Source organism: Vulpes lagopus, chromosome 9 (assembly GCF_018345385.1).
Source record: "Vulpes lagopus strain Blue_001 chromosome 9, ASM1834538v1, whole genome shotgun sequence".
Taxonomy (NCBI): domain Eukaryota; kingdom Metazoa; phylum Chordata; class Mammalia; order Carnivora; family Canidae; genus Vulpes; species Vulpes lagopus.
The window spans coordinates 24,634,549-24,694,174 of NC_054832.1; the positions used below are offsets into that span (position 1 = coordinate 24,634,549).

Below are 59,626 nucleotides of genomic sequence, written 5' to 3' on the forward strand. Positions count from 1 at the left end.
TTTTTAGAGTACAAGTCTTTCACCTCTTTCATTAGATTTATTCCTACTTGTTTTACTGGTTTGGTGCAATTTTAAATGGGACTGATTTCTTAATTTCTCTTTTTGCTGCTTCATTACTGGTGCATAGAAATGCAACTGATTTCTGCACACTGATTTTGCATCCTGTGACTTTGAATCTGCGTATTAGTTCTAGCAATTTTTTGGTGGAGTCTTTCAGGTTTTCTATATAGAGTATCATGTCATCTACAAAGAGGGAGAGTTTGACTTCTCGCTTGCCAATTTGGATACTTTTTATTTACCTTTGTTGTCTGATTGCTAATGTTGGGACTTCCCATTCTCTGTTAAATAAGTGGTGAGGGTGGACATCCCTGTCTTGTTCTTGACCTCAGGGGAAAAGCTCTCAGTTATCATGAATGGATGTTGTACATTGTAAAATGTTTTTTTTTTTAATTTATTGAAATGAGTATATGATTCTCATCCTTTCTTTTACTAATGTGGTGTTACCACATTGATTGATTTGCAAATATTAAGTCACCTTGCATCTGGGAAATAAATCCCACTTGATTGAGGTGAAAAATTATTTTAATATACTGTTGGATTTGGTGTGCTAGTATTTTATTGAGAATTTTGCATCTATGTTCACCAGGGATCTTGGCCTATAGTTCTCTTTATCTGGCTTTAGCCTCACAGAATGACCATGGAAGTTTTCCTTCCTTTTCTACCTTTTGGAATGGCTCTGGACCTTCATTTGCTGGGAGTCTTTTGATTACCTATTTAATTCTATTGCTGGTTATCAGTCTGCTCAAGTTTTCCATTTCTTCCTGTTACACTTTTGGTAGTTTATATGTCGCTAGGAATTGTCCATTTCTTCCAGGTTGCCCAATTTGTTGGCAAACAATCTTTTACAATATTATCTTATAATTGTTTGTGATTCTGTGGTGTTAGTTGTTATTTCTTCTCTTTAATTTGTGATTTTATTTATTTGTGTCCTTTCTCTTTTCATTTTAAGTCTCAGTAGAGGTTTATCCATTTTATTTTATTTTTTAAAGAGCCAGCTCTTGGTTTCATTGATCTGTTATTTCTTTTTATTCTGTCATTTATTTCTGCTTTAATCTTTATCATTTCCTTCCTTCTGCCAGCTTTAGGCTTCATTTGTTGTTTTTTTCTTGCTCCCTTAGGTGTAAGGTTAGGTTGTTAGAGCTTTTTCTTGCTTATTGATGTAGGCCTGTATTGTTACATACCACCCTCTTGGGACCACTTTTACTCCATCCCAAAAGTTTTGTACTGTTGTATTTTCATTTTCACTTGTTTCCATGTACTTTTTTATTTCTTCTTTGATTTCCTAGTTGACCTATTCATTGTTTAGTAGCATGTTATTTAGTTTCCATGTATTTGTGATCTTTCCAGATTTTTTTTTTTTTTTTTTGTGGTTGACTTCTAATTTCATAACAACGTGCTCAGAAAAGGTACATGGTATGACTCTGATCTTCTTGTATTTGTTAAGGGCTATTCCATGCCCTGATGTGTGATCTATTCAGGAGAATGTTCCCTGTGCAATTGAAAAGAATGTGTATTCTGTTGTTTTAGTATGGAATGTTCTGAATATATCTGTTAAGTACATCTGGCCCAGTGTGCCATTTCAAGCCATTGTTTCCTTATTGATTTTCTGTTTAGATGATCTATTGATGTAAATGGGGTATTAATGTTTCCTATTATTGTATTATTATTGATTAGTTCTTTTATGTTTGTTATTGTTTTATGTGCTTGGGTTCTCTCAAGTTGTGTGCCTAAATATTTGCAATAGTTATAACTTCTTGTTGGATTGTTCCCTTTATTATTGTGTACTTCCTTGTCTCTTGTTAGATAGTCATTGTTTTAAAGTCTAGGTTGTCTGATATAATTACTGCTACTCTGGCTTTCTTTTGACATCCATTTACATGATAGATGTTTCTCCATTTCCTCACTTTCAATCTGCTGGTATCTTTCAATCTGAAATGAGTTTCTTGTGGGCAGCATATGCATGGGTCTTTTTTTTTTTTTTTTTATGATAGTCAGAGAGAGAGAGAGAGAGAGAGAGGCAGAGACACAGGCAGAGGGAGAAGCAGGCTCCATGCACCGGGAGCCCGACATGGGATTCGATCCCGGGTCTCCAGGATCGTGCCCGGGCCAAAGGCAGGCACCAAACCACTGCACCACCCAGGGATCCCCCCTTTTTTTTTAATCCATTCTGACACCCTATGTCTTTTGATTGGAGCATTCAGTGCATTTACATTCCAAGAAATTATTGGCAGATATGTATTTACTGCCATTTTATCAGTTGTTTTGTGGTTGTTTCTGGAAATTTTCTCTGATCCTTCTTATCTTTCTTTCATGTTTTGCTGATGCTATTTAGTGATATAATTGGATTTTTCTCTTTACTCTTTGCAAGTTTATTAGTAATTTTTGATATATGGTTTGTATATAATTTCCTCTGCATATTAAGTTGTATATTAAGTTGATGGTCTTTTAAATTTGAACCCATTTTTTTCCCTCTCTACATTTTAGGTATATATTATTATATTTTATATCCTTTTTTGGAGAATTCCTTGACTGATTTTTCTCCCCTTCTATTTGGAATGATAGCCTTGATGGATACAGTGTTCTGGGCTGCAGATTTTTTCCATTCAGTACTTTGAATATATCATTGCCACTCCCTCTGGCTTCCCAAGTTTCCACTGAAAAAATCTCCTGCTAAACTTATGGGTTTTCCCTTGTGAGTTAATGACTTCTTTTGTCTTCCTGCTTTTAAGATTTTTCTTTATCACTATATTTTGCAAATTTAATTGTAAGTCTTGATATGGGTCTGCTTTTGTTGGTTTTGATAGTTCTCTGTGCCTCTTGGATCTGGGTACCTATTTCTTTCCCCTAAAATAAGAAAGTTTTCAGCTATTCTTCAAATAAATTTTCTGCCCCATTTCTCTTCTTTTTCTGTAAGGCCTATAGTAAGAATGTTACTATGTTTAATGGAGTTCCCTAAGACTATTTGCATTTTGCCTAATTCTTTCTCTCTCTTGTTCAGCTTCATTGCATTCCATTACTTTGTCTTCCAGATCATTAATTCATTCTTCTGCTTGTTCTGGCCTGCTATTCATTTCATCAAGCCTGTCTCCAATCCTGTTTACTGCACTCTTCATCTCTGATTTTTTAAAAATTCTTATCTCTGTGGTAAGAATCTCATTGGTGTCTTCCATTCTTTTCTCAAGCCCAGGTGGTATTCCTATGATTGCTGCTTTAAATTCTCCATCAGACATTTAACTTATACCTATTCTGCTTAGAGCTCTAGTCATAGACTTATTTTGTTCCTTCACTTGGGATAAATTCCCCTGTCTTCTCACTTTGTCTAAGTCTCTGCCTTCTCAATGTTAGAAAAGCCAGTCATATCTCCTGCTCCTCCCCTCCTGAAAGTAGGGGCCATATGAAAAAGAGGTCTTGTAGTGCCCAGGGCCTGGCACTTCAGGGATTGTCTCCAGCGAGTGTTGCATGTGCTCTGCTATTGTGTTCTAGCTGCTCTATCCTTCAGGCCAATCATCTACAGAGCTCTTGCCTGTTGTGGGCGGTATTTGGTTGCTGGCCTGAATGTAGTGAGTTTTAACTAAGTGTGCTGTGGTCTGCTTGTGAAATGAGACCTGTCACCACCTCCACCAGAACTCAAGCCCTTGAAAACTCTCTGTCTGACTTGGTGCAGGCAGGGGCTTGTATTGGTCTTCTGAGGGAGGGGCCCACTGTGCTGGGACTGAGGCAAGAGTGATTGAGAAGGATAGATAGCATAGGAGGAGTGGTGCTTGTAGTAAACAAGTTAGGCACCCATGTCCCTGCTGCTTCATTTCCCTCAAGTGGCTCTGTGTTTATACTGGGTGGTAGGGGAGAAAAATAGCAATAGCCAGCTCCTTTTTTCCCAAAGTGCTGTCTCTGTGAATGCTGCCTCTCTGGGACACACCCTAAGAAGAGCAAATAACCTCCCTACTGTGTGCCTCAGGTGCTCTTCAGCTCACTGTCCCCATAGTGTATGTCTGCAGGTAGTCTGCCTGCCTTCTCTCCAAGATTACTGCAGTGTCCTCCAAGCTGTATCCCAGCCAAGCCCACTAACATTTAAAACTCTAGGCTTTAAGCCCTGCTGGTTGCAAGAACTCATGAAATTTAGCCCTCTTGTTTTCCAAGCAGGTGGTTATAGGGAAACATTCTCCTTACGTGTTCCCCCTCTGTGCTCCTCTCTCTCTCTCTCTCTCTCATCCTTCTCTCCAACTATGTTTCCCTACCTTCCATAGCAGCCAGATCTATTTCTCTCCTAAACCATGTCTCTGTAATTCCTACCTTCTTTGATGTGCCCTCTTCTCTCCCTTCAGTTGTGGCGTCTTCAGGTCATTTTTTGGGGTATTTAGGGTGATTTGATGGTTATGTAGTTGTATTTGTGAGATAAGGTGAGCCTGGGGTCCTTCTACTCTGCCACCATCTTCCTGTATCTCTTTTGCCTGTTGGATTTTAGCCTAGATTCCTTGCCTACGTTCAGTTATATAAATTTCCTATATCTTCCTTTAAAAAAAAAAATTCCCTTCTTACTAAGGGAATGAAGATTTTTTTTTTGGTCGCTTTTACCCTCCAAATATGTCTAATGTTTTTGCCAATATATTATTTTGTTGTTGTTAAACAATATAGGGCTTCTTACAGGAATTATAAAATTATGTTCCTCCTATGAATTTTTAAATTTAATTTTGGTAGTATATTGTCAAATCCTCATGCTTTCTTAATGCAAATCTTTAATATATAAGAAAAGCAGTAGTCATGTTTGGAAATCAACTTTTAAAAAAGGTAAAAATAGAAATAAATCTTCAGAAAATGCCATTAGAACACTTATTTTTCAGAAGCAAAGCTTTACCATGAAAGGACATAGATTCACAATACCTTTAAATCTCCATTTATTGAATTCCTTCCATCGATAGTTGCATTAATATTAGTCTTGTGAATATTAATGTCTTACTGTGTGCATTATATATGGTAACACATACTGGATTTCTATAAATTTATTTTTAAACGTTTCTGAATATTTTACATTTTTTGAAAACATCTGTTAATAAGTAAAAATAAATAAAATGATTCAGGAGAGCCCATCCCAGAGCTTCTTGCAGTTTAACCTATACATATTTGAGTATAAGTGAAAGATTCTGACTTGTGTTGCACTTACTAGCTAGTACTTTTCCCCTTTAGCATGAAATTAAGCAATTTTCTCAGCATGGAGAGTATAATAGTTGCCTCCATCAGTCCAATTTTGTCAAAACTTCATTTGTAATTCAAATGATAAAAATAATTTGCTTTCAAAAAATTGCATTTTGAGGCCACTCAACTTTTTGAGGAAAATTCTTTTTCACAATCATCTCTCAGATTTTTTTTCTCATAGAACTTCAAAATTATTAATGATTTCTACTTTTCATTTCTTGGTTTTGGCTATTTCTGTTGCTTAGAGTATCACAATAATGATTATGATTGACCTAAAAAATATGTGCCTTGGTTAATGTTATCTGTGCTATTAGTGTAAATTTGGAGCTCTAGTGACTATGGATCTGAGTTTGGGGTATTTCCACTAGAGAGCAACTTTACATTTTTGCTATCATAGCCTAACAACTTGGAGAGTTTGGAGAATTGGAAATTTTAACAAGTTTTATAAAATGACGACTCTGCTCAAATTTCTCCCAGATAATAATCACACAGCTTCCAGTACAACTAATAAAATAGAGATTTTCTTGGAAGTAGATATATAAAAGATATAAAGTCTACAAATTGCAGATTCCTAGCCCAACTTATGTTTTTATATTTCTTAAATTGATGTCTTTCAAATACTGGAGTTGTAGCGTGAAAATCCATTTCTTCAATACATAGTAAGGTAACAAAACTTTCAGTATTTTTTTGGCTATTTTTAGAACCACTAGGATAGTTACCAGTTGACTTGCCACTAGATCACTAGTTCTCAAGCTTGATAACAATTAGAATCACTTCAGTTGCATTTAAAAAAATTTCAAGCACAGGTTCCACTTTCAGAGATTCTGATTTGTTTTTAAAAGTTCCCCTAATGTACAGACAGGGCTGAGGACCATAGCCATAAAGACTTGATAATTATTGATAAAAAATGCAGCCTATGAAAAGAAACATGAGTCTCAGGTATTCTAACCTTTAACTTCTATATTGATAGAACTTATTACTGATCTCTCTAATTAGTGGCTATTTATACCATTGTACAGCAAAACCTTCTATTGACTTTTTTCTCAAAGTTTGTTCAATCTAATCCTCAACAGGGGCAAAAATACCATTCCAATCATATTTTCTACCTGACTAAAATATTTCTCAGCTTCTATTATACAGATAAAAGGCCACTGTTACTAAAACTTGAATAACCTAGTATAATTCCTGCATTTATAATTTGTTAAATAGAGTCACAATATTTTATATTTCCCTCCTCTGATCTACAAATTCTTCTTTTTTTTTTTTTTTGATCTACAAATTCTAATGTTATACTGATCTGTTTTTGTGTTGACTCAGATTTTTTTAAATAATAACTTTGGATAGGTAACTTTTAGGGAATAACTTTTTAAAGTTAGCTGAGTGTACCATTACATAATTTCAAACAAGATCTCAAATGTATTCCACACAGATAATGTAGAATGTGATACGGATAATTATTATAATATTCATTCCTGACATATGTCAACCTTGTTCTATTTTTGTTACATTATTTCTAATCCCTCAGATAATCCTGCATGGAAGGTATTATAATGTCCATTTCATAAGTATAATAACAAAAAGACATCTAGGTTGGTTGATTTCATACAGTCAGAAAGTACCAAATTCGTGTAGTTTTCAGAACACAATAGAGACAGACTTTCCTGTTTTAAGATTTTACTTATTTATTCACGAGAGACAGAGAGAGACAGAGAGAGAGAGAGGCAGAGACACAGACAGAGGGAGAAGCAGGCTCCCCCCATGAAGCCAGATGTGGGGCTGGATCCCGGACCCGGGATCAGACCCTGAGCCAAGGCAGGCACTCAACCGCTGAGCCACCCAGCTGTCCCTAGGGATAGACTTTTGTTATTCCAAAACCTGTAATTCATTCATTATTCCAGGATTAATCAATATTCCTTGAAAAACAAAAGGGATCTACTGGGTCATTAAAAAGTGGTTAGTAACATCAACTTGTACTATGTGGAAAAATATAACATCTTCTCTAGGAAAAGAATATATACAATGAAAATATGAGTAATTAAAGCAACTTTCTTTTTTTTTTTTTAAGCAACTTTGTAACAACAGGTAATTCTCATACTTACTGGAAACTTAAAAGTTCCTCAGAAACTCTTGGTACCTTCCTCCACCCCAAACCCCAATCTCCAAAGTACCTATGAACAAACCTGGGTAAAGGAAAAGTGTTAGCAGCTGGTTTCTAATCCAAACCCCCTCTCCTAAGGAGAAGAAGTTAAAGAAATAAGTCAAATCCCCTCCTAATGATAAATACGAACAGAAAGATAAAAGAAGTCCTTACTACAGAATGTGTTTAGCATGATTCACCTGGTATCTGGGTTGTTTATAGCAAACAAACTTGGAATCTATGTATATGTGGGGTCATAGAACTCCGGAAAATGTCACAAAATATATAATCATTAGAATACAAAATTGATCTTTCATGATTTAAATAGCTTTCACTGTCTAAGTTATGCCCTTTGTGTACCACCTAGATATTAACATGTTAACTCTAGAGTGCTATTTAAATGAAGGAAGATAGCTCCAGTAGAGATGTGCTGATATTACTTCTCCAACTTTGAACTGTGTCTTTCAATTATCTGTACCCATTTTTGGCATCTTTGAATTAGTTATATTGCTGTGTAAAATCAGATAATGAAATTGACTTGGTAAGCACCCAAAAAATAAAATAATTAAGAATAAATCTAACAATATATGTACAGTGGTCTATATAAAGAAAACTGTACAAATGTTTTAAGCAAATCAGAGAAAATATAAATAAATAGGTATTCCACGTAATATTAAGAAAACTCGATATTGGTAAGATGTCAATTATTTATCATGTGATCTACAGATTCAGTATAATTCCAATAAATTCTCAGCAAGTTATTTTGATGACATCAACAAACGTGATTCTAATATTTATATGCAAGGGTAAACAAAAAACTAAAAATAGACATGTCACTGAAGCAGAAGAAAAAAACTGGAGGACTAACACTATAAACTTCAGTACCTATTATAAAAGCTACAGTATTCAAGACAGCATAATATTGGTGAAGTAAGGACAAAAAAATTAATGGAACAGAATAGGGAACCTAAAAATAGTTAGCTGATCACTGACCAAGGAACAAAAGCAATTTGATGAAGAAATGATTGTTTCTTTGTGACAAATAGTACTGGAGCAACTGGACATCCAAATGCAAAAACAGCAACAACAAAATTAAGATAATTATTCAATATAATAATTAAATTCAATAATTAATTCAAAGTGGATTACAGACAGAAAAACAGAAAATTATACACAAAACTTTTTAGAATATAATGTAGGAGCAAATATAAGTGGCCACAGGTTTGGCAATTAATTTTTAAATAGCACCAAAAGCATGATCCATGAAAAAAAAATGGTAATTTGATTTTTATTAAAAGTAAAAGCTTTTGCTATACAAAAGAGACTTTATTAAAAGTGAAAACTTTTGCTATACAAAAGTATATGAAAACAAAGGCATAAACTTAAAGGAAACATCTTTAATCACATATTTTATAAAGAACTTGTATCCAAAATATACAAAGAACTCTTAACACTCAACTACACAATTGTAAGATGGGCAAAAGATCTAAATACAACTTTTTCAAAGAAGATACATAGATGGAAAATAAACATATAAGATATTAAGCAACAGGCATCAATAAGGAATTGTAAATTAAGACAATGAGATCCCACTGTATACCTATTAGAATAGTAAAAATTTATAAATATGACAATGCTAAGAAATAGTAAGAATGTGATGCAATAGGAACTTTCATTCATTGCTTGTGGGAATGAAAAATTGTACAGCCCTTTTGAAAGCCAAATCTGGCACTTCTTACGAGACTATATATACATAGTCTTAGGATGAAATCCACCAATCATACTCCTAGATATTTACCCAATTGAATTCAAAATGTATGTCTTCAAAAATGCCTGCACATGAATGATTATGGAACTTTATTCATAAATGCTAAGATTGGAAGCAGGCAGTATGTCCTTCAATAGGTAAATGAGTAAACAAACTGTGGTACATCTATACAATGGAATATTACTCATTAATAAAATGAAATGAACTATGAAGACATGAAAAGACGAAGCAGAAGCTTAAAAGCATACTGCTAGATAAAATAATCCTTTTTGGAGAGACTATCTACTATACAGACTTCATCTATATAACTTTCTGGAAAAGGTAAAACTATAGAGACAATAAAGGGATAAGTGGTTGGCAGGATTTGGCAGGTGTGGGTGGAATTTAATAGGTAAAGCAAAGGGGATTTTTAGTGCATCTAAACTACCTTGTATGATACTAAATTGTTGGATAAATGTCATTAGGCATTTGTCAAAACCCATAGAACTGTACAATAAAAAGACTAAACTTCAATGTAAACTACAGACTAGTTCATAATAGTCAATATTGGTTCACTAATTATAACAAATATGCACACTAATGCAAGATGTTGATATTAGAGGAAATTTTGGGGTTAGGGGTTATACTGGACCTCTGTCCTGTCCACTCAATTTTTATGTAAATATTAAATTATTCTATAAAAAATCTATTAAAACAAATTATAACATTGGGTACAATATAACCCTGGCATAATACCATCATTCACTCCATATAAAAGAATCAAAGTAGGCCACCCAAACTAAAAAGGAACCTGAGTTTTTAGAAAATTCACAGGGTTTCAATTTATAAAATACAACTAATCTACCTATCTCCCTAAATGTGTGAATAATAAGAGTTTGTATAGAACACATATGAAATAGTTTTCCGCGGAAAACCACTATATGCATGTATATTTTTATTGTGATATAATGAACTGAAGGAACAAATCTTAAGGACACAGTACAATATTATGATAAATGTATACACCATTGCAACCAAAACACCAATAAAAATATAGAGCAAAGGCATTACTCTAAAAGGTCTCCTCATGCCTTTCCTATGAATCCTCCTCCAGTGGCCTCCGTATACAAGTCCTTGCACTTCATTAAAATAACGTGATACTATTTGTACTTCTAAGTCTGGCTTCTTTGCTGAGTGCAATGTTTTTTAGATCATTTATGTTTTTTTCATATATTACTAGTTATTGCTTGTACTTTTCTAATTTCTAAGTAGTATTTCATTATATAAATATACCAACTGTTTATCTGTTGTCCCACTGATGAATGTTCATGTTGCTTTCAATATTTTGCTATATTGCATAAAGCTAAAATGAACAATCATTAAATTGCATATTGCGGACATATGCTTTAATATCTTTTCTACAAATCCGTAAGATTAGAAATGTTGAATCATAAGGAAGGTGTATGTTTAACTTTATAAGAAATTGACAAATAGTTTTGCCCAGTGATTCAACAATTTGACACCCTCATCCCAACAATGTCAGAGTTCCAATTGCCCCTTCATCCTCTTCAACATATGGAATTGTTAGTCATTTTACTTTAACTGTTCCAGAGGGTATACTGTGATATCTCATGGTGGTTTTAATTTGTATTTTTCTGGTGGAAACAATGTGACAATCTTTCCATATGTTTATGACTGACTGCTAGTATAAACTCTTTGGAAATATTACAATCCTAATCAAGAGTTTGTAGCACTGGTGTAAAGATAAAAAAAAAAAGCAGTAACAGAGTCCTGAAATAGACCCAAATATACACTGACACAATTTTTAACTGACCTACAAACAAAATATGTATTTGACTGATTTATATTTATTTTTATATATTTATTTATTCCTAAAAATATTTTTATAATGTAATCTATTTTTCTACTTTATTTTATAACTATGACATTTTATAAATAAATGATTCATTTTTAAATAACTACTACTTGGTTATATGAATGCAACTGGATTAGTGATCTATTCTCTTATTTGTATATATTTAAATTTCATTTTAACTTTGTATTATAAACATTATCTAATGAGTATCTTTTTAAAAATAGATTTATCAAAGTATACTATGTTTAAGCTTGTGGTAGGAACATTTACATAAGATTTACGCCCTTAATAAATTTTTAAGTGTATTATACAGTATTGTTAACTATAGGCACAATGTTGAGTATCAGATTTCTAGAACTTCTTTTGTGCTATTGAAACTTTATATCTGTTGAATGGCAATTCCTCATCCCCCTTAATATCCTGGAAACCACCATTCTACTCCCTGCTTCTGTGAGTCTATTTTAGAAACTTCGTGTAATTGGAATCACGCAGTATTTTTGTGACTGACTTATTTCACTTAGTATAATATCCTCAGTGTTCATCCATGTTGTCACATATGGCAGTATTTCCTTTTGTTTAAAGATGAATAATGTTCCTTTTATATATATACATTTTCTATATATATATATATATATATATACATTTTCTATATCCATTCACATCAATAGATATTTAGTTTTTTTCCCACATCTTGGCTATTGTGACTAGTGCTGCAATAAATATAGAAGCAAATATCTCTTCAAGGTCCTTACTTAGATTATTTGGGGAAAATACCCAGAACTAGGATTCCTGGATCATACTGTAGTTCTACTTTCAATTTTTTGAGGAATCTCCATACCGTTTTCCATAGCAGCTGCACCACTTTACATTCCCACGAAGTATACAAGGGTTCCAGCTTCTCCACATCTTCATACTTTTTTCTTTTCCATTAACAATCATCTTAATGATTGTGACATGACATCTACTGTGGTTCAATTTGCATTTCACTGACCATAAAATAAAAATGTATTGTTTTATCAAGTTTAAAAACTACTGCTTATTAGAGAACATCAATAAGAAAATGAATAGGCAAGACATAGACTGGGAAAAATATTTGCAACATATATCCGACAAAGGACTAATGCCCAGATTACATTAAAAACTACTACAAGTTGTTTTAGACATGCAATTCTTAAGAACTCCTAAACAATATACACAAGCGTGAAGTATTAAGAATTCACATGAAACACTGAATCCCAGAGGTTCTTGAGGCATCTCTGTATTACCTCTATTGTTAAAAACTAATGTTTGAGTATTAAATTTAGCACAGCACTCAAAATAAGAGAATAACATTTTGGAGGGGCTGGTAATTTCTATTTTCTCCCTTAGGAAGTCTTTCTGAGGAACCTCTATCAAACATGAAGGCGGTATCTATTTCCAAAGCTGCTTGCCAGCTGCCACAATGATTTAAGTTGTCCAAAGTTTCACCAAAAACAACAGTTTACCTTTGTCTCTGGCTGCTATGTGTGCTAACAAGAAGAGGTTTAATGATTTGTTCAAGTCTCCACTTGAACTATACTAGATGTAGGAATATTCCAGTTTTTTGATATAGTCCAACAAATCTTTACTTAGTTCCTCTGAAGAGCAAGATGATAAAAATATAAATATATCAGAGTCTCAGATCTCAGTGAATATATTTTCCCTTGACTCTCAATAGGTTGTTCTACCTGCCTGATAGAAGGGCAATGTAGTGAAAAGGAATCTCTCTCTCTCTCTCTCTCTCTCTCTCTCACACACACACACACACACACAAAGGTAAGGTAACTCTAAATACAGTGAGAGAGTAACAGATGATTGACTTCTGTGAAAACAAAATGGCCATAGGCTCCCACGATATACATTCTACCTTATCTTACACACAATGGTTTGCTCCAGTATATATTGCACAAAACCCTTCCTCTGAACACCCAGATTTCTGGCTTGGAGAGGACTGGTTGTCCACCACCTCTTTTCTAGGCCCTGGTTCTTAATTACTTTTAAATTATTCTTACAATGCTTTGTTCATTAAGTACTACAAATGAATTAATGAATTCCAAATGAATTAATGTCATTATCTTATCATTCTTCTCACAAATGGAACATTTCAATTAAAAATCTCTGGAGATTTTGTCTTTTGTTTCAGTAACACAGTTATACCCAGAACTGAAGTAAATACGTTTTTGTGGGTTGATCTAGTAGCTTAGCACCGTGTATAGCATTGCTTCTCTAAAAAAGCATATTCCTAAAATACAAAAACCCACTTATAAACAACTTTAAAACATAAATAATTCATAAGTTGGAAACTTATGAAAAAATAAGACGAACTTATATGTATTCCAAGAACTCAGTTGGCACTACCAGCACTTCATACTGCTCTGTTTAGCAATGGCACATACATGTGTGTGCATTTGTGTGTGGTGTGTGTATTTCTTCATCCTCCCAACCCATGGCATACCTAAATAATAATGATAGTATAACCATATAATCTTAGTCTATGGATGTGTTCCTTAACATTTAAAAAAAATGCTACACTTCTATATGGAAAAAAAAAAATGTAGTTAGTATGCAGTCTCAAGGTTCTCTATTATTAAATGATATAGAATTTAATTTATTATTTAATTTAGGTCATTTTAGCTATTCACTAAGTATTATACTTTGGGAAAAATTCTAGTTATCTGAACATTCTAAAGGAAAACAAAATATCACACTAAATTATTAGCGATTTGATTAAATAATGTGATTTGAATAGTGATTTGATTAAATAATGTTAAGCCTTATATTCTCCAACTTATGGTCCATAAACAATAATCTTAAGTATATAGCATTCTGTAGTGAATAGAATAAGAAATTAACAATTTATATTTTTAAATTAGCCTTTTATTTATATCTTTAAGATTCAAACATGAAGCAATGTATTCACTGAGGGAACAATGGGGGAAGATTAGAAATTTCCAATTCTCTCCACATAGTTCCTGACTCTGCCAGTACTTTCAAATAATCAGAGCATCACAGAGCTTAAATGGGCTTTAGAGATCATCTTGTCTAGCACCCTTTTTATTGTAAGTTTTTAAATCTCCAAAGGGTAGCAGTTCTCTAAACAAATATATTCCAGTAGAGGAGATATCTTGATTATATGTTTCTACTGTGGTTATTTAAAATTCTAATTGGGGTATTAAAGTAATTATTAAATAGAAGCCCATAAAATATTTATAAACCGTATACTTCAGAATAATCACAGTAGAGCATTTCTTCCTTACATGAATCACATTTAAGAAAAAAATACAAACGTTATGGATTTCCCATGATAATTTATAAAACCTGTTAGGCATGCTGACATTTAAGTGGTTCTTTTGAAGAATAAAAATCAGTTATCCAAATAGAGTATATCAAAAATAATATTAAAATATTTCCAGCTTAAATTCTGTTCATTTGCAAACTCAGTAATTTCCATTAAGCCATACATGAGAAGAGTCAATTATAGGAACTAAGAGGGTAAATTCATTTATCTTATATGCAAAACAAACTTGTAAAAATTTTGAAATCCTACAGCTCTTGGAAGTATTTTCAAGAGCATCTTCATTCAGTAAAGAAAAACCTAGATCCATCACTAAAAGATGTCAATTATATATTTTTAAGACTTCAATTGAAGAGAAATTGTATAAGTTCCCTCTATAATTCACTCCAAAGTTTTAAAATCCTATTGTCAGTAATTTCTTCTTCCTATCTAACTTATATCACTCATGCTTCAGTTAAGGCCATTACTTCTTGGTTTTGTTTTTTTTTTTTTTCCTTTTTTTCTCCTCAGTATAAATTGAGAACTGCTGAGGTAGAGCTGATTTAGAGATTGAAACAAGTTGAATTGTTTCACGGATTACTATCTCTTAGAAGAGAACATTCTAAAAACAGAGCAATTTGGGTAACTTAAATAGAGTTAAATATAGTGAATCACCAACAACAAATAAACTTCTCTGAAATAATTTGTAAAATTCTTGAGAGGTCCTGGAATTGGTGGTAGATTTATTTTTTCTTGGTTTTATATTGCTAATTTCTTAGGAAAACATGGGTCAATGCTTTAGTACATTAAAAACAATAGAAAGAGAGTAATATGTAGGCATATATTCAGAAATTTCAGAATATTTAGAATCATCTCTAAATACAGAATTCTACATGTTCTGAAATTTTTATTTTTAAAGAAAGCATTTTAAATATACTTGATTTATCTCAGTTTATTACAAATGAATATTATAGATCCTATCTAAGTCAGTGAAACTTAGTCACCAAGTGATTATAACTCCTTAGCTGGGGAAGATGATAGAAACATAGTTTGAAATAGAAAATTGTATGTTTTCTTGAGTATTTTTCAAACCAAGTTCATATACCTTACATTAGTGCTCCATGATTTGATCAGTTAGCTCTATGCCTATGATTTTCAACCCTTTCAAGGTTAGGGAAGCTACAAATAGTCCTTGTCTTTGGAGGAAATACCACAAATGGACATAGAGCTCTGTCTTTAAGAGGAATGATACTTTGTATAAATCTAGAGATTTCTGTAATAGCTATAATTGACCTGAATCTGTGTGTAAATAGAGAGGAAAAATTAGCCAGGACACACCAAATCTGGAACATTTTATCCATAGAGAAAAAAGCAGAACTTCAATAGAAAGGGAAAAATCACTTTTAAGAGACTGCAATTCAGACAACCTGGGTTAATCAGGGTGCTGACATTCCAAATCCGTTGTACTTGACGTGACTTTGCAGGTTCAGTGTTGGAAAAAAAAAAAGAAAAGAAAAGAAACTTTTTTGGCTTATACCACTGTCCTACTTGAAATGGTAAGACTTAAGGATTCTTCTCTACAATTTTTTTCTCATTTTCATTCTTTTCTAGCTATCATATCAGTGTATTTTATGTAATCAAAACAGTGCATGTTCTGCTTCTCTTTTAGATAATTTTGCTGAGCTTTAAAAGAAATCATGTAAAGAGAGAGGAAAGAAAACAAACTTGTACAGAAATATCTCATACCCAGACAAGAAACTGCCATAAGATAAAATCTTGTAAATCCCATAAAGGGGGAAAACAAACAGCAAATAATGCCAAAACTCTGAAATATCACCTGAAACCTACACAGGCTCCATAATCTGAAATTAAGATTTGTTTTTGTTTTTTTTCAAAATGTGGATTGCACCTGAGGTAGTAGTTAAAGGTATAGGTTTCTGAACATCAGCCTTGAATTACTAAATCAAAATTTCTAAGGGTGAGTCTTGGAACCTTACATCTTTAACAATGTTCCTAGGTGATTGATTACCTGAGCCACTAAAGTTTGACAACCACCATGATAGAGTTTCATCGACATGAAAGCAATAAACAAAAACAACACATCTCCACTAAAAAAAAATAAAATTAAATTAAAAAAGCAAAAACAAAAAACAACTTTGGTGATTTCAAGCTTTAAGTCTCTTAATGAAAGCCAATTCATTAATATTGGTGTTGGCAATGGGAGCTAGATAAAGCACATAACCAAGTAAAAATGATCACCCCAATGCAGAAATCTCCTTGAGGACAGAAACTATGTGTAGTTCAGGATTTTGTCCCAGTCTAGAGTAGGCATATAAGTATTTGCCAAATGAATGGGTAACAAGATCAGAAAATTTACCCTACCAGCCAAAGGGCAATTAATTGTCATATTCAAAGCAAAGCAAAGTCTTTTTCACAATGTATGACTGACAACAATACCTTGAGTAATCCAGCTCCTAAGTACATTGAAGGCAATGGTGTGTGGGGAAGACTAATGGAAAATTACCAGCTGAAAATAAAAGCAAGCTATGTTCTTGATCTTCTCTGCCTTTCCCTTTCACTCTGCAGTTGACTTTCACTGTTTTCATCACATGTATATATTATATAGTATTCTGTGTGAGCAATTTACTGACATAATATATATATTTTTTATGTATCTTTCTACTGTATTTCTTCCCTTTAAATTTTCAGTAAGTTTTTTCAGGTAAGTCTTATTTTATTGCAAAAATTTTAGGTGGATACTTCCAATAAGAAGAAAGTTTAAATGGCATCTGGATATCTTACTGCACTGATTTTAAAGCATTAAATTTTGGGAATAAACTGAGTGTCACAAAGGGGAAAAATCAATACCTACAGAAGAAGTGAAACATTCTAGCAAGGCTGGTAATATAATAGTGGACCAAAGCAAAGATTTTTATGAATAAGAATTTCATGTTCTGAAGAATGCATACACATAGCATGATAAAATTTGCATAAAATGTTCCTATAAAATAAAAGTTCAAAATCCAAGTCAGATAAAATTAAGGTAAATCATTTGATCCATTTATTACAATTTTTATTTCCTGAAAACCTGGTAAAATAAAGTTCATGATATCTTTCATGAGATATTTTTATTTAACAAATGAGAAGTCAAAACTTAATGTGTGGTTTTAAAGTGGGATAATTTTGTAATACCAGAAATAGTACAAAGATTATACTATCATTTCCGTGTAAATTTATATGTAGCACACATTTCTAGTCGTACATATTCTTTATAAATAAGACACCTATGAAAATCTAGTGTCATCTTCACAAATAGCATTAATTAATAAGCAATTTATTCACTCCAGAGAACTTTAATGTATCATCTTCTTGATGTTAAATTGCATGGTATAGTCTTTGGAAGAATAAGAATGAAAATATATGGAGTCATACTGACAAAGTCCATAAGAAATACTTTACAAACACAATACCTATTACAAAAATAAAATATTGAAATGAAAAAAACTGACCAGATGAAAAGATAAAGGGAAGGGGAGTATTACAGAAATTTTAAAAACACTGTGATTTCCAGAGAATTTTTAACAGCTCAAGATTATGAGAAAAGGGAAGAATTGTGGAAAACCTGTACACTAACCACTTTGTGGATCACATGTGAGAGCTTGACCCAGTTTTACTAACCATTTCCTTTCAGAACTGAATCTCTCATTATCTCTACTACATGAAAATCTCTAGATCCAGGCACACCTGCCAGCAAACTGTCCTACTCATCCTTTTTGCATGTGAAAGAAAATAATATAACTCTTTTGCATTTATAACTCTTTTCTCCTGAATCTCTAAGCCGAGAAAATATAAGATAAAATTATTTTTAAGGCCTAGGGGCAAAACATTATCAATGATACCCAACTTCAATTTAACAACACACCTAAGAAGAAACTTCTATTTCCCATGCTTAATGGTCCCCTTTAACTTATGGTTATGGTAGCAGTAAAACACCATGATCCATGCTTCCTTCTGCTTGGGTGTGAAAGTCTAGCAATGTATTACTATTTGTATTGAATGAGGCAAATACTTGCAACATTTATAAAAAATAAACAGACTTTAGGAGTTTAAAAATGGGTGCACTAATATCCATAACTGAAAACTCCATTTTCACAGAATTTTATATATTTGAATTCAAAGCATATTTGAAATATCCATTTCTGGGGATCCCTGAGTGGCTCAGCAGCTTAGCACCTGCATCGGGCCCAGGACATGATCCTGGAGTCCCCAGGATGGAGTCCCACATCCAGCTCCCTGCATGGAGCCTGCTTCTCCCTCTGCCTGTGTCTCTGCCTCTCTCTCTTTCCGTGTGTCTCATGAATAAATAAAATCTGAAAAAAAAAAAAATCTCCATTTCTAAGTCTTCTTCTAAAGCCTATATTCATAATGGTGAGTGAAATATTTTTGCCCAAAGTTTGAATAAAAAACACAATGGAGCACAAGTTCAGTGCATATAATAAAACATATGCTAATGATAAGTGTCAATAGCTCTTTACAGTTTACAGAGTTCTTGATCATATCTCTTATATAATGTTTATCATTTGTGTGAGATTTTATTGTCAGTACATGCATTTATTTAGAAATAAACTGAGATCTTCATATTATTCTTTAAGTTATATAGCTAATAAATGTCAAAACTCAGTCTTGATTTAAATCTTATTACTAATACATGTATCTTTTCCAAAGTTTGTGCCCTTGGTGACCAGGGCATATGGATAATGAAGCCAAAATCAAGGGTGACATCACACATTTAAGTTAAATTTGTTCTAATTCAACAGTGTATCATTTTACTTAATATTAATTAAAAGTCTAGCACTCTTGTAAAATACTTATCACAGATAATTAAGAATCATTTGAAAAGAGAATGTAGATAGTTCAGGGGAAATCATAACCACTAGTGGGTAAAACAAATCAACACTCATATAATTCTTATGGTTCATCAATATAATTCCAAACACATACCTGCCTGAGTATGCATCTATATAAAAGTCTGTTTATTTATACATAGGTAAGTATAAAAATACAAAATATCAGCATATAAACAGAATCATAACTATTTATACTTTTCACCATCTGTACTATATAATATGCCTTCATTAATAGAAATAAATTTTAAAAATTATTTTTAAATACTTAAATAAAAATGTTTCACTATTTTTATTTTTACTTTTTTCTTCCTCATTCCCTTTAGTTTTACTCAGAATTTTGATTCAGAATTTTAAGCTCACTCTATGATAAAAACTGTCTCCTTATATTTTAACTGATTACTTCTCTATAGTTGTCAAAATCCGTCAATCAGTAAAATAGTTATTAGCAACAAAAATTTTCTCTAAATCAATATGGATTTGAGATATAAAGAGAGAGATTTGGGTTTCCTACAACCTCTGCCTAAAACATTTCCAATGATCCATGATCTAGTACAGAGATTTTTCACGTAGTAGACATTCGATAAATGTTTGTAGAATTAAGGTAAGAATGTGGGGGAAGGATTTAGTTCACAGAGGATAAGTGATATTGAGTAAAGTGATAGTAAAGTGCCTATAAGAGAGTAAAGTTTATAGGCAGTCTGAATTCTCTCAGCATATGATTCACATCCCCAGGTGAATTATCCATTCCTCAAAGTCAAAGGATAAAAAAAAAAAAGATCCATGGTATCACTTTTTTTCTCCACTATACTCAGAAATGAAACAAGGAGGGGAAAAAATCAGAAGCAATAATGAGAAAAGATTAATTAAACTTCTAAACTTCATGAAAGTTAAAAGTTTGGAGAAATGGAAGTTTGTACTTTAGATGACCCAGAGCATCCGTTTCTAATAACTCTATAATGACAATTTTCTTTGTAAATGAATCCCTTCTCATGCATGCTATTTTAGATTGATCACAGAATCCTTTGAAAGGTTGAAAATTATTCCTGCCTGGCTCTTAATGAACTTGTATATTAGGATAGGATTTTCAGGACAATTTGGTTCCTTTTTCCCATCAGGTTGGGAACTACTAGTGTTAGTCTCAGCCAGATATAAAAGGCTCAGATAAAACTTTTTCCAATTCTTGTGGCTTTTTTCATTGAAATCATGTTGAGGACAGGACTGCAGAATAGCCCCAGAATCTGACCACTAAATGCATGTTTTCATGTTGGTAATAAGCCTTTAGATTGTTTCACTACCATGCAGTTTTCTCTCTCCTCTAAAGTGCAGCCATTTCAGTTTAACACACAGTTAAAGAGCAACAAACTGCTGCCTTTTGTGGTTGATTGTTTCTCATCCTCAATTCTTTAAGATAAACTAATTCTTTTTTTAGCAGCTTCTTCTTTCTTGCAACCATTCAAAACATTTTTTTTTTTTTTTTGAATATCGGCTAAGTATACTGACTGTGAGAGATGCAATCATCTTAGCTCTTCCTTCAATTTAGTAGGGGATTCAGACAGGTAAACAAACTATTACTCAATATACTGGGATGAGAGCTTTAAGGGAAGCAAATGCAAGGCACACCAGCAACATAAAGACAATGATATTTTCAGAGCAAAGCATACTTGCATGGGACTTTTTAGAGAAAATATGGCTTGAGGAGGTGCAGAAGTGAGAAGAAAAATGAATTCAGCCAGAGGGAATGCAGGTGGAAAGGAAAAACAGTGTGAGCAAGATGAAATACTTTGAGAACAAATGTGATTAGAAATATACTTCTTTAAAAGAATAAGCATAATGTACCTTGTGCCTCTAGAATTCTAGAGTAATAGAAAGACAACAGACTCAATATGTATCAGTCAGTAAATATGGAAATGGAAAAAAGACAATACTAGCTGGATGAAAACTGAGATACTGAAAGTGATGATGACTAGAAATTTTCAACCCATAAAAGCACCATGTGTGGGATCCCTGGGTGGCGCAGCGGTTTGGCGCCTGCCTTTGGCCCAGGGCGCGATCCTGGAGACCCAGGATCGAATCCCACGTCGGGCTCCCGGTGCATGGAGCCTGCTTCTCCCTCTGCCTGTCTCTGCCCCTCTCTCTCTCTCTCTCTCTGTGACTATCATGAATAAATAAATAAAATCTTAAAAAAAAAATTAAAAATCACAGGGAGAATATGGATGATTTGAAAATACTTCAAAGCACTCTAGGTAGAATTTTCTAATTAAAAAAAAATCAATAGACACCTTAAACTAGAGATCATTTATATTCATTAATCATCAATAGCCATACCAAACTAAAGTGAGAGACCCATGAAAGCCAAGTCTGATTCTATGTGTTCAATTAATTCATCCGAGTACCTTCAAAGTAGAAGCAAGTTCTCAGAAAGAACCAGAAGGAAAAAGTAAATATATTTGTTGGTTTAAAGCACAGAGTGGAATACAATGCCAAATGTTATGCAAGGGCTCACTATTTCGTATCCTTCCTTTTTCTCCTTGCCAACAAATTATAGCTGTTGGAAAAAGATATAGCAAACAATATAGAGAAATGCAAAAGATGGAACAAAGGGAAAAAATATAAGCATTCTTGAAGCCTTCCTTTATATAACTGCTCACATATATTTTATTCATTAACATTTCCTGGTACTGAACCACCAAAACACATACTGTATCAGTTCACTTCTCTCTCTTTCTTGGATTTCCACCAATACCAGCCTTCAACATCTCTGCTTTCACTGATCTCCTAGTCATCAGTTCTGTCACCATTCCAGCCACTCCTTCATTCTCCACTCAGCTTCAAAACAGTCTTTCCAAAGTAAAAAAAAAAAAAAGAAAAGAAAAGAAAAGAAAGAAAAATATGAAAAAGATGAAAGAAAGAAAGAAAGAAAGAAAGAAAGAAAGAAAGAAAGAGAAAGAAAGAAAGAAGAAAAGAAAATAGGTTAGCCCCTTCATGAAATTACTCTAAGAACTTTCCAGAGGAAAGTTTTTTAATTAATTAATTCATAATTTAGGTACCTCAAATATTAAAATGCACTGTTTGATATGCACAGTTATATCGGTTTTGTCAAAGGTATGTAGTCATATATCCACTACCATCAATAAGAAAAAAGGAAGAGATTTTACAAAAACAAAATAAGTAAAACTAATTGCTCAGCCCATGTCAGCTCTGAAGATTACTTTAACTATGGCGCAGATGCAAGTCCTCTAAGCAGTAGATATCTCAGTGGATACTTGAATGAAACAAAGAGGCAGCTATGTGAAGATCTGGAAGCACAACATTCAAGGCATAAGAAGTCAAACCTAAGTGAGAATAAGTTTTGATATGTCTGAGCTATGAAAAGGCCAGAGGGACTGTGAACAAAGAGAAGACTAGTATATAAAGATGAACTTTGGAGAGGTGGTGGGTCCAGCTCTTGTAGAGCCTTATTGCACAGGGAAGAGTTTAAGTGTTCTTCTAATTGTGATAAAAGGAATCATATGCTTTGATTTATATTTTAAAGATACCTCTGCTGGCTACTGAATAGAGAACAAATTAAAAAGAAGAGAAACAAAATCATATTTTTCAGCAAGAATACTGTAGTAGTAGCTCAGGTCAGAATCATGGCATTTTGAGCAGATATCTTAAAAGTTAAGATAAGAGAAACAGGTGAATTGCAGATATATTTCAGAGACTAAAGAAATAAGATTTTCTCTAGGATTAGATGTGATGGTAGAATGTGGCAGGGAAGCAAAAGCAAGGATATAGATTCTGTCCAGCTTTTGGCCAAAGCAACTGTAAAGGGAATGAAGGCATTCTTAGAAAGAAATTATGACCTATTTTAGACTTATTAAAGATTCATTTATGATATTTAAGTATTATCATATAAATCATGATAGACTTTAGTTATATTACTTTAAAAATATAATATCTTCTCCATTCTCAGCCCAAGTAACACCTCTTGTGGAACATCTCTTTGACTCCAGGCTTAGGTGTATACTTCTCTGTCCTTGTATTACTTTGTTTTCACCTCTAATATCCCAAATAATAGTATAGAGAGTTTTTTTTACCTGACCTAATCGTTTCTACCTTATGATCTATTAAAGTAATATATCTTAAAAATCTGGTTTTCTTTCTCATAATTTGATTTTTTGAATCATATTTTCCTCTAAGGAAGACTTTATACAAAAAATAGTTTGAAAATATCAAAGTATCAGACAATCACAGTAAGTTAAAAGGAGCACATGCAGCAGGGACTAAAAGAGAAAGAGATGTATCAAGGGACAGACAAGGGTATGAGACAATTTGCCTAAATGGAATGCTCTAGTGCAGATAATACAAATGTTCCTCTAATGTCAAGAGGGCTGCTTTGCTTTCAACAACTTTATGATATTTTATTAAATATGCCTGTGACTCTTCTCCTTTATATAACAATTCATCCTCATTTTTTGCCTTCAGTTTTGTATCTCTGACAATTTTGGAAAGATGACCCTTTATTCTTTTCTTATATCTATGTCAGAAAGATTCTTTGCTTTTATGGCCTTCTTCCTTTGTTCTTAGAATTTTTATTTTTTATTTTTTTATTTATTTTTTGCCTCCCTGATAGACGATCTGGCAATATTCCATTTGAATTAAATTGCTTTGGACAAGTAGGATTTAATAACTATTTGTTGTTGAGCTGACATACATGTAGGTAAAACTATCATTTTCTACTGAATTTATATTTCTTCTCTTTTGTATGATCCTAACCAAAGTTAGAACTGTTTTTCTACTCTCAAGATATATTAATGCAAGCAAATCCCAAGATTTTCTAGCACTGATTTTTTTCAGCTAATAACTTTTACTAATATAGTTAAATGCAATTAACTTTCACAAGCTGTGGTTATGTAGGGATCCTATCTTGTCCATTATATATACAAAACAGTTTTGCTAAGGTTACATGTTTTATTAATATATACAAAGTTAAGACCATGAAATACAAATTTTAAAATATTACCTAGCATAATGAGGTAGTACCATGTTGAAACAATATTTATGAGTGATTCTACTGTTAAATGTCTACTATCTGTACAAAACTGTCAAGAAATTTAACTACCCAAACACTTTTACCCACCTCTACATATTTAGTAACAATATAACCCCAGAAGAAGCCATGGAGCTCTAGACAAAGTTTATAGAAGAAAGATAATCTTCTAAAAAGGATTCGTGGATTGGTGAATTCAGGAAGCAAATAACTGACCCTTGAACAACACAGGTTTGAACTGCACAAGTACTCTTATACACAGACTTTTTCAGTAACTTTAGTACAGTACTTTAAATGCATTTTAACTTTTGATTTTTCTAGTAAAATTTTTTTCTCTGGCTTACACTATTATGAGAATACAGAATGTAATACATATCACATACAAAATATTTGTCAGTTGACTATCTCTGTTATTGGTAAGGCTTCCTGTTGACGGTAAGCTTTTCTTTTAAGATTTTGGGCTGTTTAAAAGTTGTATGCAGATTTTTCAACTGTACAGGGCTTGGCTCTCCTAACCACTACATTGTTCAAAGTTCAACTGTACCTATTAATTTTGTTTTCTCACATTTTTTTAATCTATGGACATTCAGGATCCCTCTTTATTTCAAAATATAGCATTTAATTAAAAACACTTATAAGCCATTTAATTTGGAGAGAGGGAGTGATGGGAAAACATGCAGTCTTAAAAACACAATGGACCTACAAAAGGCAATTTATAGAAAACAAAATGTTTAGGGGCAATCAAATTGCAATAACTCCAAGTATATTTTACCCAGGTTAGAAAATTGATGCAACAGAGAAAGAAGTAGGTGAGGAGTGGGGAAGAGCTTGTTTCAAGTATTTACTATGGATACCAAATAAAAACTATTTCAAACATAGAATATAAACTAAACCCTAAACTAGATACTATGATATAGAAAAGGCACATCCATTTTCTTCAGGAATTTGCACATTTATTGAGAATAAAGGAAACTATAAAATTGAAAATAAATTAAACACAAGAATCACCATTACTCATACATATTAAGGCTTCAAATAACAGTACCTTCCTACTAATTATGTTCTGATTGATTTGATTATGCCACCCATTATCCATAAAGTTTAAACCAAAATGGCAAAATTTTAATAATTTTTCCACTTAATGAAAATAATTTTTGTATATTTTAATATATGTATCATGTGATTACAGAAATAAATTGTTTTTATATAGGAAAATGCTTTTTTATAATAAGGGAAAGATTATTTCCATTGTTTTCTTGCTAGAGATGTTACTGCTTTAAATGGGTTAATATAGTTTTTTTGCTTTTCATTTCAACGTTGTTCTCTAGTATCATTGTTTTCATTGCTGTTTCTCTATTATACCTGGAAATATTCCCATGGTTGCTCCAAATTTTAACCTAAGTTTCACATTCCAATTTTTTAAGTGATAAATGTGTAGTAAATCTGTAGATTTTTTGAATATCAAGATCCCTTATTTTTGAAGTTATTGAACCTAAACTGAATCCACTATTCTGGAATTACATCCGAAGCATAATTAAGGCTAGTATATAATGTATGTACCAATAAGTTATACACACACACACACACTGTTTCTGATGAGTGTTAAGAAATTCTGAAGTTCTCTTGATACTTAGTTCTTTAATTGAAAAGGTTAGATTTTTCACTGATTCAATTATAAAATAAACATATTTAATAGCTATTAGGAGCCAAGAGTGGGTTCCTACTATGAAAAATAAGCAATTTCTTATTCAATAAAAAGTCTATGTTAAAACATTCTAAGCAAATAATTTTTCAGGTCTTTTCTTCAAATTGCTATCTATTCTTCAACAGTTTCATACAATGAAATGACACAAAGTTATTAAGATAACTTACAATAAGGCCAGTATTTTGAGGGAATATGATTATACTACTTATTTTTTCTTTATTTTGTTTAAATATTTGGGTTAAATATTATATGATAGTATGGTTGAATTTTTAGCTCCTTATACATTTGAAAATTCATTTCTATAGTTTAAATTTAGTGGTAGCATCAGTGGGCAATTTCTACCAGAGGATATTGTATAAGCCTTTTAGCTTTTAAAAATGCAATCAGCATTACCCATGGCAAAGGTATCATGGGAATATAGAGGAGATGGGAGGAACAAGTGATAAAAAGAACAGCTACATTTTATGATACAATATACTAAACAATAGGAACATTTCAACCAATAAGAAATTGGCTTCAATTTGGTTGCGGAACCTCTGCAATATAAGTAAGTCTAGATCAACACACACACCATCTGATATAGCAATTCTGAAGATGAACCACTGAAGAGCAGATACAACTCTTGATACTATGATTCAGCTGTTGGTATATCCAACCTGCATGGTCAGATGAGAATGGGAGAACATATCTGACTCCCCATGTTGCAAGGAGGAAATAAGTAGAGTGGGACTCTGGCAGCATCTTACTTTTGGTCAAAGAAGCACCAATCAATCCCATCATAATTATACCCAACACTAGCCAGGCATCCAACAGGAATATCATGCTGTGGGAACACAGGATGGAATAATAGGTGTGCAGGAATTAGTTTGCTGATGAGCTAATTTAACTTTTTCACTGCCAATAAATATCCTGTTCCTCATAAGTCTAGCAAAAATGGTTGCTTAATTTGATTACTCTTAATAGTGAGTCAGAGAGAAATGGAAAATACTATTAAAGTCCTCACTCCCTTCTCCAGATTCCCCAGCTTTCTCAGGGGCCACACTAAATAAGTTAGCAAGTTACCAAATGTCAACAAATTAGCTCTGCATGAGGCAGACTTTACCCCCATGTCTGTCTAACTTTTAAGCTTGTGCTCATTGTTGCTGCCTTATTTATTGAATGTGGCATGATTATGTCTTGCCAGTGACCTGTTAGAAGATTTACCAAAGGGGTTGAATTCAGGTTGCCAAGATGCTTGGAAGTAGGATGATATATATGCTGCTCAGTTGTATTAATTCTCTCCCTTTGCAACAAATCTGCCATCTAACTCTACGAAAAGTAGATATTAAATGAATTTTTATTTTTTCCCTAGTCAACTGCAATCATCACAGAGCTTCAATAAGAACTGTACTAAAGGGGCACCTGAGTGGCTCAGTTGGCTGGGAATCTACCTTTGGCTCAGGCTGTGATCCCAGGGTCCTGGGATTAAGCCCTGCATCAGGCTCCCTGCTCTATGGGGAGCTGCCTTTCCCTCTGCCTCCCTTTGTCTCTCATGAATTAACAAATAAAATATTTTTTTGAAATTAAAAAAAAAAAAGAACTGTACTCTAGTCAAATCACAAGATGGACACAGAGACATTTCCCAACACATTTTGGAATCTCATATGAGAAAACACAAAAAAAGAAAAAAGAAATTGTTACCTCATGCTTTCATTTTGCCACTAAACTAAATGTATGAAATTGGCAGCCAATGAATATACTACCATTAGTAGCTATTAGAAATTGTTTCTGTAAAAATATTCTATAGATAAATTATGTTAGCTACAAAGCATAAAATGAATAGCACAAAGTAATCTGGGAAATTTTTATTAGTGAATTGGAAAAGGAGAGAATTTGGAATTAATTATTAAAGAAGAAAACTTCATATAATATTCAAAAATGATTAAAACTATGGTGATAAAATAAACTTTGCAATTTTTTTTCCAGACCCTTGGCTGGCCTTACTAATTTACACAAAAGCCCCAAGCTCTCAGAGCCAACCCAAGCAGAACAGGCATACACTAATCAAACTACTAAGAAGTTCCTGTGATTTTTTTTTTAACATTCAAGGTTTGCAAAAGAATATAATCAGCAATCCCTGTAGACGGGTTGTAAAACAATATCAAAGGCAGTTAATCATATTACAGTAAGAAAATATTTGAAAACTCATAAAAGCAGAAACTGTCTACAGATTTCAAATATATATGGCCATGGGATTTTAAAACCTGTTTTTAAAACAAATCAAGGATCTCAGAATTGAGCTAAATACATGATTTGCCACCCAAAGAGGTCCTAGAGAGTTCTGAATAACAGTCTTTAGATCAAATTTTCTCTTGGAAAAGAGCTTGGGAAAAGGTAATGTTGTTAAAGGCACTGTATTGTGAATTTAGACTGTAAAATATAGATGTTTTGTTTTGAAAGAAATAAAGCAAGGGGAAAAGATGGATCATGAATATATGTTTATTGTAAAGAAATACTGCCTGAGGAACATTAAATATTAATTCTAGATTTCAAACTGAAAATGTGCCTACACTATTTAGTCAGATACCAAAGTGAGACCTTGACAAAATAAAATATTCATATGTAAATAAAAGTGTCCTTAAAAGAATTTAAAGTTTATCCCTGAATCTGCCACTCTAACACTACAACACTAGAAGGTTGTCAACGTGGCATAAGTTTACTTCCTTGAAAAAAACTGTGGTTTGAAAACCACAAGAAGTTCTCAGGGAGTAAAATAATACAGCACAGATAAGGTTTTTGTGTTGTTGTTAATTCAAGAATCCCTAAAACATTTATGAGAATTTTAAATTATGATTCATAATCATTTATTTATTCACTCAACTATAATTTATTTAGAATATTACAAGCCAGCAATCCAAGAGCTAGAAGATGTATAAAATTTCTGTACTTCTAAATTTTGCATTTTAGTTGGGATAAAACTGAATTGGAGAAAAAAAAGTTAATAATTAAGAACAAGCCAATTTGTTAGAAGTTACATGAAGAAGTAAATCAGAGTTAAATGAGAGGGAGTTACTACTTGCACAGGCTCTTTTGGAACCATCTGAATGTGCTCTACATGGAAGGGATGGTGTGAGATATATAGATACATATAAAAAGCAAAATTTGCCTGGAAGTTTTAAAAGAAATCTCAATGAATTGCATCCAAAGCACTGATATGACTGTTGAGGTTAGCCTTGACTTCAGAGTACAAAAATTAAGGTTTTTTGTTTTGGGTTTTTGTTTGTTTGTTTTTGTTCTTTTTGCTTTATAATTCAAGCTATGATCGAAACTTTACTGAACTAAAAGTTAGCAAACCTGAGTTCTAGTTTTCACTATTTATTCATCTCTTGTTGAATTTATTTTTAATTAATTTAATATATATTTATTAAATGCTTACTTACATATCAGATAGTCTTGAATGGAAGCCTCAATATATAGCAATAAAGACTATATATAAATTCTTTACCCTTTAACTTCCTTCATGGAATATATAACAATTTTGATTTTTTAGCAATTTAATTATGAATTTCAAATCACTGGTTTAGTTCCTCTTTCCCTCACCAGAGTAAAATCTCCACAGGATCAAGAACTGTGATGTTGACCACTATATAGTTAAATTAACACTACAGTAGATGTCATATAGTAGATGTTCTATAAATATCTGAAAAAATAACAATGAAGGAAGGAAGTAGGAGGAAAGGAGAAGAAAAGGAAGGAAGGTAGGAAAAGAGGGAGAAAGGAAGGATGAAAAGAAAGGAAAAAAGAAGAGGAAAAGGAAGAAAGGGAGAGAGGGAAGGATGGAAGGATGAGGGACAGAGGAAATTTAACATCTATTTATTAAATGTCTGTGATCAAAACAAACAACAACAATTAAACCTACCAATTTAATAGAAGTAAATGGATATCTGAAGAGCAGAATGGCTACTGCTATGACAGAGAAACACACAATTGAGAACCAATAATCCAATGGAGGTAAAGGAATCAAAGAATGCTAGTTGATAAGGTCATGCTGAGCTCTGTCACAACTTCATGTCTTTAGATAAAATAGAAGTCTGACAAAAGACTTTTTGCTGAAGTTCAGGTGAACATTTTCAACTGCTAACTAGATCTTCACTATGGATCACTCCATAGCATCGTGGACTGAATATAAACTTGTGTCCAAACTGATTTTCTCATTCTGCTCTCTACATCATTATATCTTATGAATCATGTGATCATTCATCTCATTAAGCCAAAAAAAAATGAGCCATCCCCTTCCTCACCTACTCTATCCAAGTGGTTTCTAAATCCTATCAATTTTCCTTCTAAATTTGTGACCCAATTCTTTTTCTCCATTCATACTTGTCCTGCCTTGTTCAAGATCCATATTGTTTCTCTGCTACGTTATAATCATGGCTATTTAACGAGGCCTTCCTATGCCTGTTCTTGGAGCTCTCATCCTACACCAAACCTATTTTTAAAAATCCGGATATAGTTATGTCATCTCCTTGACTTAAAAACTTTAGTACCCTTCCTTTAGTAAGTATAAACTTAGCATAAATAAAAGTTCCCCATGATTTGTCCTATAAATATGTTACTACCTTATATTCCCTGGGCTCCAGTCATACCCAAGTGTTTAAATTTCCCAAATATATCCTTTTTCTCATCTCCATAATCTGCATACTTGTTTATTCTACCTGAAATGCCTACCTCCCTTTGCATATATAACTAATTCCTTCTCACCTTTCACTTTTCCCAAATTTATACTAGATAATATTACACAGTTTTAGCATCCGTGTATAACTCTTTATAGAAGTTAACACAATACCATGTGGTAGGTGATACACTTGTCCTTCTCTATGGAATTTTGAACTCTTGAAGAGCAAAAAGTCTTGTGTGATTCACTTATACTATATCGGTGGTACATGGCTGGCTCCTTACAAATACTGAACAAATCAATTAAAAATTAATTAATTAGTATGCCATCACATTTTATTATCTCATCCATAGAATATTTTTTGGTGGCTAAGCTTATTTCTAAGTTACTCTATAGCCAAACTACTAATATTTATTTTAAAAGGAGAAAAAGTATTCCAGAATTCTGCACCTTATTCTAATCAGATTCACTTCTATTTCTTCTACACAGAACATGTATACATGCATGGACACCTGCCTATAGGCTTACTATTCAGTATATTTAGTTTTCTTACTAGGAAAAAATAGGATTAAATAGGAAAGAAGGTGGTGAATTATAAAATTGCACTGTTGATGCATATTAGCATGGCAATGAATGGTTACCTTTCATTAGGAGAGCTTTTAAAATTCCAATATATGCGAGTAAAGCATTTTAAACTGCAGTGAGTTTTGTCACCATTTTCTTAAAAGAATTAAAAATCTAAATGACTCCAGGTATAAGTTTTAAGGTAGTATATGCTACATACCATAACCATTGGGTATACATGCACATGCATGCACACACACACACACACACACACACACCTTAAAAGTGTGGAGATGAGCAATTAAATGGAACTTTAGTTAAGATAGATTTTTTTTTTTTTAATATTGAACACTAACATCAGCAAAAAAAAAAAAAAAAATCAATCAGTACAAACCAGCATCTTTTTAAAAGGGAAATAAATACAGGACACAGTTCTAAGAAGGAAGCAACATCCACAACAGAAAAAAAAAAAAAACCACAACAACAACCTTAGGCTGACAATTTAAATCTATTCATTCTTTCTAAATCTTGATTAATTAAAAAACCAATAAGAATGATTCAGGAGGTGCTACTGACACAATAAGCTAGAACTAAACATTGAGTAACACAAACTATTCTATTATCAAACATAGTAAGGAGAACAAAATAAACACCACTTCATAATACAAACCCTAATTATAAGAAAAGTAAATCTTCAGACACAATGTAACCAGACAGATGTATAATTATGTAGGGAAATATGAGACACCCACACCACTAATCTCCGCCTACTCCCTTATTACCCCAAGGTTGAATCTGTAAGAATGCTGATGGGATGAAAAAATCAATTAGTATATTTAAAACCGGAATTTATCATTTCAGTACTTTTGTTTAACCATGTAACTTTCTTATTGACACTTGACAGTATTTAGGAGCCTTTCTTAAAAATTCTTATTAAGGCTTGTATCATGCTATAGTGAAATTGCTCATTTTCCTGTTCTCCATCCCATGCAACTATAAGCTTCTTGAAAATACGAAGTACATTGTGTACAGCATCTTTAATGCCTAGCATTGCTTAGATGCATAATAGGTGTTTGTGATCTTCTGTTCCTGTTGAATAGTCAGTACCTAATTGTCAAAGACCACCAGGAACACACCCATAGTTAATCAAATAGTTTTTATGACTCATGGCAGAGGGAAAACACCCATTCTGGAGAACCATGGTCATCTCAGTAAGAGGGTGTTAGAAACGACACAGTATTTAGGACTGCACTGGGTGACTTTGGGGCAGATCAAAGGAAACAAGGTTTTGCTGGGTTTTACTCTAGATTTGATACAATTGGGAAGTAGGATTAATTCTATGATTGGTTATTGTTATACATCTTACATAGAAAAAGGTAGGACTAGACAAGGGCCAAAGATGTAATTAATAAAACAGCAGCAATGGCTCATAACAACCATGTTAGGAGGATGTATTATCCTTTTGTTGGTTTGGACAATATTTATGTCTTTGACCCTGTTCAGATATGATAATGGAGTGGTCTTGTTTTTCTTCTTGATTCTTCATAGTAAAGGAGTGGCCTTGTCTGATGAAGATATTTGGTAAAATTTTCTGGTTTCCAGAGAATACAAAGTCCTAGCTATGCATGCCAAGCCACTCCTACCAACACTAAGGCCTGACTGATAGTATCAGGTCAGCTGCTGAAAGGGGAGACTGCCTTTCTCTTTCTTAAAATAAGTGGATTAATGAATTGCTTAATACCATTTTTTCCTCCTCTCAGCAACTGACCTACTATTGCACAATGTATCAATTGCCTAATTGATCAAAATCATCAAAAACTTTAGTCCACTCATTGGAAAGGCCATTTATTGATCCACTATATACCAAACTTTCAACTGCCTTGTAATAGACAGCCTCCGTAGATGATTATCATCAAATCTTCTTCTCCTTCTAAATGTATGCAGTTCTACCCATTGATAGATACAGTCCATTTCTTTTTCTCTTGACTCTGTGATAGCTTTAAAATTTGGTTTGATCAGGGGCATCAGGGTGGCTCACTGGTTGAAGGTCTGTGTTTGGCTCAGGTCATAATCCTGGGGTCCTGGGATTGAGTCCCACATCAGCACCCCAAAGGGAGTCTGCTTCTCCCTCTGTTTATGTCTCTGCCTCTCTCTGTGTCTCTTATGAATAAATACATAAAATCTTATTTTATTTTTATTTATTTTGCTTTGATCAACTGAGTAAGCTGAAGTGATGCTGTTTCATTTCCACGCCTGACTCTTAAGAGGTCTATCTGTCTTTTGTCTTGGAAGCCAGTCACCATCCCAGAAGCCTGAGTACTCATCTTCCTATAAAAATACCCAAGCTAGCCATATGGAGAGAGAGAAAAAGGCCATGAGGAGAAACACTGAATATGAAAGAGGCATTTTTAGACCTTTCGGCCCATCCTAACCCCCAACCAAATACACAGGCATGACTAAACCAACACAAGTCTACCAGAAGAATCATCTAGTCAACTCACAGAATTGAAAGCAAATAAAATAGTTATGCTTTGGAATGACTGTTACACAGCAATAAATATTTGTAGTATCCCAGAATATGAGCTCATCTAACACTTTAGGAGTCTACTCATCCAAAAGGTAGGTATATTTCTTGAGAGTTAAAACAATAAAAAAGACATAGAAAACTACCATTTTCATTATGAGTCGTAAGAAAACATGCAAGTTCTTCATTTTTTTTTCCTACTAATTTCTGAGAAACTTTAAACAGTAAAACTTCACTGGATAACTTAAATTTTCATTTGTGTCTGTAAGAGAAATTTTATAACAAATGGGCAAAGAATGTCCATTTTACAATTTCTATAATAATTATATATGTGAGGGCAGAATTTTAAATAAAAATAAATGAAGACTTCTTAGAGAAGAACTAATGTACCCCAAATGAACAACTTTATGACCTAATATTATATAAGAAAGCAGAGTAGATGTTTGACATTATAGGCTGGGAGTAGAATAACACAATTTGAGGCAACAGTTTTGGATGGAACCATTCTGAGTAGATGACTGAAGGGAAGTAAGATTAAGGTTGCCAGATCAATAGGAGATAGGGCTGACATTCTAACAGGAAGTTCAGAAAATGCTAGCAACATTGTTGTCCAACCAGAAAGAATACTTCAACTTTTTTATTTTAAGATTTTATTTATTTATTCATTACAGACACAAAGAGAGAGAGGCAGAGACACAGGCAGAGGGAGAAGCAGGCTCCACGCAGGGAGCCCGATGCGGAACTCGATCCTGGATCTCCAGGATCACATCCCAGGCCAAAGGCGGCACTAAACCACTGAGCCACCGGGGCTGCCCAATACTTCAACTTTTAAACAATTTGTGTCTTCAAAGACACCTAGAAATATAGCTAAAATTTTTCTTACAAAGACCACTTGGGTCAAATAGCACTTCAGTTAGAGTTACTTGAAAACTTAAGAGTCTCAAACTATAGATATTACAGATGGTATTTCTTTCTAGAGATTCACTTGGTTTGGATCTTGTTCAACATGCCCATTACCAATGGTCTAATTTGATTATAGAGAAATCTCACATGTGTATCTGTGCCACATCTACTTTCAAAGAGCATAATCTCCAATGTCTATTTCACACTGAGCCATATATCATAATTGGTAACATTTACGTGCTGTATAGCAATAATTATTTTTATTTTGGTAATGCTCTTCTAAAAGCTATCAATGATACTATGAATATAACTACCATTGAAATTTCCTTTCAATGATAGTTAAAAATTAGAAATTTTAGCCAACAACCTTTAAGAACAGACTTTAAGGAAGCCTAAAGCCTGGAATAACGAAAAGATGGTACACCTGGGAAAACCACCTTTGATTCACTTACAATAAACACTAAGGAATATAACTGATTTGTGAGTAGTTGAAAATACTCAAGCTGTTGGCAGATGAGCTTTTGGTTGGATTTTGGTTGTCAAGCAAAAATTTCACTTGAATCTAGAAATATATCCTGTCCCCATAAAAAATGTCAGAGTTGCTCTGCAAAAGGAGTAATGCACTACAAGGGCGGCCCTGAGCACTGTGTTGCAAGGATTTGAAAGTCACAGTAACTTGTCCTTTGGACTGCAGCTGCTTTTGTTTTTCAGGCTCTGAGTAACAATTTTGTTGTGTATTTTAAAGGACCTGTGTCATCTGACTGAGCCTTTGGACATCTTTCTGGTACCATCCTCATAACACAAGTCCTGCAGATTGATGCCTAAATTAAGTTTAATGCAAAGCATGCCACTCCTGGTATACTGATTTGGGAAGATAGAAAACAACCAGAGGATATGATCCCAGGAAAAACAGGGCCAATCATATTTTTCACCAAACTTGGTACCAGACAGCAAAAGCTACATAGCTGGAGAACTAGGAAAAACAGCTGTAAAGGTGTGGTATGTCTTTTGACTGGAGGCTCTTTGGTACTTTGGCCAACTGGTTAAACACACATACCCACCCTAAAGTATGAAGTAAGCAAAATGTATAATTATCTTATGGCTTCTATTGGCTCAGTAAAAGAGGCACATGAGGTTTTACTAAACAAAATGAAACAGGAAACCACCAGATTAGGAGTCTGGCTGGCAAGGAAGCAGATACTAAAACCGTGGTCTCCATAGCTGGACCAAAGACAGCTGCTACTGTGGTGCTGTAAATACGGTGATGCTGCGAACGGCTGAAGTTCTGCAGGACTTGCAAGTCCCAGCCTGGCAGGCAGCAATTTTCTAGGCATGCTTTTGTAAACTGCTGAGGTATTAGATATGAGAAAGAGTAAAAAACAAAAAACAAAACACAAACCTCTGAGAGTGCTTTATTCATACTGATGCAGTTTTAACTGCAGGGGAAAAAAATGATGAGAGGGTCAGATCACAGGAAGGAGACAAAGTAAGCGAAAGTCTTGGTATTATTTTTAATTGTGAGTAACTCTGTTTTAAGATGTGTGAGCTAATCTTGTCGTTTTTACAGACAGTCTGAAATGAGAGCAGTGACCCTGGAGCACTGTGATTTGTGCAAGCTAATTGGGTTACAAATAATAGTATTCAGAAGACGGAGTATCAGAAATAATTTTCTAATTAGAACAGGTGGCCTCCAAGTACAAATGTAAAAGTACTTAATTGAGACAGAAAACTTTAATTGTAAGAGTAGGCAAAAGCTATTTCATTTTGAAACTTCTGATTAAAATATGGTAGATACATATATGGGATCTGGCCGGGAATAAGTTGTTCTCCAACTATGGCATTGTTGCTGTTCTGAGTACTAAATTTCTTTGTTGTTTAGAATTATCCCACCCATTAGAAGATGATTAGGATCTCTGCCCCCTGCTCACTAACAGAAGGGCATTATCTTAGGTTCCAGAGTAGTTGAGCAAAAGCATTTCCACATAATTAAGGGGAAAAAACTAATAGATGTACCATCTGAATATATATTTAATAAATATGAACTGATACATTTTGATCAGTCCAAGATTCCTAGCATATTAATATGGCCTTGTACCCATGATGATGTCTATTTCTGATATAATTTTGATGAGAGGAAAATGACTTCTCTGGGTTAGAGATAATTGAAATGGGGGCAAGGGAGAAGGGGAGGATGGAGTGGCAGTACATGTGAATCATCCCTTAGGTACCAAGCCTTAATTTAAAAAGTATTTCCCTGTTTTTATAGTTTGAAGCAACTATTTCTATGCTGGGAAGAATCAGTGTGGGTGAATACATATTCAGTATGAGATGGTTCAAGTTTGGGTGAAATGCTTCATAAAAAAGAGATGAACCAAGTAGGAGCTGACAAAAGTAAGCATCTATCTGTAGATCAAAGGTGAAGAAAAAGAGTCCAAGAGTGTCATCAGAGAAGATACAGACTTGATACAAATGCTAAACCAGCTGAGACCTTTTGCTAATGCAGGTCAGGAATGCCTTCTATCTAAGGAGCTCATGCATTTCATGGAAGTGACTCCATCTGGAATGGCAATACAAATGCTTTCTGGTATAGTCAGTCTCCTGTGAGACTTGCTAAGTCCGTGAGGACAAATACTAATTTGAAAGGCAAAACAAACAAAAAAGCAAAACAAAAACGCTGGTATTGTAAGCCACTAGCAGATAGTAAATCTGAAACAGCTAATTCATGGAAGATTTTGTCAGTATATGCTCATGGTCACCCCATGCAGTTACTCTGCCTACACCAAGGGCAAAATAAGACAATCAATGACTTTTTGATATTTGGCAAAACCATAACTGCCTTCTCTCTACCAATGTACCCAGTGATTTTGTGCCCTTCTCTATTAAAGTCATGCAATGGGCTCCCATGGAATGTAAAATCTAGCATGCAGATATGGTATGCCTTATTCATTCATACAAAATGTTGAATATTTGCAATTGATCTTTCCATAAAAAGAATTTATTCAATATGTTTTTAAGTATATATTAAAATCTCTGGAGATGAATCTAAAGTGACAGGCAATTACATTGTGAGATATCTAAATGTAACATAAACGTGAAGAGAAGACAAATTTATTAGTGATATTCATAAATTAGACTTTGTGAAACATCACAGTATTGTAAAAATGTGAATCTAAGTCATTACCTTACTGAAACTTTGGGGTATAGTTTTTAAAATCTTTGATTTTCCTACATGTTAATTCAATTCTATTTTCTGGCATTTTTCTTTTTTTGTTAGACAAAAACAAAAGACATTGATATTCACAAAAGTTTTTTAGCAATTTGAATTTAACATTAAGGTTACCTGAGATAAAAGTTGAGTAATGATACAAATGAGAAGGAAAAAAAAAAAGAAAAGATAAAGTTTTAGACTCAACTTCTAAGACTTACTTGTCTGAATTATATTGGTTCCTGGTTATTGCCTATTAACTATTAGAGATTCTAAATGAGATACTAAATATTTTTATTTAGCAAGTCTTTAGCTTTCTCTCTAGAAATGGTCATATTCCTTTCTTCTTATTTCCTGAACTTACACAGGACCAGACAATTTCTAGACTTTAGAGCCAGTTCTAAAATTATTATTTTTTAATTCAATTAGGCAATATAACAATACATTAGTTTCAGATGTATTGTTCAATAATTCATCAGTTGCATATAATACCTAGTGCTTATCACATCACATGCTTTTCTTAATGCCCAATACCAATTATCCCATCCACCCTCCCACTCCCTTCCAGCAACCCTTAGTTAGTTTTCTATAGTTAAGAGTCTCTCATGGTTTTTCTCCCTCTCTGTAACTTGCTATTCTGTTTTCCCTGCCTTCCACCATCATCCCCTATGCTGTTTTCTGAACTTAAAGAAGAAGAAGGAAAAAAAGGATTCCGGGGATCCCTGGGTGGCGCAGCAGTTTGGCGCCTGCCTTTGGCCCAGGGCGCGATCCTGGAGACCCGGGATCGAATCCCACGTCGGGCTCCCGGTGCATGGAGCCTGCTTCTCCCTCTGCCTATGTCTCTGCCTCTCTCTCTCTCTGTGACTATCATAAGTAAATAAATAAAGAATAATAAAAGATTTAAAAAAAAAAAGAATATATTTACATCTATTAAAAAAAAAAAAAAAGGGGATCCCTGGGTGGCGCAGCGGTTTGGCGCCTGCCTTTGGCCCAGGGCGCGATCCTGGAGACCCGGGATCGAATCCCACATCAGGCTCCCGGCGCATGGAGCCTGCTTCTCCCTCTGCCTGTGTCTCTACCTCTCTCTCTTTCTCTCTGTATGACTATCATAAATAAATAAAGTTAAAAAAAAATCTTTAAAAAAAAAAAAAAAAAAAAAAAAAAAAAAAAGGATTCCTTTCTGAGGGATTGACTTATAATTTAAAAATTACTTTTTGTAATAGTATATGTGGAATGGTACATCAAAGCAAATGGGAAAAAGAAAGTGAATATAAAAGACTGTGTTTAAAAAAATTAGGTGCAGGGATGCTGGGGGCTCAGTGGTTAAGTGTCTGCCTTCAGCTCAGGGCCTGATCCTGGGATCCCAGGATCAAGTCCCTCATCGGGCTCCCTGCATGGAGCCTGCTTCTCCCTCTGCCTGTTGTCTCTGCCTCTCTCTCTCTCTCTCTCTGTCTCTCATGAATAAATAAAATCTTAAAATAAGGTGTTATATAAATTGGAAATTATTGATCTAAAGATATAATCTTCTGTAAAAGGTCATTTTTATGTTGTGTCACTTTAGGATCTGTTACTTTGTGCCACTCTGCTTTTTTTTTTTTTTTTTTTAACTATATGGAGTAGTTTAAATTCTTATTGTATTAATACTGCTTGTGATTTAATTTTCTATCATTTATGTGCATGTATGGAATACATATATATAAGCATAAATGACATACATATCATGAATTGCAAGATTCAATTATTGTTAAGTCAATTATTTTCAACTTGATGTACAGATTCAGCACAACTGCAATCCAACAAGCTCTTTGGAAGATATCAACAAAATTATTCTAAAGTTTATATGAAAGTCAGATATCTAGAATAGCCAGCCTAATACTAAAAAGAACAAAGCTGACTCACATTACTCAATTCCAATACTTACTGTAAAACTACGTCAATCAAGACAGCATATCCTGGCAAAAAACAAACAAACAAACAAAAAAAACCCACATAGATCAGTGCAACAGAATATAGAGCCTAAAAATAGTTTCACACAAATTTAGTAAATTGACCCTTAACAAGGGAGCAAAGGCAACTCAATGAAGAAAAGACAATCCTTTCAAAAAATGGTGCTGAAATAATTTGTGGTCCCTAAGTAAAAACATAAACAAAGTCACAAACCTTTTATTTTTCAAGAAAGTTAGGTAAAAATTGATCATAGGCCTAAGGGTAAACACAAGATGTTAAAACTAGAAGACAACATAAGAAGAAAACTAAGTAACAAGTGATATGGCTTTGGTTGATTTCTAGAGCCAATACCAAAAACACAATCCATGAAAGAAACAAAGTGTAAATTATACCTTAAAATTTAATACATCCACTCTATGAAAGATTCTGTTAAGAGAATGAAAAAATAAACGGGGCACCTGGATGCTCTGTTAGTTAAGCATCCAAATCTTGGTTTCAGCTCAGGTCATGATCTCAATCTTAGAGTCATAGGGTGAAGCCCTTCGTTGGACTCTGTGCTTAGCAGAGTCTGCTTGAGATTCTCTCCCTCTTCCTCTGCCTCTGCCCTTCCCACTGCCTGTGCTCTCTCTTGCTCTAAAATACAATAAAGAAATCTTTTTTTTTTAAAGAAAAAAACAGTCAAAGATTGGGAGAAAATATTTCTAAAGCATATCTGATACAGAACTTCTAGCCAAGTATACAAAAAATGCTTAAATTTCAAAAATAAGAAAACAATCAAATTAAAAAACTGGACAATAAATTGAAAAGATTTCACCAAAGAAAATCCATATGTAGCAAGCAAGTATATAAAAAAGATGTTTAACATAATATACAATTATGGAATTACTAATTAAAACAGTGAGATACCACCGCACACTTATTATGACTGATTAAAGTTTTTAAAACTGAGAATACCAGTTGCAGCAAGAATGTGGATGAACAGAAATTTTCATTCCTTCTTGGTGGGAAGGCAAAATGACAGCAATTTTGTAAGATAATTTAACATTTTGTTACAAAACTAAACATAGTCCTTCCATATGATCCAGCAGTTGTGCTAACAGGTATTTCCTAAATGATTTGAAAACTTATGTCCCCATGAAAACCTGTATTAGAATGTTCATAGCATCTTTATTCAAAATCACTAAAAGCCAGAAGGAACTAAGATGTCATTCAATAGATGAATGAATAAGCAAATTGTGGAATACCTATACATTTGCACAATGGAACATAATTTAACCATAATAAGACATGAGTTATCAAAGCACAAAAAATAAAGAAAAATGAATCTGAAATAATAATCTGAAATAATAAGTTAAATGAAATTAAGTTAGTCTGAAAAAGCTGTAAACTACATAATTACTAATTGTACATCATTTTAGAAAATGCAAAACAATAGTGATGGTAAAAAGTTCATTGGTTTCCAGGGCTTCAGGATCAGAGAGGGTAGGGATGAATATTCATAGCACAAGAGGAGGCTACACTATTCTGCACAATTCAGGAATGATGACACTATACATGTGTCAAAACCCATAGAACTTTATACCCCAGAGTGAACCTAAATGTGAAGAGGAAGAGGAGAAAAAATAAATATTTAGGAAGTCAGAGGAATCCCAGGATGGAACACAAACTATAATAAACTGATCTAATTTTATTACAAATGTATAAAATAACCAGCACTTTTGAAGTAATGGCTGACTTTAAAATTATGGAAAGAAATACACAAGATGGGATCCCTGGGTGGCTCAGCGCTTCAGCGCCTAACTTTGGCCCAGGGCGTGATCCTGCAGACTGGGATCGAGTCCCACATCACGCTCCCTGCATGGAGCCTGCTTCTCCCTCTGCCTGTGTCTCTGCCTCTCTCTATCTCTCTGTGCCTCTCATGAATAAATAAATAAAATCTTTTTTAAAAAAAGAAATACATAAGATGATACACAAGATTTAGAACATTTTGTAGTGTCAGAAAGTAAGGAAGTGGTAAAAAATAATAATAATAGTAAGTGCAGAATCTATGTCAAGGAGACACAGGAGCCAAGCTGAAGAGTTCCCAGTGGGCAAACCTGGGACAATTTTTGTAAAAATGATGAGTAAAATTATATTAGATTAATTTAAAAAGTTATAAAATAAATATCCCTGAGTCCATACTGATATAAATAAATGACTGAATAAGTTAAAAATTACATAAATAAGAAAGAATAGACAAATCTACCACACAGGAGAATTCCAAACAACGAATGTGGATAGTGCTCAAAAAGAGCTGCAACATTAACTCTCTGCTACTTACATGTGGTTGCACATAGTGCTTCCCTCCAAAATGTACAGTATGGAAGGGAGGAGGGAAATAATAATTTTATAGTGCAGAAACCTATTATCGAGGTTATCATCAACAATGATAAGTCATGTTAATAAAACGTACCCCTGATATAACATGATGAAAGTGGCACCTTATTTTTATGGTCTTTTGACCCAAAACCCATATACCAATTCTTTTTTTTTTTTTTTTAAAGATTTTATTTATTTATTCTTGAGAGATAGAAGGAGAGACAGAGCCAAAGACACAGGCAGAGACAGAGCCAGAGACACAGGCAGAGGGAGAAGCAGGCTCCATGCACCGGGAGCCCGACGTGGGATTCGATCCCGGGTCTCCAAGATCGCGCCCTGGGCCAAAGGCAGGCGCCAAACCGCTGCGCCACCCAGGGATCCCCACCCATATACCAATTCTAATCACAAGAAAAAACATAGACAAAAATCTCAGCTGAGGGGCATTCTACAAAATATCTGACCAGTATTCCTTAAAATTGTCAAGATCATTAAAAGCAAAAGTGGAGAAAGTGTCAATAGTCAACCAAGGGAGACAGGGTAACTAAATGTAATCTGGTATCCTTGATGGAATACTGAACAGAGAAGGGGCACACATTTGGTAATAACTGAGGAAATCTGAATGAAATGTGGACTTCAAGTTAATAATGATGCCTCAACATCAGTTTGTTAATTGGAACAAATGTACCATATTAATGTAATACCCTAAATAATATGGGGATAATGTCTTTGTAATTTTTCGATAAATGTGACACTGTTCTAAAAATTAAAAGTTTATTTAAAGAATAGATCAACTTAAAAAAAGTTATTTCTATCCCATGAAACATTTTCCACATGTGTTAATATGTGTGCTAAGTAATTGTAATCTGAGCTACATGAAGTCCTGGAAATACTGCAGGTTTCATGAGCTTTATTCATTTGACAATGCATATGGAGCACAAGGAATGGAATGGGAAAAGGCACGCATTTAACACTGCTTTAACTCAGTTTTAGTTAAAGTTTCCACAGCTTACTGATCAAACAATATTGACAATGTATTTGAGGTGTGTGTATGTGTTTGGGAGAAAAAGTCTATTAAAAATCCAGGCACATCCTAGAGGAGAGTAATGTTTTAAGTTCGCTAGGAATGAATCACAGCTCAGGAGTTCATGGAACATAATAATTTTGCAAGGACTGGAAATAACTGTCCCAACAGATGTTAAAGACATAGAGAAATTCTCCTCTCAGCCCTATTTAATTCTATCAAATAAACTCTTTGATAGGGGTTATTAGATCCCTCTCCAGTAACTTCTGTTATCCAAACAACTTAATAGACTTCTACATTTATACTGTAGAAACCTAGGTTTCCAAGACTTCACAAAAATGTGTGCTTAGGGAATACCCTCCCTGAAGTCAAGCTCTCAGCAATTTATTTTTCTTTTTACTAAAAGAACCAAACCCAAGGCTTCATATTGTACCCAATAATTCAGTGTTCTCTTGAGCAAAGCACCAATGGAGAAAATGAAGTGAGAATAAAAGAACAGATAGAAAGTAGGATACTATTAAAAATAATGCATTTTAGCTAGTGTTTATTGTGTGCTCACTATATGCTAGGCAGGCAGAAGGTAAAGTTGCTTTACATCATAGCCCTGAAGTTCAAGGAACTGAAAAGCTTACACATCTTCCTATTCTTTTTTTAAATGTGTTTTTGTGAGGTACAGAATGAGAAGTAGATCTGTTATAAACAACATACTTCACTATGACTTACCTTAGTGCCAAGATCTCTTACTTTAATGATTTAATTAGTGGTTTCTAGCTCATTAATATAAATAACTTATCTTTTATGTTTTTTGTAATACATTAACTGGTTTATGGCTAATAAACTAACAAAATACAACTGTCTATATACTAGGATGAAAGACTTAGAAAGAATTTAGAGCCAATTATTTCAATCTCATTCCAAAAGCTGTCACAGATTTAAAGTTATACAGTTTCTAAGGAAAGCCTCAACTGTCTCCTATACACAATTTATCCACCATCAATTACGGAGTGATCCAAAAACTAAAGTACTCCTTGGAAAGAAGTTAGGAAAGTAACTGAACACTCATCAGATATTATTTAAATTTAGACATTGCTTTTACTATATTTTCTTATTTGGGTTTTACCCATTTCACAATATCTATCTTGAAACCAGACTGTTCACAATGCAGATAATTAATATTTAAAATAACATAGTTAGAGAGATGATTGATAGATAGATGAAATGACATCTCAACCAGAGCATTTGTGCTTGAGAAAATATTATCTGGATAGGTGACTTGTTTTGAGGACTTGATTGAATGCAACAAAGCAACTGATAGATTCATCACAGTGATATTAGTTTTTAATTTATTCAATTGGTTAGTTCACTTTAAACTGTCAATCGAGATGTAGATATATGAATAAAATCATGCATATCTTTTTCAAACCACTACATTCCTTTTTCCTTCTTTAGCATTAAATTTGCTATAGAGTTTAAATTCCTTTATAACAAACTTGCCATGACATAACAGTTAAAGGGCATGAAAACTATGTTATATCTCTTGGTTTCTCTTGGTTTCCATTAGGATTCTGCCCTTGGCTCTGTGATTAATTTTCCATTCCAGTTTTCCATGGTGATCTATCTATCACCTTTTATTTCAAGGAAACTTTTAATTCATTGTTTGCACTACTATCACCCCATCCACTAACCTAATGAGCATAATCAGATTTCCTCATTTTACTGATGTAGTTCCAAGTCTAACTAATAGCTAATACTATGCTAAGCATTATTTGTTGTGTGTGTGTTTGTGTGTGTGGTAAATTTAAAATACAAAGTGGACTTCCAGATCCAGCTGCGAGGTGGAGTAGACATTCTAAAATGCCCTCCGGCACTTCAAAATACACAGAAGCTGTCCTCTTTATATTAGAAACACAATAGAATACTAAACAGTTTTGAAAGTCCAGCTCAGATCTTACTTTTATATAAACCAGACTACAAACTCTTTGTTTTTTATCCTTCAATTTATAAAGATACTATCTTATGAGCAATTTATAAGAAAACATAAATATTAAGTAAAATACTCATTCATTTTTTAAAATTGGTTGGTCAAATAGTTTTATAAATCTATTTGTTGTGTAGATTTCTTGCTTTTTATAAATTCATTTAAACAGATTCATTGTGTTGCTTTTCCATGAATCTTCCAACAAACGTGCAAAACAATTCCCCAAACAAAATTGCATTAAAATTTTAAATAGAATTTTACCTGGCTATTTTTTTTTTTAAATTTCAGTACACTTGCTTAGACACTAATGCTAAAAAGAATCGTTTTATCAGATAAAATGTATTTATTTTTAAAGATTTATTTATTTATTTATGACACACACACACATACACACACACACACATAGAGAGAGAGAGAAAGGCGCAGAGATACAAGCAGAGGGAGAAGCAGGCTCCATGCAGGAAGCTCGATGTGGGACTCTATCCTGGGACTCTGGGATCACACCCTGAGCTGAAGGCAGACGCTCAACCACTGAGCCACCCAGGCGTCCCAAGAGGAGACTTTCACTTAAGAAGATATACTTCCACTCTTGTGCAATATTCATTTCAAGACACTAAAGATAAAACATGTGGTATGGGACCATTGATTCTTTTTATTTTTTAATTTCTGCCATTTTCAAAATGTCTCTTTGTAGTCAGGGATGAAGCATCTACCTCTTCATACTATTATGAAAATATAAGTTGCCTCTAAGTTACCTAAAAGGGTGGAAATATATACTGCGACCATAGTATACAAATAAAAGTATATCCAACTTAATAATTAGTTCAGAAGAAAGGTTTCTTTGTTTGCAGAATCAACTAGTAATTTTAATAAAAATGATTACTTTATAAATTCATAGACAAAATGAACGTATCTTTTCAAATTTATGTATTTCATATTTTACTTATTTTTCATTTATCCAAGAGATATGCCTCTCTTAGGTTTATGGTTATTCTCATTATGTTAAAAGATTTTCCTCTCTCAAAAGAAATAAATTTGTTCAATAATGCCAATGTTAAAAAGACATTTTGAGAAGAGACATATTCACAAAATTAGAAAGTGCCTTCTAATGACATCAGTATTTAGATGAATATTTGCAATTCTTTAATGATAAATCAAAAAGGTGAGTCTCTCTACTCAACCAAACTTGGAAATGAGGAAAACTATCCTCTCGATGTGCTTAGCATTGCCAGGAATACTTTTGATGATGCCTATCTTTTAAAAGCATCTTCAAATGAAAAAGCAAAAGAGAAATGAACATTGGCAGGATGAAGCTTGAGGCTCTTTAAACTGTCAACTTGTCATTTTTAAGAGAATTACGTTTAGCTTAAAATGATTTTACATTATTTCTAATTCTGCTTTTAATGCTATTTCCCATGAGTTGATTTCACTATATGCATCAGAGATAAAATATTTCTTATATCATTTATGTTAGATATAATATATATTTTTACCTGCTTTAAATTTTCCTCATTGCACTCAAGAGTTTACTTAAGGACATGCTTATCTATGGTGGGACTTAATTTTAAAGGTTAATTGAGAATTCTTTTTTACATCATAAAATAAAGTATCTTGTTGGAATTCATTTCATCATTTTGGAGAAATAAAAAAAATAGCCTTGATGTACCCACGAAAATCTGGATCCCACCACAAAGTACAATGCCTTAAGTAACATTCATATTGTGATGAGAAAAATTAAAGCAGAGAAAATATACTTTCCTCTCTAGCTTATTACAGTAATAAATCCTATAATTGAAAAAATGGACAGTTTCTTCTGCAACAGCAAACCTGGAATGAAGCAGCATGATTTTATATTGGAATAAATACACAAAGCTTTGCTTTATTCTATGGTGGGAATACTAAACATATCTTTGAAAAATCACTGGCATTTATACATAAAGAGAAATCAAAGGATTTAACAATTGTCTAGTGAATGTAGTCAATGTAGTCAGGACAGGTCGATGAAAGCCATGTTACCTGACTTGGAAAGTAAAGGTACGGGTTTAAATATCACCCTTTCCATTCACTAGTTCAGGAATCTTGAGCAAAAGATTTAGCCTCTGAGCCTCAAATGAAAAATCTGATGTCTGCTTTCTTTCAATAGATTACTTTGAAATTACGACATATGCTGGGAAGTTCTCAACACGAAGAAACCTGTATTGAAATGGGTTCACCTTGGAGTCCCGAGGTGGCTCATTCGGTTGAGCATCTGCCTTTGGCCTAGGTCATGATCCCCAGGTCCCAGAATCCAGCTCCACATTCGGCTCCCAGCTCAGGGGGAGTCTGTTTCTCCCTCCCCTTGTGCCCCTCCTCTGCTTGTGCACTCGCACTCTCTCTCTCTCTGTCCCTCAAATCAATCTATCTTTAAAATAATAAAATAAAATAAAATAAAATAAAATAAAATAAAATAAAATAAAATAAAATAAAATCGGTTCTGAATAAAGTGCTAGTTTACTCAATGGTTTAAGCGGGATTACCCACGGTGAATTCTCATCTGGTACTCACTGTTAGCCGCGTTCTTCCTTCTTCCTATCTTCCTCCCCATTGTATAAGTGGCTCAATCTGCAACATTCTACCTGGAGGAAGAGATGATACAGTGTTGGAGGAGGTCATGGAGAGGAAGTGACCCCTGGCTGGCTTGTGGGCGGGACCCGGGCAAATGGAGACTCCTGACTCCTTCCCTAGTCCACGGAATGCACGTTCTGCCCACCATTCCCAGTGTTGGGCCATCTTCAAGGACACAGGCTCCAGCCACTAATGCCTTGAGGCCTTCTTGACGGTGCACATGGCTGGAAACCACGAAGACTTCGATATAAGCTTCTACTACAGTTCTTGCAGCGCCTAAGACAAGCCTGGTATAGAACTTCCCCTGCTCATAAACACGGCCACCTAGGAGTCTAGAGCGTGGTCTGCTCCTACCTTTGGGCCTCCTTGGCCTCCACACACAGGGCCCAGTTGGCGAACCAACACACCTGGCAACCCAGCCTGGATCTCGGGAGAGCGGCATCACCTGCGGGGCAATCCTGGGCGGGCCTCACACCTTCCGGGTAGGAGCAGTGACCCGGATGTGCCTTGCTTATGGATATCGCGAGAGTTTGGAACCGCGGGAAACGCCGGCTCTTCCGCGGAGCTTGGTGCGTCTGCGCCTGCGCAGGGTGCACTGCGCGGAGGGTAACCGCGGTGGTGCGGCGGGATGGGCTGCGCTGCGAGTAGTTCTGTGCGATTCCGATGCTGGGCTGGGACGTGAAGCTCCGGTGAGAAACTGGCAGGAAGAGCTCATGTGAGAGAAAGACGTGGGAGCACTCACTACCCTGCTAGGTTAAGGGCTGGCAGGTAAGGTGGGAGAACAGGATGCTAATTTGGAGAATTCAGCGTGCCTTTTGTAAAGCCAGGAGGGTACAGGCTGTCACAGGTCATGGTCCAAGTGTTTGTGACAGAGCACGGATAAGACTCTAAGAGGTGGAATCCCCGAGAAAATGAGAGCAAAAGGGGGATGTTGTGGTTGAGTAGAGTGAGATGAAACGGCCCCTGGCATCTGATTTCTAATAGAGCAGAAAGCAAAACCCAGCGACAGCAACCTCAGCCAGCCGCCAGCCCCCAGTTGGGGAAATACTCATGATGAGAGAATGTACTTCTGCTACACTTACTAATAATACTGCCACTTTCAACAGAATGCCAGGAAAAAAAAAAAATCCAGGCATGGTTAGCACAGCTAACATACCCTGGAGCTGGGGCTTTTCTCTCAAGGGCAGGAGACAGAGAAAATGGGCCGCATCACCATACCCCGCTGCCCTCTGGCGGTGCCTGCATGGTCCTTAGGGAGTTCAGGGTGCTCACTGCCTTGTAGATTGATTATTCCACTCTACAGGGAGGCTTAGTCCAATAAGGAGTATCTCCCTGGGCTTAGGGGACCCTGGAAGTCTATAGAGGAGTTAGGAAGTTGCGAGTGAGACAGGCCATCTATGCCTCTATCTTTGAAGGCCCTGATTAGGCCACATTTACTGCAGAATGAACTCAAGATACTTCTGAGTCTGACCCTAGCACTTGGTATTGGACTCTGATATCCACGGTGACCCCAGTCATGGGAACAAGACATTTATGATGTTGGGCAATCCACTGACCATTTGAACAAACTGATAAATCCCTGGAATGGGTACACAAATCAGAGAGGAAGACACAAATCAGAGAGGAAGCTCAGCCAAAAGGCTATTCCTATCAGCTTTAGAGGATCTGAAAAAGTAACTGGAAGCAAATATGGTTTGACCTTACTGCTGCTAGGGCACCACCTAAAAAGGTGTATCAGCAGCCCAATGCTCCGTTGGCCAGCCTGTGGAAAGCTTTAAAACCTGTTCAGACCTGCCCCACTTGCCCTACCATCCCTGATATTTTGCCTAACCTAGCAGAAGCCTCAGGGATAAAGTCCTATTCAGGGTGGGTGCTTCCCGTCCCCCAGGTATAAGATGCAGGCCAAGATTATCTCCAGGTGATGACCTTTGGAGGTGATTGGAGTCCTCGGGGTTCACTATTCACTGGTCTCCAGGAAATAAACATAAACGATGATGGCTCTGATTGATACTGGAGACAAATATACTCTAATACATGGTAACTCTCAGAAACTTTCTGACCCCCTTGACACCATCAAAGGACACAGAAGGCAAACAGTTATGGTCAGGAAAGTCCCTCTGACCCTGCAAATTGGGATTCTCCCCCAATAGAACCCAATATTTTTATCTCTTCAATACCAGTGAACATACTGGGCATTGATATTCTACAAGGCCAAACTCTTCTCTGGCCATGGTTATAGACTTCCTAAGTCCTCCAGAACTTATACAAAATCCTAGAAAAGAGTGAACCTCCTGATTATGAGTGTAATATGTGGTAGAATAAAAATTTGCGCTTGACATGGTATAGTTATAAGAAAATTAACTTATATTTCTCACACACTGGAGTTTGAGGTTCATATGATCTAAGATATTATCAGACCATTGAAATCTTTATTTTTAGGAATTTGTTTGGAATTATCTAGAAGGAACACTGATGTGTTTGAGAATAAGTTGAAAGTACTGGAAAAACAAGGCTACCTGATAAAAAGCATCTGTGAGTAGAAAAATGGTTTAATTGGAAATCAGATTACAGGCACCTGGATTATCATTATTTTGAAAATAAATATCAAAGTAGAATGAAAAAAAATGAAAAAAAAAATCAAAGTAGAATGAAAAACTGACTGAACCTACTTCTTGATTTTTTTAAAAAATGCTGCTAGTTTCTACCAGTAGGGATTTTCCTAAATCTCTCATAGACTGCAGTAATTACATGTTCTTTAATGGAGAGATAATGGATTAATTATATTTTTAAGCATTTTGTCTTTGTTCAAATACATAAAAGTAATAACATTACAATCCTCCAGATATTTTATATTAAGCCTCCAAGTATTCTTTCCAAATCTTTTTTCTCAAGATTAAAAGAAATTATAAGTATGAATACCACATGTAAAAATCTGACTGAAACTCAACTAAAATCTAATCATTTAATAAATACTTGATAAGATAAGAATGTGGTAGGTGTAGAAAATGGTGGCTAGAGAGCATATAGTCTAGTAGAAAAATAAGACGTACACAAATATCTATAATGCAAGATATAAAGTGATAAATGTCAAACAAAACTGATAAATTGTGAAAATTAGGTAATGAAGACTCTTCTGGGCATAGGGATTAGGAAAATTTTACAGAGGAGAAACTGAATGAAATTGAACTGGATCTTGAAAGATAAATGCTGTTTAAAGAGAAATAGAAGGAAAGCCATTTTAGGAAGAAAAATCAGAAGGAGCAAAGTCATATAAATGAGGAACTTAAGAGTTACCTAGAGAAAAAAAATTACAATCCAATTAAAAAAAAATAAATCAGTATTGTATAATAAAACTTTCTGAAAGGTTGAAAATATTTACAGTATGTGCCATCTAATGCAGTAGCAACTAGCCACATGTAGCTTTTGAACACTTGAAATGTGGCTAGTGTGACCAAGAAACTAAATTTATAATTATATTTAATTTTAATTACTTTAACTTGAAATTCCAATAGCCACATGTGTCTGGTGACTGTCATATTTGATAGAGCAACCTTAGAATGTGTGAATTGGACTTGTACAAATAAGGTCAGTCCATGGATTGAATAATAGACCCTGAGCAGTAGAAAACATTCCAAGTTTTCTAGTAGGGGAGTATTAAGACTAAAAATATAGAAAATACCAAGATGACTAACAACTGACACCTCTGTGAAAGAGTTTACAGGAATAAAACAGAAAGAAGCAGAAAGGAATCTTTGGTTCCTGCTTTTGCAATGATATACAGTAGTGCCTCCTTATCCTTGGGGGATATGTTCCAAGACCCCCAGGGGATGGCTGAAACCACAGGTAGTAAGTACGAAACTCTATATCTACACTATGTTGTATTTTTTATACATATATACCTGTAATACAGTTTAATTTATAAATTAGGCACCATAAGAGATGAACAATAACTAATAATAAAATAGAACAATATACTGTAATGAAAGTTATATGAAGGAGAGGGAAATGAGTGGGAAATATCAGAGTGGTAGACAGAACATGAGAGACTCCTAACTCTGGGAAATGAACAAGGGGTAGTGGAAGGGGAGGTGGGCAGGGGGTTGGGGTGACTGGGTGATGGGCATTGAGGGGGACACTTGACGCAATGAGCACTGGGTGTTATATGTTGGCAAATTGAACTCCAAAAAAAAATAGAAAAAAAAAATAAAAGTCATGTGAATATACTCTGTCATTCTTGCTCTCTCTCTCAAAATATCTTATTGTTCTATACTCACCTTTCTTGTGATGTGAGATGACAAAATGCGCATGGGATGAGATGAAGTGAGGGGAATGATGAAGCTACTATTGAATTTCTGAGAATCTCTCAGAAGGAGGAATATCTGCTTCCAGTGGTTGACAAGTGGGTAGCTGAAACCGTTAAAAGCAAAACTGCAGATAAGGAGTGATGATTGCATTCTACATGTAATGCGAACCTCAATTAGAATTGTCTCTTTAAATGGTAGAATGCAAAAGAGAAGCAAGGAATCTTTCAGATATGCAATTGCCAGTACTTGGCACTACAGTACCCAGAAAGCCTTCCTTGATTTCTGCTCAGTCTCTTCCAGTCTCTCCTCATTTCCCCCAACATCAATTATGAGTTTCTGGAATATGATATCTCACTGCTTTTGGATATTTATACAGCATGGTTTTAAAGCACTGTGTCTTTTTGGTTGTCTGCCTTTCCCACCAGATTGAAAAATATAAGACAACAGAATGTGGCTTATAAGTCTCAGCATCTCTCAGTTAATGGATTGAATGGAAAAGAAGGAAGGCACCAATAAGACACTGATTGCCAAGTCTGAATTACTGGAAAGATGGTAATGCCATGAACAAAATGGAAAATGTAGAAAAATGTATTTAGCAGAAGAATAATTTATGGTTGTTAGCAACATTAAAGTAGTTAGAAAGGAAAGAAAGATGGTAACTGGGAGGAAAGAAGTTAGGAAGAGAGATATAAGAGTAATCCACAAAAGTTATAACTAAGTGGCAAGTGTCTAGGAGACTGTAAGAAATGTGCACATATAGAAAGGAAAGGATGAAACTGGATTAATTAGCACAAGGTGATTATATGTTTCTTTAATGAAATAAGCAGATTTACTTACTTAGTCAAAGTAATGTGAAAAAATTAATTGAAGACTTTGTTCTCTATACACTATATTTTACTCTTAAACGAGTAATTCTATTTTATTTTATTTTATTTTATTTTATTTTATTTTATTTTATTTTATTTTAAGTAATTCTTTTTCACCTTCCTTGCATCTATTTGGGTTTTAGTATCACCATTTCTGAGTCCAGGCAAATGAATGAGACAGTAATAGCTCAATTTCCAAAGGCTTGCTTATAGTATGTGTGATACACACATACACACATACACCACACACACAGGTGTATTTCACAAGGTGAGGTAAAAATGTGTGAATTATTATTTTTCTAAGGTTAATTAATTATATGTTTATACTCTTTCATGTAGTAGATACTAATATTTTTCTTTAAATTTGCTCAGAAATACCTGAAATTTAATAGACATGAAATAATTCCTGGGATAAAAGTCAGAACGTGGTCAAATTAAATGTATTTAGACAAAGATGTAGCTTTGGAGGAATAATGGTGTAACAATAAAAATGAAATTTGATTCTAACCACTTTTTTCCACCAGAGATACTGTCACATTTCTTTGATTATGCTGTTGAATCATAGTAAATTATATTTTTGTGTTATTTGTACCACATTCTGGAAGAAAATATCTGCTGAGATAATAAATGAATGCACACCACCACTTATTGATTGCTATCCTTAATGTTGATTTATTATGTAAAGGATGCATGTGCCATAATTAGAAATCTTTAAACATGAAGGGAAACACATCCATTCTATTTCAGCACTTTCTATCTACATCCCAGTGAGAATAGTTGGTCTCTGTTGCCATAGAAGATCAATGATTTACTATAACAATAATTAAGTATGCTATTTGCTAAAAAGTTATGTCCACTCACTTTTCTATCTCTTACATTAAATGCTAGAGAGAGAACAACAAAGGCAGAAGACGTGATTCATTTTTATGCACAACATACGACAAAAAGCAATAATGAATACTAATAATTAAATATAGGAAATCTACTAAATTAAATAATAAATTTTCAGACAAGAGCTTCTTCTTGGTGATAATTTTTCACTGCCTATTCACAGTATCTCTACCACAACTGAATTATGCATATTACTCTTAAGAGACCTAATATGCTGAAGAGGTAAATATATTTTTATAAAAGTTCTAACAGAGTTTAAGAATATGATCTAAGAGGTTTACATTTATAACATAATATAGAATATAAATTAAATATATATTAAATATAAATAGAATATAAATTAAATATAAATAATACAGAATATAAATAACAGAATATAAATTGTTCATAATAGAGAATTATATTCTCTAAAAAGTGAAAGTTTACTATTGAGGCACATATCTAAAATTGTTTAATGCACATACCTCCAACATTTTTCTATATTTAGAAATAGATTTGACCCACATAAAAGAATTATAATTTATATTTTCTTATTTTACCTAAGGATGCGTGCTGGCAATTACTTCAGATCCATTCATAGGCATCTACCTCATTTTTTTCTTATGACATAGTACTCCATTGTAAAAAGCTGCCATATTTTATTTAATTCAGTGATGATGAATATTTGCTTGTTTTCTATATTTCATGATTTCCAAGTTGCACTGAATGTGTTTATTCAGGATGTGTAATATATTTGTGGGAGTAATCTCAAGGACAGAATGAGAAAGAAATGCTAGGTAAATTGTATGAATATTTATATTTTTTGCTAAATTATTCAAAGCTGTCTACCAAAAAACTGTATAGAAAGAACCATCTCACTAAGTACAAGACTCCTGGTTTTCCCCTACACTGTCACCAGTATGCATTATTAGCAACCTCCTGGGAGTAGAAGGGAAGACTCCTCTTAAATGTGCACATCTTTGATGGTTAACAGATGTTTGTAGTATTTTTCATAAAATGTCTGCCCATATTCTATATTTAAATAACTGATATTAAAATATTATTAATTTTATATTTATAGCAAATATATTTTGGTGTTTAACACTAATTTTGAAACAAGTCTCCACATTCTGAGTGATTAACAAAAATGGAAAGATATCTATCATTTACATAGCAGCTTATTTATAGCTCACATGACATATAAATCATATAATTGTGTGTGTTTATAGATTAGGCTCTGCTCTATCTTAGGACTATCATTTTTTAAAATAAGTACAAAATTTAAATCAATTCTTAGTAAATGAATAAGGTTTATCTCTATTGATCATTACTTTGAGTTCACTTCTTCCATCACAGAGGTAATTTTAACTAGGAAACATGACTGAAGCTACTAGATTAATAGTTTATATGCTTAAAAATAGCTGCTATACTAAAACAATTATTATTTTAAAAAATGTATCCTTATTTTCTCTCCCTTGTAAAAAAAATAAGTTTTGAACTTTTTTCTAGAAATATATGCACAAATTTCAGTTATACTGGGAATTAACTCATTTCCTTATTTAACTTTTATCATAACTATTTAATATATTTTAAAAATATTTTATCAGTGGGATGTCTGGGTGGCCCAGTCAGTTAAGCATCTGACTCTTAATTTCAGCTCAGGTTATGATCTCAGGGTCTTGAGCTTGAGTCCCATGTCAGGCTCCACGCTGGGCATGAAGCATGAAGACTGCTTAAGATTCTCCCTTTCTCTAGGGGCATCTGAGTGGCTCAGTTGGTTAATTGTCTGCCTTCAGCTCAGGTCATGATCCCAGGGTCCTGGGATTGAGTCCTACTTCTGGCTCCCTGTTCAGCAGGGTGTCGGCTTCTCCCTTTGCCCTTCACCTCCCCCCTTGCTCTTGCTCTCTCTCTCTCTCTCTCTCTCTCTCTCTCAAACAGATAAATAAAATATTAAAAAAAAAAAAGATTTGCTCTCTCTCCCTCTGTTCCTCCCCCCACCACTTGCACGCACTCCCTCTCTTTCTCAAATTCAGTAAAGCAGTGAAGATTTATTTTTCTTTCAGCTTTATTAAGGTATAATTGGCATATAGTAAGACATTTAAATTGTACATCATGTTGATCTGATACGCAGGTACATTGTGAAAGGATTTCTTTCCTCCATCTCTATCTAATTAATTAACCCATCCATCATCATCTCATATATTTATCCTTTTTATTCTCTCTTTTTTTTGTGAGGACATTTAAGTTCTAAATTGTTTTAATACAATACAGGGTTAACAACTTTAGTCACCATATTTTACATTACATCCTCAGACCTTATTCAACTTACAGCTAAAAGTCTGTAACCTCTTACCAACTCACACTATTTTCCCCACTTCCCAGCCACTTTTATACTGTCTATTTCATTGAGTTTGCCTTTTGGGTGGGGGACAGGATTCCAAATACAGTTAATAACATGCAGTATTTGTTTTTCTGTGTCTGACTTTCTTTCACTAAGCATAAGGTCCTCATGGTCCATTCATGTTGTAAATGTCAGGATTTCCTTCTTTCTCATGGCTGAATATTTCTGGGGGGTTGTGTGTATATCTATATATAGATACAAGAGAGAGATATACAGATATATATCTACATATGTATATCTCTAAATCATTATATATAGATATACACACCCTGTATGTTTATGTATAAACATATATTATGTATGTATGTATACATATACATATAGTATAGATGTAGTGTATTAGGTGTGATATATATATATATATACATATATATACTATTCATCCATTGATGGGCACTTAGGTTGTTTCCATACCTTGGTTATTATTGAATAATGTACAATAAACATGGGAGTGCAGATATCTTTTCAACATCCTATTATCATTTCCTTTGGATATATACCTATAAGTGGGATTGCTGGATCATACAGTAGTTCTATTTTTAATTTTGAGGGGGATCTCTATACTGTTTCCAAGTGGCTCAAGCAACTTGCATTCCCACTACAGAGCATAGGGTTCTCTTTTCTCCACATCCTCAATGACACTTAACTGTCTTTGGTCTTCTTGATGATAGCCATTCTAACAAGAGTAGATACCCTCTCTTCACTCCAAATTTCCCCTTCTAGGAGGCACAATTTAAAACCTTTCTAATTGTTTCTTTTGATATTTATATCTGTATTTCTTACAGTATATGTATATTTTTAATTATATTTTAATTCTAGCATATTTATATACAGTGTTACATTAGTCTCAGGTTTACAATATAGTGATTTAACAATTCCATATATTACTCAATGCTCATCTTCTCTCCACCTATTTCACCCATCACCCCACCTATTTCCCCTCTGGTAACTGTTTTCTCTCTATAGTTAAGAGTCTGTTGTGTGGCTTGTCTCTTTTTCTTCCCTTTGTTTTGTTTCTTAAATTCCACATATAAATGAAATCATATGATATTTATCTTTCTCTGACTGGCTTGTTTTGCTTCAGGATTATGCTCTCTAGATTCATCCATGTTGCTACAAATGGCAAGATTTCATGATCTCTTATAGCTGAATAAGAATATTTGTGTGTGTGTGTATAGATTATATGCATATTATATGTATATATACCACATCTTTATCCATTTATCAATTCATGAACAGTTGGGCTACTTCCGCAATTGGCTCTTGTAAATAATGTTGCAATACACATAAGGGTGCATATATCCCTTCAAATTAGTGTTTTCATATTTTTTGGGTAAATACCCAGTAGTGCCATTACTGGATTAAAAAAATGTATTTTTAATTTTTTGAGGAACCTCTATACTGTCTTCCACAACGGCTACACTAGTTTACATTCTTACCAACACTGCATCAGTGTTTGTTTTTCTCCACACCCTTCCCAACACTTGTAGTTTCCTGAGTTTTTAATTTTAGCCATTCTGGGGTGTGAGGTAGTATTCCATTGTAGTTTTGATTTGTATTTCCCTGATGATGAGTGATGTTGAGCATCTTTTCATGTGTCTGTTGTCCTGCATATTTATTCAAACTGCCTCTTTAGTATGCCTTGTGCTTGTGGTCATCAAAATATAGAATTCTATTTATCCATTACCTTAGTCTGTTTGGGCTGCTATAACATTGACGGGGAGCCTATGAATGATAGAAATTTATTTCTCAATAATCTTGGAGGGTGGGAATTCTAAGATCAAGGTGCTGACAACTTCAATGTCTGGTCAGAGCCTGCTTCCTGGTTTATAGACTGCTATTTTTAGCAGTAATCTCACATGGCAAAAAGGCAGAGGGATCTCTCAGGTATCCTTTATAAAGGCACTAATCCCATTCATGAAGATACTACACTTATAACTTAATCAGCCGCCAAAGGCCCCACCTTCAAATACCATCACAATAGGTATCAGGATTTAACAAATGAATTTGGGGAGGACACAAACATCCAGTCTTTAGCACCCATAATGTCTTAGTCATATAACACCTTTCATATCAATGTAGTGACTTAATACATTCTATTTATCTTAACGACCCTGATAAAATAAATCATTTTCCTGACCACTGTTCAATTATGCATTATGCTATGCTCTTTAATTACAGTATCCAACATAACCTTAGTTAAAAACTCATGACTTAAGGATTTTGATATTTCTGTTATGTATGAGCAACTAAGGCATTCCTAACAGTCTTATCAAATGGTATACATCAAATCCTGTTTGCTGAGTGAAACAATAATAAAAAACCTGAAATATTTATATTTGGACATGGTAAAACCAAACTATGTTCTGAAGGCTTAATATGGTCATATAATAAAAATATGGCAGGACCTCATGTTTAGTCTATGAAATCTTTCTAGATTGAAAGAGTTCTTCCACTATAGATTTCTCATAGATGGTATTTCGGTTTTAGAATACAGCCATGATGATGATATTTTCTAACTTCAACATATCTTCTAGAACATTCTTTACTCAATCTCCAGTAAAAAGTCCTGGTGTTTTTTGGATGGTGTGCATTATCACCATTTACTACCTTCCATATCTACATTTGTTTAATCACTCCCAAGTACCATCCTCCTTCCCCTTTTTAAAAGTAAAAGGCATCTTTTCTACTCCAGGTTCTTCATATTTCTGGATGACTCAGTGTCTATGTGAATGATCCTGTCAACACCCTGTCTTCTCCATCTGCAGCTTCTTCATCTTTAGGAAAAGCCTTTATTTTTCTTACACTTCCACTCTTGCATCCGTGACCGCATCTTAGACATAACTATCACCTATTGAATTGCTTCATATAGTCCAACCATCTTAGTTCTCCAATACTTTTATCCCAGTAAGTTACACCTTTTCTTTAACATAATTAAGGCTTTCCAGCCCACTAATTCTCTAGATTGTCCTCTCTACCTTTCACTTTCCTTAGCCATCTAACTTTGTGGATCTTTTTCTCAAATTCATATTTACCAGTATCCACAATTCCATTGTGTATTCAGAATTTAGGGAGACAAATTAGGAATTTATTGCAGTAATCCAACAATAATTTAAGATAAAATTTTTGAAGATAAATATTATAAATTCAACGAGTGTTTAAATAAATGCTATGAGTGACAACGTTTATCAAAAAACTAAAATACACTCTAATGATCTTCATTTTCTTCTCTATGTTTCTATGCTCTAATCAAGTAGAATTTTCATTTTCATCAGTGTTATCCCTGTCCTCCCTTCCCCCCACAATTCAACCACCCAGCTTGGCATAGCTAAATTCTATTCATATTTTAAATTTCATATTTCAAATAATATTTTCCTGACCTTGAAAAATGAGTAACATGCTTTTGAATATGCCGCACTGAACCCTGTAGTTCCCTATCATAACAATGATAATGGTCTACTGTAAACTTTATTTTCCTCCA

At 34.0% G+C, this 59,626-nt stretch overlaps 1 long non-coding RNA gene across 1 annotated transcript; it reads right to left on the bottom strand.

The window, feature by feature from the left end:
• Positions 1-21,872: 21,872 nt before the first annotated feature.
• LOC121498544 lies at positions 21,873-48,177 on the bottom strand. The gene is made up of 3 exons (XR_005989833.1): positions 48,059-48,177; positions 47,645-47,715; positions 21,873-22,047 (listed from the first exon to the last, which is right to left on the bottom strand). It is a non-coding gene; the product is annotated as an uncharacterized LOC121498544 (long non-coding RNA).
• Between the last annotated feature and the right edge of the window lie 11,449 nt (positions 48,178-59,626).